A 67,700-nucleotide genomic window follows, 5' to 3' on the forward strand; every position below is an offset into this window, starting at 1 on the left:
TCTTTCCTGCTGCATAAGTATCAATCACTATTTACCATTCTTCATCGACCCTTCTTCTTTTGTTTCTGTTTCTTGATTGATTGTTGATGGGCCCATTGCTTTCTCGGTCTGATTTTTGAAGCATCTGGTTGCAGACACCCTTGTTATGTTAGATTCTTGAGGGTTTCGCTTGGCCTCTTTAGGATGATGCCCATTGTTATTGGAATTATCTTGTTTACACTCGGTGATTCATCGTCGGTTTTTGCATTATTGTTTTCCCAGCTTATTCTGGATTTTTGTTATTCTGTGAATTGGCAGTGGCTTCTTTCCTCTTGGATCATATATCTTTCGTCTGAGTATGTTGTTATGGGAGGTGCTTGGTTTAGCTCCTCCTCTGATCCTTTATTGATTCATCGACTGATCGATCTTTCTGTGTACTTGTTTTACAAGCTGCTTCTGGATTTTGTTATTTGGTGAGTTCACAGTGGCTTCTTTCCCCTTGGAGCAAAATGTTTGTCTGAGGATGTCAAAGATGAAATGAGTACGATGACGCTGGTCAGTTTGGGCTTCTTGGAAGACTGATGATCTGTTGTCTTTTTTTTTTTTTTGTTGGGGGGGGTGGGGTGTGTTGAGATGATAAACGAGTAGTCTTTGATCACATCTTAGACCGGGCGATAGACTAAAATTTACTGGTTTTGATTGAAATTTGTTCTTTGGTCTTTTATCTTTGGGAGTTGATTATCGTCTGTGATAGTCATCTCACAGGTTTGCCAGACTTGACAAGTGGTGATCTGCCACAAGCTGATGATTCTCTGAAATTGGATAAGCTATCATTCTCGAGGCAGTTATCGGTTTGAATGAAATTTGTTCAACAGTCCCATAATTTTCTGATTAATACGAAAACTGTTTCTCATTCCTTCGGAGGTCAGTGTTTGGTCGATGTATGATCTGTGATGTTTCTTTCTTTCCAAGGTGTACGCGCCCCAACAGAGCACTATCCAATCCAGATCTGCTTCATCTTAGCTGGTGTCTCCTTCCTAGAAATGGTCCCTTCCTTGTGTCCTTATCTTTCAGTCTTATCGTGCGTTTGTGATTGTGCATGCGTTCCTCTCTCAGTTGACAGCCTCTGCGAAGTAATCTTCAGATGAGACGTTGTTCCCGAAACGTGCTCTTGATCCTTCTTCTTTTCTTTTTTGTTTCTTGACTGATTGTGGAATCAGTCTGATTCTGTTTATGCTATGTTATTTTCTGAAGGTTATGCCTCGCCTTTCTGGGACTCTGATGTTATGGGGCATTGTTAGGGTTTGCGTTCCTCTGTTGGTTGATTGATTCATCATTGATTGATTTTTCCAAGTTCAATTGTATAATGAGCTGATTCTAGTATTCACTATTCCCTGAATTGGCAGTGGATTCTTTCTTCTTGGAGCCATCATTTTGTCTGAGGATGTTTTCTGAGGCCAATGAATACTATGCAACTGGTCAGTTGGTTACATAGAATACGACATTTGGGCTTTTTGGAGGACTAATGATCTATCTTGTGCCGTTTGGTTGGGTCGATGATCTAGAATTCTTTGTCTTCAGGACAAGCGATGGACCGAAATTTTGACAACCTTCTAGGCTTCTTTTACAGGTTGAAAGTTTTATTGGATTTGACAGCTGGTGATCTGTTGTGTTTTCTGTGGGGCTAAGTTGACAATTGTTTGAAATTGGATGAGCCCCTGCTTCTTGGATTTTAGGCTGTTATTGGTTTGAACGGAACTTGTCCCTCACTTCTCTTATTTTGTTGTTAATCAGAAAGATCAGATCTAGTTCTCTTCCCTTCGCAGGTCAGAGTTTGGTTGAGGCAATACTTGACCTGGCCAAGTTCGATATGTTAGTGTCTGCAACTTGCTGCATAAGCATCAATTCCTAATTCCTCTACAGGTTGAAGTTTTGTCGGGTTTGAGAAGTGGTGATCTATAGCATTCTTCTGTGAAGCTGAGTTGATGGTTGTTTGAAATTGGACAAGCAATCACTTCGTGGATTCTAGGCAGTTTTACCGTTTGAATGAAGTTTGTTCTCCACTTCTGCTTTTTTACGATTATGGTGAGTTGATTAGGGCCTAGTTCTCTTTCCTTCGATGCAAACCTCATTTGGTTCGATGTGGACCGTCTTCAATCTGTGATGGTTCTTTCTAGATCCATAATCTTTATTACATTTAACGATCTCTTCTTTCCTTGAGCTTCTATTGGTTTTGCTGTATTTGGAAGATGAATAATCATTGACTATCTTCCATTGTAGGTATTGTTTATGAGTCTGGAAAGCTTGAGGTCCACTAAGTTCTGGCTTGTTTCTCTTCGTTCTTTTAATGAATGCTGCAATTGATTGCTGGTAAATCATGCAGATATTGCATGTGCAATTTATTTGCTTTGCCTTTTCTTTTTCCGAATACTAGCTTCACACAATACCTAGTTAGGCTTAGGCTTTCACCAATTGATGTGATTTCTTTTGGTACAGAACCTTTGGTGGAACTTTTCCATTTATCAGGTGATTTCTATGCTTTAGGTGGTAGTTAAGGAGTGGTCATGGACATTCTTATTGTTTACACTCCTCCTTTGATCATTGTTGATGGATTGATCCATCCTTCTGTTGTTTTAGAGCTGTTTCTGGGTTTATAATCCATTGGATTGGTAGTAGCTTCTTTTCTCACGGAGCAATCTCTTTGATTGAGGATGTTGTCTAAGGAATGGTACATATGATGAGGTTGGTCAATTATTACTTGGAATAATGCGTTCGACGATCTATTCACATCTATCTTTGGTTGGGTTGGTGGATGGGCAGTGTCGTTGAGCATCTTCAGGACCGGGTGAAGAACTGAATTTTGGATGAACTCCTGCTGTGTAGGCACTTGGGTTTTTTATTGAATCTCATTCCTTAGTTGATTCCCTTGGAGTGGAATGTTGATAATTTTAGAAGTGTTGATCAATTGCTTTTTTTGTGTGGCTGAGTTGATGAATTGCGGAGTCCGAGCTTTGTTTGAAATTGGATAAGCTCTCACTTCTTGGATTTTTCTTCTTTTGATGTCCATGTGTATATGGATCAATCCCTAATCAATTGATTTGATAGGGTGTGCAAGAACTAGCTTGACTATGCTTTGAGGTTTCGAAGTTTGATGTAAGATCTCTGCTTGTCATGGGATGGCCTTTCTGTTGGACATACTTGCAAGAAGAGAGTGCTAAGTATCCTTAGTTGCAATAAGATATCTGTATGGGTTTGCCTAGCCTATACTTTCCGCTGCTGTAATACTTTCTTCTGGTACAGTAAATTTGTTGGGGACATGTTACAAATGAAGTGTTTTGTAGGTGAGATGGGTTGTCTTTAGTTTGTAGTGCCACCTTGAGGGCCTAATATTTCTGTATATTTTAGGTTCTCGTTGATCCATGGGACTATGGAGACTTTTCTGCTAGGACCTAAGATAGACTTCATGCAAACTGTTAGCATCTCATTCTGAAAGTATGTACTGGTACTGTGCTTTTGCCTTTTAGCTTCCTAATAACATACACAATGTTGGTTACTTTCATAACTAGAAGGTCTCTTTCTTCTTGTGTTTCATTATTGGATTATGTGTTTCTATAGGGATTGTCTGTAGCTGCATGAACTCTGCAAAAATCTGGTTTATGATATTTTCATTTTCAAGGATTAGAGGCGTTGCGATAAACATCTAGTTCTCTTCCTGTTGTAGGTTGGAGTCTTTTTGTTGCAAATTATGCTGAATTCGACCTGGTTTGTGTTGTAGTGTATCGACCCATTTTAATTAACTTTTAGGGGAATGATTTGACTTAGCAAGCTTTTACTTTTTTCTTCTCTTGGGGGTATATTTGGTATAGATGGTTTATTTTGGGTGCCACTTCAAGTTTCTCTTCGATGATGTGTTCTCATCTTGGTCTGCAAACTTCACTGGATAAATCTACCTTTACTACAATTGAGTCTTGTGTCCAAGGCTAAGTCCAGTTGTTGCTTAGCTTGGTCATTTGGGGCTTTTACTTTTTGCTTCTTTGGGGGGTAGTTTTAATGGTTAATTCTGGGCACCAGTTCAAGTCTCTGTCTTCGATGATGTCGCAGTCTCATCTTTTTCTGTGAACTTCATGTGGTGGCACACGTCAATGGCAGTTTGACTTGTCGGATGCCTCTACCTTATATTTGTGTGCTGGGAAACTGATTGCAGATATTCACTAACATCATGGAAGATTATCCGTTTCTACTTTCAATTGGTTTGGTGCAGTCTGTAGAAGCTCTCTCTTCCGGATTCTCTTTATATTGAATCTCCAGTTGATATAAATTTGCGTGACAAATTAGTTTTATATTGCTTGTGTTGAAATCGAGAGTTACTTGGCCACAGCTCGCTCGATCACTCCACATGGATTCACCCTCGATTCTCTCCGAAACTCATATTCTATTATCATCGTTTTCTGAGGATGCTGGCTCTCGTTTGTACCTTCAAAACTATATCTGCAAGGATGCTCGGGAATATATGCTCATGGGGACGCATGGAGTTGATGGTTTGGATGTTTTTGCCATCTTTTATAAGCTCGCTCTTTGAATGAGATGGTGCACTGGACATGTTGCTTTACGTAGGGTTCATATGTTGTAGGAGCTGTACTTGATGTTGAACTTGAGAAGAAAAACTGAGCCAATTGAAAGGATCTTCTGATCAATCCAGAGATCACCTCACTCTTGTGACATGCTATCTTTCCCCCAGGACATTGGCTTCCGCCAACAGTGGACTATTAAAGAAGCCTCGAGGTTATCGAGGAAAAGCTTGGAAAAAGGAACTTGGTTTATTGAAAAGAAAGAATTTCTTTTTCCTCTCTTTCACAGCCAACAATTCCTGAAGGAATAGAACAAGACTCTTTATTCCCCCATTGAATCGAGACTGGCAATGAGATCAAAAGAAAGAAAAATGAAATCGTTTGATCGAAAGTGTATGTTAATAGAGCTAAACTGTTTTGAAGACCTTGCAAAGAAATTGCGCCTTCCTGCAGGATGTATGGAGCTTGTACAATTCCACTTGGATTTTTGGACTCTTCAACATATTTCTTTCTATTGTCAGTTGCTCACTTTCTTGAGCAAATTGTGCAGCTTTGTATCTTAGCACAAGTAAGACAGTTTTGGTTGGCAAACAATCAAGCATAATTGTGCAGATAGCACTTGTTATCTTTTTGGTCAGGGTGTGATGTTCTAACTCTTGGATGTGATGTCCTTGGCCATCTGTATTTTACGGACTTCAAATTCTTGAGATTTGCCAAATGAGAGGCAGGGATTTCCTTGTAACTAGTCTTGGATTTTCATTTGTGGCATCTAATTGTGGATATTCTCGGTCAAGTGTCCTAATTGGAGATATTTTGAGTTTTTTGCTAACTAGTAATGTTGGGCATTATGGAATTGGCATCTCTTCCTCTCTCTTCTAGAATGTGGCTTTTACAAACTATCCAGGTGACATGGGCTATTTTGCAAGTAAATGTCTTTTTACTTTTTTCCATATGAATGTTTCGTGAAGGCAAATGGAGCCTTATCAAACTTGAGGATTCCTGTGGCAGCAGGGATGTTTCCCGGCAGATTTGTGGTCTCGTCCCTTTTACCCTGGATAGCATCTTCATAGCTCCTCCCAGTGCAGTATTACGTTCGTAATCCTGTCAAAGTGTCAGGGATAGTCTTATAATCAGAAAGAACAAACTGATTTTATTCTCTGTCGATGCCAATGCTCCTGTTACTTGAACATATATCATCTATGGTTGACACATTCTCCATTTCAGCCGGTAATCTTTGATGATACCACAGCAAAGCTCCACTACACTGCCTTTTACATTGACTTCCCTCTAGCACTAATCTATGATCTCTAATGTAAAGTTGGGAAAGTCTATAAAATTGAGCTTTGTGATAAGCCGCAGCAAAGCTCCATTCCACTGCCTTCTACAGATCATTAATTAATCTGTTGAGAAGAAATTCAGTTGTTAGTTTATAATAATGTCTAGAGTCATTGCATATGTATAATTCGATATAATTCTTTGTTACGAGCTGCTTCTGGATTTTGTTATTTGGTGAATTCACACTGGCTTCTTTCCCCCTGGACGATGAATACAATCCGGTCAGCTTGTTTCCTAAAACTAGGTGTTTGGGCTTTTTGGAGGACTGATGATCTTTTTGCTGTCTTTTTTTGGTTGAGATGATGAACTTGTAGTCTTTGATCACATCTTAGACCGGGCCATAAACTGAAATTTACTGGTTTTGATTGAAATTTTTCGTCAGTTTTTTTATCTTTGGGAGTTGATTATTGTCTAGTTCTAATCCTCTCGCAGGTTGGTGTCTTGCCAGACTTGACAAGACAGTTATTGGTTTGAATGAAATTTCTTTTCACTCCCATATTCCCGATTAATGCAAAATCCGATTCTCACTGCTTAGGAGGCCAGTGTTTGGTCGATGTTGATCTGTGATGGCTCTTTCTTTGCAAGGTGTACGCGCCCCAACAGATCACACTTGCCAATCTGAATCCAGTTCGTCTTATTTTTATTGAAGATCGAAAGCTGGTATCTCCTTCCTAGAGAGATAGTCCTTTCCTCATGTCCTCATCCTTCAGTATCATCTTGCGTCTATGATTGTGCATGCGTTCCTCTCTCAGTTGACAGACTCTGCAAAGTACTCTTTTGAGGAGACGTCAATCCCAAAATGCGCTGTCGATCCTTCTTCTTTTCTTTTGTTTCTTGATTGATTGTTAAATCAGTGTGATTCTGTTTATGCTATGTTATTTTCTGAAGGTTACGACTCACCTCTCAGGGAATATGCCATGTTATGGGGCATCTTTAGGGTTTTCGTTCCTCTGATCGGTGATTGATTCATCATTGATTGATTTTTCCATTTAATTGTATTATGAGCTGATTCTAGTATTCAATATTCCGTGAATTGGCGGTGGCTTCTTTCTTCTTGGAGTGATCTTTTTTTCTGAGGATGTTGGATGTTGTCTGAGGACAATGAATACAATGCAACTGGTTAGTTGGTTACATAGAATACGACATTTGGGCTTTTTGGTGGACCAATGGTCTATCTTGCGCTGTTTGGTTGGGTTGATGATCTAGAATTCTTTGTCTTCAGGACAAGCGATGGACTGAAATTTTGTTGACCTTGTAGGCTTCTCTTACAGGTTGAAAGTTTTACTGGATATGACAGTTGGTGATCTGTTGCATTTTATGTGGGGCTTAGTTGATAATTGTTTGAAATTGGATGAGCCCCTGCTTCTCGGATTTTATGCAGTTATTTGTTTGAACAAAACTTGTCCTTTACTTCTGTTATTTGTAGTTAATTGGAAAGATCAAATTTAGTTCTCTTCCCTTCATTCTCTTCTTCCCTATCGTGGAACTGGGTTCAGGCATTACCTAGTTTGCTTCTCCTTCTTTTTACACGACTTCTGCATTTTCTTTTGGTACAGAACAAGAGGCCTTTCACGTTCTTTATGTGCGAGAGGTTGTTTAAGTTGGTTGGACTCTGTCAATGGCCATATAAATGTCTACATTGTAGGTTTCCTTTGGTTATTGGGACTGTGAAGGCTTATTGCTGACAGAATTGGTTTTACTTCCGCATACTGGAAGCATCTTATTTTGAAATGATGTACTTCAGATATCTATTCCGATTTGCATTCTTAATGTTTCTTATTTTGTTTCTATTTCTTAACGAATGATGAGCCAATTACTTTCTTGGTCTAATTTCAGAAGCATCTGGCTTGTTGTAGAAGCTTAATTTGTTCAGTTTCCTGTTGCCTCTTTGGGACTTTGCCATGGTCATGGACATCATTAGGGTTTACTCTCCTCCTTTGTCCATTTATTAATTGATTGGTTGGTCGATTTATTTAGTTGTCTTACGAGCAGATTCTGGATCTCTTATTTAGTGGATTGGGAGTAACTTCTTCTCTGATGGACCGATCTCTACTCCCGAGGAAGTCGTCTAAAAGAACAGTAAATATGATGAGTTTAGTCAATTGTTGCATAGAATAAGCGTTAGAGCTTTTTTTTTGGGACTGACGATTTATTAGCAGTATAATGTTGGGTTGGTGGACTAGGAGTACCGGGTGATGAACTGCAACTTTAATAATTTCCTGCATGGACACTTATGTTTCTTTTTTAAAATTCATTCTTTCATTAGTTATCTTTGGGTAGTGGCAAGAATTGAAATGATAATTGTCTAGTTCTAATTGCTTTAGGTTGAAGGTTTACTGAATTTGAGAAGTGCTGATCCATTGCCTTTTCTGCAAGGCTGAGAGGATGAATTGTGGACCGGGTATTGTTTGAAATTGGATAAGCTTTGATTTATTGGATTCTGGGCAGTTAACGGTTCCAATATTATTGACTCTAGTTCCTTTATTTTTTATTTAAGCAAGAGGATCACCATTCAGTTCTGTTTCTTTTGTAGGTCAGAAATTGGCTAAAGCAAAGGCTTTACCTCTAACTTCAATATGGAGTGTTCTTTAATCTATATATGTCTTACCTTTATGATTGATGGAACTATCCTGCCTGTTATTTATCACAGACTTTTTCCTTTCAACGTCCTTTGTCGCACATTCATTTGGAAATACGTTTCTTGCATATGCATTTGTTTGACTTGGTGTTAATGTCTGCTTGAATTTTGTGTCAATATGTTAAATTTGGTTTATTTGAAGAATTTTTTGTCAGGTTTCTTTTGTGTTTATACTAGATGAGATTGATGTTGTCTGGATGGTAATTTCTGACGCCGGAGATGTTATTTTGGTGTGACCTATTGCCCCTTTTTTCTCTATGTTATTTGGAACTTGCAGGATAGGTTCTTTTCCAAAAAAAAGCACTTGTTTTTCAACACTTTTTTTTGCGGTAATATTTACCTTTTGTCAAATCTTTATCAAATGTATAGTATGTAGGGTTTTCACTTATAAAGCGATGTTGTTGGATGGTTCATCAATAGATTGATCTTTCCATTAAATTGTTTAACAGAAATAGTATGTAGTGTTGGATGATTCTGGATTTCGGTGGATTGGCAGTTGCATCTTTCCTCTTGGAGCGATCTCTTCATGAGCATGTCGTCTAAGGATGATAAATACATAGAAGCTGGTCAGTTTCCATAGAATAAGGTGCTTGAGCTTCTTGGAGGAGTGGTAATCTATTATGCAGTCATTTTTGTGCTTGAGTTCTGAAGTCGTCTTTGATCACATCTTCAGGACGGGCAATGGTCTGAAATTTTGAAGATTTCTAGGCATTTTGTAGTTTTGAATTAAGTTTGTCTTCAGTTGATTATCTTCGGGGAGCAGTGAGATAATTATTGTTGAGTTCTAATTCCTCTACAGGTTGAAGTTTTTCCCGGTTTGAGAAGGGGTGATCTATTGCGTTCTTCTGCGGGTTTGAGTTGATAACTGTTTGAAATTGGACAAGCAGCTGCTTAATGGATTCTAGGCAGTAATTGGTTTGAATGAAGTTGGTTTTCCCCTTCTGCTTTTTTCCAGTTTTGGTGAGATGACTAGGGCCTAGTTCTCTTTCCTTCGATGCAAATCTCTTCTGGTTCGATTTTGACCGTCTTCAATCTGTGATGGTTCTTTCTAGATTTCATTTAACAAGCTCTTCTTTCTTTGAGCTTCTATTGGCTTTTGTTGTATTTGGAAGATGAATAATCATTGACTATCTTCCATTGTGGGGATTGTTTATGAGTCTGGAAAGCTTGAGGTCCACCAAGTTCTGGCTTGTTTCTCTTTGTTCTTGTAATGCATGCTGCAATCACGAAATTGATTCCTGGTAAATCATGCACATATTACATGTGTAATTTATTCATCTTGACTTTTTGTCCCCATATACTAGCTTTACACAATTTAGATAGCTTAGGCTTTCATTCTATACGATGGATGTGTTTTCTTTTGATACAGAACCTTTGGTGGAACTTTTTTATTTGTCAGGTGATTTCTATGCTTTAGGTGGTTGTTAAGGAGTGTTCATGGACATTATTAGTGTTCACGCACCTCCTTTGATCATTTATTGATGGATTGATCCATCCTTCTGTTGTTTTAGAGCTGTTTCTGGATTTATAATCCTGTGGATTGGCAGTAGCTTCCTTTCTCACGGAGAAATCTCTTTGATTGTGGATGTTGTCTAAGGAATGGTGCATATGATGAGGTTGGTCAATTATTACTTATAATAATGCGTTCGACGATCTATTCACTTCTATCTTTGGTTGGGTTGGTGGATGGGCAGTGTCCTTGATCATCTTCAGGACCGGGTGAAGAACTGAAAATTTGATAAACTTCTGCAGCGTAGGCACTTGGGTTTGTGTTGAATCTCGTTCTTCAGTTGATTCCTTTGGAGTGGAAAGATGATAATTGTCTTTGGTCTAATTCCTTTATAGATTGGAGTTTTGCCAGATTTTAGAAGTGATGATCTATCGCCTTTTCTGTGCAGCCAAGTTGATGAATTGTGGAGGCCGGGCTTTGTTTGAAATTGGATAAGCTCCCATTTCTTGGATTTTGGTTCTTTTCATGTGCTCACTCTCGATATGTATATGGATCAATCCCTATAAAATTGATATTTTGGCCGTGCTTTTATGATAGGGTGTGTGAGATCTAGCTTGATTATGCTTTGAGGGCTTGAAGTTCGATGTAAGATCTCTGATTGTCATTGGATGGCTTCTCTGTTGGACTTACTTGCAAAAAGAGTATGCTAAGTCTCTTTAGGTGCAATAAGATATCTGTATGGGTTTGCTTAGCCTATATTCCGCTGCTGTGATACTTTCTTCTGGTACAGTAACATTGTTGGGGACATTTTACAAATGAGGTGTTTTGTAGGTGAGCTGGGTTGTTTTTAGTTTGTAGTGCCACCTTGAGGGCCTAATTTCTGAATATTTTAGGTTATTGTTTATCGATGGGACTATGAAGACTTTTCTACCGGGACTTAAGATATACTTCTGTTGGATAGCAAGTTGATGTTATTATTGTAATTGTACTAGGCTTAGGGTTAAGCCTATAAGTACTTCTCTATCTCAGAAATAAAAAAGATTAACGCGTCTTTTGCTGTTAACATGGTATCAGAGCATAATTAACACCTCAACCCTAAAAAAAAAAATCACCGCTTCTCATCAATGACCAGCTGCCAGCCACCGTAGGACTCGCCGGCGACTTCTGTGCGTCGTCGCCCAGGCCCGGCGACATCAGTATGGCGTCCGTCGCCCAGGGCCGACGAACCCAAATTCGGCGTGTTCCTGGCCCAGGTACCTCAGTCCGGCGTCGTGTGACTTCCGTGCGACGTCGCCCAGGTCCGGCGACTTTATCCATCGTCGCCCAGGTCTTGGCGACATCAGCCCAGCGTCGCCCAGACTAGGCGATCTTGATTCGTGGTCGATTGATGGAGTGAGGGAGGGGTTTGTTTATCCTTTCCTGTTGATTCGTGGTCTTGGTTTGCTTTGTCTGTGGGGCTGAGTTGATGATTATTTGAAATTGGACAAGCAGCGGCTTCGTGGATTCTAGGCTGTTGAAACACTTTAGGGCTACGAATTATAAATCTACAATTGCGGCGTGATCCTTTGCCAATGATGATCTGTCATCCAGATACTCTAATTCATGGTTCTAGTGTATCTCTTTCTCATCTGCTCCACAAGGGTTGTTCGGAGTCATCTTCCTTCTAATTGGGGATGTTAAATGATGATCGGTTTCATTTGCTTTGGTATTTACTTGAAGGAATTAATTTTGAAGAATCTGGCTAGGTCTATTTCCAAAACAAAGTTGGTGTGGCTGCTGGGATCGTTGAATATGGTACTGGATTTGACTGAATTTGGAGTTTTTGTGGAGTCAGAAGTGTGAATGTGAATATTGTGTCTGCATTTGAAGTAATATTTGTGAATACTCGAAGAAGTGATATAGTAAGTGGTGTATTTTTTTTTTACTTGGTTGCATACGAGTCAAGTTCCTAGTGACTAGTGATTAGAGGTTTGTGGAGATGTCTACTGATTCATCAAGTTCTCCATCTATTGTTTCGGGATTGGTTCCCGTTAGTGCTTCTTCGAGTTCTGGATCCTTTGGTCCATATTATAGTATGACAGGTTTACACAATACCTTGGTCAAGTTGGACAGTACCAATTATCCTTCCTGGTCAATGGCTCTTTCAACCTTTATTTACTCCAATCGCCAATCTAGATGGCTTGAGGAAGAACCACCTGAAGATCCGGCTCGTCTAGAAGAATGGAAATTCGTTGATGCTACGTTGTGTATTCTTTTGTGGGGAAGTATGGCTGAATCGGTTAGCCATCTTTTCATGGATTGTGCAACAGCTCGTCAGGTTTGGACGAAGTGTGCTTTATTATATTCTGGACGGAATAACATGAGTCGAGTTTGTGATATGTGGGAAGCTTTATTTGAAGCCAAAATTGGTGATGTTAGTTTGGCAGATCATTATGCTTGTTTTGCATCTTTGTATCAGCGCCTCAAGTCTTATTTTCCACCTACTACCACAGTTACTCAGATGCAGCAACGAGAAGCTGACATGATAACCGTGCTCTTTCTTCGTAGCCTTGGTCTAGATCATAGTGCTCTTCGTCAACAGATCACCTCTCAGAGCACTCTTCCTTCCATTGAAGAAGTGTATTCTCGAGCTGCTCGTTACACTTCCAGTCCCAAGACTTCAACAATTTCAGACAGTAGTGCTATGGTAGCTCGTGGAGGTCAAGGGACTCGTGGTCGTGCTAGTGGTCGTGGACATTGGAATTCTGAGAGCTTGTGCCGTGGTGGTGGTCGTGGTTTTCAAGGCAGAGGTGTCACTCGTGGTGCTGGTAATAATATTTCTAGAGGAGGCCGTGGAAACCGTTTTTGTACTCATTGTCAGCTTTCCGAACATACTATCGATTATTGTTATGATCTTTATCCTGAGCGTCGAGGCCTACATGCCTCTATTGATACTGAACCTTGGACTTCACCTAGACCATATTTTGGACAAGGTACAGTAAACTTGACTCGTGCTGAATATGATGAGTTGACTAGAGCACAACAGAGTGTGAGTGGTGTTGTATCTAGTCCTACTGCTACTTTGGCACAGCACAATGATCATACTTGTCTACTATCTAGTACAGCTACTCCTCGTCATTGGGTTATTGATTTAGGTGCCACTCATCATATGACCGGTGATTCTCATCTTCTCACATCCACCTCGTCTGTCCCTTCTACCTCAGTCACTTTAGCAGATGGTTCTCAGTCCAAAGTCACTGGTACAGGTTGTGTATCATTGAGTTCCTCTATCTCCTTACCTTCCGTTTATCATATTCCACGCTTCCCCTATAATTTATTATCTGTCAGTTCTCTTACTCGTGATCTTGATTGCGATATTATCTTTTCTTCATCTTCGTGTGTTCTTCAAGATCGGAAGACTGGACGCCGAATAGGTGGTGGGCGTGAGGCTGGTGGACTGTATATCCTGGACCTTGATATTATTGCTGCTACTACAACAGTTCAGAATAAAGCCGTGGATGATTTCTATCGATTACATTGTCGCCTTGGTCACCCATCAGCAGACATGCTCTAGCGTTTTCCTTTTGTGTCTAGTTCAGGTCTTCAATTTAATTGCGAAACTTGTCAGTTGGGTAAACACCATCGTGTATCTTTTTCCCCTCGTTTTTCGAGTCGTGCTTCCCAACCATTTGAGTTAGTTCACTCCGATGTGTGGGGTCCTAGTCGAGAGTCTTCATTTGGTCTTCGTTATTTTGTCACCTTTATTGATGATTGTACTCGTATAACCTGGTTATATTTAATAAAACATCGTACTAAAGTCTTTCATTCTTTTTGCCAGTTTTATAATGAGGTTCGTACTCAGAATAATTATTCTGTTAAGTGTTTGCGAACAGATAATGCTCGTGAATACTTCTTTTCTTCTACCTTCATTTCATTTCTTGAATCTCATGGTATTTTACATCAGAGTTCTTGTGCTCACACTCCGCAACAAATGGAGTTGCTGAATGTAAGAACCGTCATTTGTTGGATGTTGCACGTTGTTTACTACTTCACACTCATATGCCTAAGTCCTTCTGGAGCTATGCACTTCTTACGGCCTGTCATCTTATTAATCGTCTTCCATCATCCGTGTTGAAAGGTCTTCCATCATTCGTGTTGAAAGGAGCTATTGCTTATGCTCTTCTTCATCCTAATCGTCCTTTGTGGTTTGTTCGTCCTCGTATTTTTGGATGTGTCTGTTTTGTCCAATTTTTGTCTCCTGGGTTGGACAAATTATCACCTCGTGCTGAAAAATGTATATTTGTGGCTTATTCTCGTACCCAAAAAGGGTATGTCTGCTATAGTCCTACTCGTCGTCGGGAGTATATTTCTGCTGATGTGACTCTTTGAGGATCAAGCATATTTTGGGGATGTTCGTCCTCAAGCACCATTAACCATGGATCTTCTACCACCTTCAGCACCTATATCTCAATCGGAGCCATCGCCTATTCATTCTAATGATGTTCCACCGGATTCAGGGTCACCAGCATCGACTCATCTCCAGGTCTATACACGCGGTCCTCGCCCTGTTTGGGGCCATGAATCTCCACCAGCGAGCGTTTCACCACCACCACCTCTTGTCCAAGCTTCCGATTCTCTTCCATCGTCTCCTGAAAGTTCTCCTATTGCTCATCGTACTCGATCTCGGTATCCTCTTTTTAATTTTGTGTCTTATCATAACTTGAGTCCTCAGATGTCTGTCTTTGTGTCATCCCTTGCATCTGTGTCTGTGCCGAGTAGTATGCAGGAGGCTTTGGCCCATCCAGGTTGGGCTCGTGCTATGGAGGAAGAGATGGCTGCGTTGCATCATAATAAGACTTGGGAGCTAGTTCCATTGCCGGTTGATAAACAATTGGTAGGTTGTCGTTGGGTCTTTGTTGTTAAACATCATTCATATGGTTTAGTTGAGCGCTTAAAAGTGCGTCTTGTGGCGAAGGGCTACACTCAAACTTATGGCATTGACTATGATGAAACTTTTTCTCCAGTAGCCAAAATTCCTTCTGTTCATATCGTTATTTCCTTGGCTGCTCAATCTCAGTGGACTCTTCATCAGCTTGATGTCAAAAATGCATTCCTTCATGGTGATCTTCATGAGGAAGTATATATGGAGCAACCACCTGGGTTTGTTGCTCAGAGGGAGAGTGTGCCGGTTGCGCAAAGCTCTTTATGGACTTAAGCAATCTCCTCGTGCTTGGTTTGACCACTTTAGTGATGAGGTTATCAATTTTGGCATGCATCGGTGCAGTGTGGATCACTCGGTATTTCGTATGCCGTCTTCAAAAGGGTGTGTTATCCTTGTTGTTTATGTTGATGATATCATTGTCACAGGAAGCGATGTTGAAGGCATAAAACAACTCAAGCAGTTTCTTCAAAAGGAGTTTAACACTAAGGACCTAGGTCGTCTTCGATATTTTCTTGGCATCGAAGTTGCCAATGCTAATGGCAGCATTACTCTCTCCCAGCGGAAGTATACTCTTGACATTCTTAAAGAGGTTGGCTTACATGATGCTAAGCCTGGTGACACACCTATGGATCCAGGAGTGAGGCTTGATAATGAAAATGGAGAACTTCTTCATGATCCAGAGAAGTATCGTCGGTTAGTAGAGAAGTTAAATTATCTTACAATTACTCGTCCAGATATTTCATTTGCTGTTAGTGTGGTGAGTCAATTTATGAGCTCTCCTCGTACTACTCATTGGCAAGCTGCACTACAAATTGTTCGATATTTGAAGGGACCTCTAGGTCAAGGACTTGTGTTCCATTATCAGGGTCATCTTCGTATAGCTGGTTATTCTAACCCTGAATCTTTGGAGGCAACAGGATATTCTGATGCAGATTGGGCTGGTTGTCCTATGGATCGCCGGTCTACTTCGGGATATTGTGTATTTCTTGGTGGTAATCTTGTATCGTGGAAAAGTAAGAAGGAGTCTGTCATTTCCCGATCTAGTGCCGAAGTCGAGTATCGTGCTATGGCTAATGTTACAAGTGAACTTCAATGGGTTCGTATGTTGTTAGCTGAAATTGGACTGCCTATGACCGGATCGTCTACTCTTTGTTGTGATAATCAGTTTGCTATTCATATTGCTAGCAATCTAGTGTTTCACGAGCGAACAAAGCATATAGAGGTGGATTGTCACTTTGTTCGAGAAAAGGTGAACTGTGGAGACATACGGTTGGTGCATACGCGTTCTGAAGAACAACTAGCAGACATTTTCATAAAGTCTCTTCGAAGTGGACGAGTTACATATATTTGTCATAAGTTAGGACTTTTTTATATGTACGCTCCAACTTAAGGGGGAGTGTTGGATAGCAAGTTGAGGTTATTATTGTAATTGTACTAGGCTTAGGGTTAAGCCTATAAGTACTTCTCTATCTCAGAAATTAAAAAGATTAACGTGTCCTTTTGCCGTTAACAACTTCGTTGCAAACTGTTGGCATCTCATAATGAAAAGATGAACCGGTACTGTGCTTTTGCCTTTTAGCTTCTTAATAACATACACCACGTAAGTTCCTTTCATGACTAGAAGGTCTATTTCTTATGTGTTTCATGATTGGCATATGTGATCAGGCCTCACATGGGATGTTGACAGGACAGCCATCTAGACATAACTTCGCCTGGCATTGCTTGCGCTCTGACCGTTTCTCTCCTTTCTACTGATTCTCTTGTTTCTTATCCAACAAAAAGCTGTGTTGTTACGTGTCTGCTGTCAGCAGACATGGCTGGTCAGGCTGGGAGGAGCAAACATTAGTGCTTGGTTGGCGTGTCTGTGAAATTTTGTAGTTATTTTAAGATGGGTGAAACTGAAGGGGCAGACGACAATCCTGCAGTGAATAAGCTTTGGTTTGAGCTTCTAACATATCTGGTGAGCATGGAGTTCAGTCTACTTCCCTTTCTGATCTCTTATGATACCCTAATGTACGACGGGTGAACTTCTACGTATATATAATCTAATTCAAACAAGCATAGCTGTTGAAGCTTTTAGGGCTATGAATTTATAGATGTCCAATTGCAGTGTGATCCTTTGCCAATGAGGATCTGTCGACTAGATATTCTAATTCATGGTTCTATTGTATCTCTTTCTCATCGGCTCTACAAGGGTTCTTCGAAGTCATCTTCCTTCTAATTGGAGATATTAAACGGTTGCCTTATGATCGGTTTCATTTGCTTTTGTATTTACTTTGAAGGCATGAATTTTGAAACATCTGGCTGGGTCTATTTCCAGAACAATGTTGGCGAAGGCTCTGATTTTATACAGAAAGGTGTATCGAAGTTATTAAGGTTCAAGTCTCCCTCTGATCATATCAATTAATTTAGTGGTTTCCATGGAATACGGATTTATTCAGTCATCGACGGGTGCTTGTTGTAGTTTAGAGCGATCTCACTAAGGACTGTCTGAGGATGCTACTTGATCAAAACTGTTAGAGAACCCAAGTTCTTAAGTTGGGGAAGGCTGGAGGTTATTATCTAATGCAATGATGTTTAGTTGAGCTACTGAATTGGTGTTTTTCTTTAGCAATGTTTGGATCTTTTTATAGGGATTACCATTACCTGTAGCTGCATGAACTTTGCAAAGATCCGGTTTATGATTTCTTTTCATTTTTAAGGATTAGAGGAGATGCAATGAACATCTAGTTCTCTTCCTATTGTAGGTTGGAGTCTTTTTGTTGCAAATTGTGCTGCCACCTGGTTTGTGTTGTAGTGTATTGACCATTTTAACTAACTTTAGGGGAATGATTTGACTTAGCAAGCTTTTACTTTTTGCTTCTCCTGGGGGTATTTTTGGTATAGTTGGTTTATTTTGGGCGCCAGTTTAAGTCTCTCTCTTCGATGATGTCGTGCTCTCATCTTCGTCTGTCAACTTCACTGGTTAAAACTACAATGGAGTCCCGTTTCAAGGCTAAGTCTAGTTGTTGCTTTGCATGGTCATTTGGTGGTGCACATTGATGGCAGATTGACTTATTGGATGCTTCTACCTTATACTTGTGAGATGGGAAACTAATTGCAAATATTCACTAAAACCATGGCAGATTATCTGTTTCTACTTTCCAATGGTTTGGTGCAGTCCGTAGAAGCTCTCTCTTCGGGATTCTCTTTATATTGAATCTTCAGTCGATATAAATTTGCCTGACAAATTAGTTTTATATTTCTTGTGTGTTGAAATCGAGAGTTACTTGGCCACGAGCCTGCTCGATCCCTCTACATGGAGTCACCCCTCATTCTCTCCGAAACTCGTATGCTAGTATCATCGTTTTATGAGAAGCTGGCTCTTGTTGGTACCTTTAACACTATATCTGTCAAGATGTTTGGGAATATGCTTGTGGGATTGCGTGGAGTGGATGGTTTGGATGTTTTTGCCATCTTTTATAAGCTCGCTCTTTAAATGAGATGGTGCACTGGCAAATTGTGCAACTTTGTATCTTAGCACAAGTAAGACAGTTATGGTTGGCAACAAATCAAGCATAAAATTGTGCAAATAGCACTTGTTATCATTTTGGTTACAAGTGTACCAGTTTGGGATTTTTGGCGATCAAAATATTAGTTAGGGGTAAATTTGTCACAGGTGTACCAGTTTAGAATTTTTTGTGATTAAAAAATTAGTTAGAGGTAAATTTGTCACATGTATACCAGTTTAGTGTTTTTCGTGATATTAACCCAAAATAGAAATAGTATTTCTTTTAGATACCCAATGAAGCAAAACTTGTTCAAATCTAGCCTCTAATTTGTCCATTTTCAGCTTTTTTACATAAGCTGGACAACCTTAAATCTTAATATGATTGAGACTCGATTCCTTACCATGCCATATCTCATAGGGCATAATTGGAGCGGCCTTGGTCGGGACTTTATTTAGCATATATGTAGCTGTCTCAAGGGCATATCCCTAAAGGTATATTGGCAAATCGGTGTAACCTATTATAGATCATACCATATCTAATAAAGTGCGATTTCTTCTCTCAAACACATCATTATGTTCTAGAGTTCCGGGAGGTATCCATTGTGATAAAATGCCAATGTCTTTAAGATGGTTTAGGAACTCAGCACTAAGATATTCACCTCCTTTATCATATCGAAGAGCCTTAATACTCTTTCCCATCTATTTCTCAACTTCATCCTTGAATTCCTTGAACTTTTCAAAGAATTCAGATTTACACTTCATTAAATATAAATAACCATACCGTGATAGAACATCAGTAAAGGTAATGAAGTAAAAATAACCAACACTTGCTGATTCATTAAGTGGTCCACATGCATCCTTATGTATCTAACTCATTATGTCAGCAGCTTGCACACTATGTCTTACAAAGGGCGTTTTTGTCATTTTTCATAAAAGACATGCCTCACAAGTTGAGTACGACTCAAAGCCGGATAGATCAATGTATCCTTTTTCACTTAACTTGGTGATCCTATCTTCTCCAATATGACCTAATCGGCGATGCCAAACATACTTCGGGTTTGGACTATCTCTAGGCCGTTTATTGGCTATGACATTTATATTATTTTGCTTATTGACATTGGTAATCACATTACCAGACATTGTAATGGTATAAAGATTATTGGTTAACAAACCAGAACTAACACATCGTTTACTGTGATAAATGGAACATACATCATCATCAACTTTACTCAAACGAGGTATAGGGATGAGGTTATGAACCGCATTCTTGTAATGCAGATAATTATTCAAAATCAATACATGTCCAGAGGGCAAATACAAACAAAAAGTCCCTATGGCTAATGCAGCAACTCTTGCTCCATTTGCAAATGTCAAGACAATTTCATTTTGCCCACCATCCCGCTTAATTTCAGATTCTACAAGGACATACAAACATGTGAAGTTGCAACTAGATCTAGAACCCATAAGCTAGATTCAGAACCAACCGTAAGGTTAGTCTTAATAAGCATAGACACAATACCGTCACAAGGCTAGTCCTTTGGCTTAACCTTCAAGCTTGTGAGGTACTTGTTACAATTCCTCTTCTAGTGCCCCTTGACACCAAAGTAATGACATTTCCCTTTTTCAGCTTGGGCATTAGATGTAAAACTGATTTTATAGGCTTTTTCCATTTTTCTTCAAAAAATGAGGAACCTATTATTATGGGTGGAACCTATACGGAACATGGAACTGCTCACCCCTAGTATCAATTCACGAAATGATTTCTCATTTTAGTTATATTTATTTGAACTATAATGCTAGAAAAACTAGTATTTTGTATTCTCTTTGATGAATAACAAGCTTGTTCAATATTGTTGCGTTCATTTTTGTTTTGTTTAACTAAAAATGCAATAAAAAAAAAACCTGCTAGACCCTGAAACCTGTGACAAGGTAGGTTCCAGGTTCCAGGTTCCGACCGGCAGGTTCTAGGTTCCAAAAAATGAGAAACCTGTACCCGATGGTAGGTTTCAGGTTCCATGTGGAACCTGTAAGAAACCTGGAACCGCTCATCCCTAGTGTCCACATTAGCAATTTTTGGCTAAAATTGGCCGAATGGATTCAATTAACAAAAAGTGAAAATATTTAAGACTCAATTAACAAAATGAAAAAGTTTAAGATTAAATTAGTATAATAGGTTTATGACTTTTTGGACAATTTTCTAGTAAAATTATGAACGAATCTTCATGTATCTCATGATTTTTTTTGTTAGATAAGGTGTGCAAATAGCACCGCCCTAATAATTTTTTTTGTGTGTAAAATGTCAGTATTATAGAGTGAATGAAGTACAGCAGCTTAGGGGTATCCCCCAGCATTACAAATGGTTCTAATGGCTCAAGAAGATGGAGATGGGAAGTCTCCATATAGTAGCCAATACAACATTTGTCTAAGAAGGTCTAATGTTTTGGTAGAGTGAAGCTCTACCTCTTACATTTTTACTCACGTTGGCCAAAATAATATGAATATCAGTTGACTTGTTTTAAAACCGTCTTCGGTTGCGCTCCATCCATATGCCATAAATGGTTGCTAGAAATGATACCTTAAGGAGTCTAGCCGCCAAATCTTTGCCCTTTGTTGCCGTAATCATTCATTGAAGTTCCTCATTCCATCCTTCCAATGGACACCTAATCCCCTGTTGCGCAAGGATACTGCGCCATAAACTGCCTGTCCACTCACACTGGAAGAATAGATGTGTTATGTCTTCTATATCGGCCTTATAGAAGTTACACTGGATATCAATTGAGGTCATCCATTGGACAACAATTTCTGCTATCAGTAGTCTGTTTCTACAAACGAGCCAGCCAATAAAATTGTGTTTGCTAATACCGTTGGTCCAGATTAGGTCATACCACTCCACAATCGGTCCCGCATGTCTGAGTTCATCATAAATTTCTCGACAACAGTACCTTAAGCTATGGATAACCGAAGCGCTGCCCTAATATTATTACCATAATAAGTTTTGAAGAAGTCATATGTAGGTAGTATTTTCTTAATACATGGGAAGGAAAACACGAGCATGTAGTGCAACAGGAATATTTTAGAAACTGTTGAATTGCATAAATAACGTGCAATTAGAAGAAACAATTGTTATGAATTATTTAATAGAGTAGATAACATACATAATGAAGAACTCATTCAAGGGATATATGCTAATCATGCAAGTAAAAGAGAGACATGTACATTCACCTCAGGCAGCATTTCTGGATAACCCGTCTCCACTCTCTGAAGATGGCATAGATTGATCCTCATGGACTGAAAAATAGATTTTTTGGGATGCAAGTAAACGCTTGATAAGTGGTAAAAGAAATCTTGTAATGACTACGATGTTGTGTGCGACAATTCCACAAGATACGACTGTCGCGGATCCAAGGACATCAATTGTCTCCGACGCCGATCACGCACTCGCCAATTTGACCGTTGGCTTTCTCTAAGGAGAACATGTGTTGAGCATTGCCTTTTTAGAAGGAGATCGTCAAAGCTTGATCTTCAAGTTTCAACGGGATAGCATCACTGGCGTTAACCTTGAAAGAGCAAATCCTATGAAGAACAAATAAATAGAGAGGATGAATGTGCTCTGTGATATTTCTAAAAAGCAAGAGAGCAAATGTTGCCAATTTGAACGTAGTGCATCAGCAAGGGTAGCCAGGAAGATGAAAATGATTGTCGTATTATTGACATCTTGTTAATTATTAGAATGATTTCGGTCCATGTGAGAGGTCATTTTGAGTTACTAACTCCATCAAGAAATTACTAGCCACCAAGATGCTCAACCTTACTTCTCTAAATAGAAAGTGAACATTAGCGTGGAGAAGTTACTGAATTTAAATAGTTTGAAAGTGAAGTTACTTTTCATCGTGACAAAATTAGTAGTCATTGATATGCACACACCTACTTTTCATGGTAAAAAGTTACCATGTTGAAAGACCGACTTATTATAAATGTTTATTGCCAGAGCAAGACTTTGAGTTCGCCCCTTAGTATAATCACTTATCTAATTTTCATACAAAAGTTATTAATCACGCGGAGTAATTATCAACTATAGGTCAGAAGTCAATTTTGAGATGTGAGCATACACAGCTGTACAGTGTCTATTGTTCACAAATTGAGGACCTGTTGTCAATGTGCTTACATGGAAAAGGGCCACCTCCATATGAGTGCCCCATCCTGTGGAGTAAACAAGTCCGTGATTGATGGTTGACAGGTCTCCTTCACTAGCTGTCGACGCAAAAAGGGCCACCTCCATATGATTTATAAATCTCTTCACGTCTAATTGAGTTAGGACGTACCAATTTCTCTTCTTTCTTCTCAGTTTTCAAATTATGGAACCTCGAAGCATTAGCATTGCAGAGTTTCAATCATGCCATTTCCTTGTTGGTATTGTGCTCGCGTTGTGCATTACCCAAGTCTCCTCTACCACAAACGAAACCGACAAGCTATCTCTGCTTGCATTTAAGGCCGGAATAGCTAAGGATCCTCTCAATGTGCTCAGCTTGTGGAATGATAGCATGGGGTTCTGTCAGTGGTATGGTGTCACCTGCGGTCGCAGGCACCAAAGGGTCACCGTACTGGACTTACATTCGCACAAACTCTCTGGGTCGATCTCTCCTTATATTGGGAACCTCAGCTTCTTGAGAGAATTGTCGCTCGGAAACAACAACTTCGATCATGAAATCCCTCCGCAAATCAGCCGGTTGAGCCGCCTACGGATCTTGCAACTAGAGTACAATTCATTGGTTGGTGAGCCTGAAAACATTTCAGCTTGCTCTAAGCTTGTCACCCTCATTCTTAATTATAATCAACTAACCGGAACAATTCCTACACAAGTCGCTTCGTTATCGAATCTACGGATTTTTTCTTTGTATAGAAATAATCTAACAGGGAGCATGCCTTCCTCCATTGGGAACTTATCTTCACTAGAGTGGCTTTCTCTTACGGAAAATTACTTGGTTGGGAGCATTCCTCCGGTCTTAGGCCACCTGCCAAAATTTCAAAACTTTGATGTGGGAGTAAACAAACTTTCAGGTCCAATTCCAACTGGAATTTTGAATCTCTCTTCTTTAATCAGCATCGATGTAGGAAACAACCAATTACGAGGGAGTCTTCCTGCAGACATAGGCTTTACGCTTCCAAATCTTGAGTTTTTCAGCATTTCTATGAACCTATTTGAGGGACAGGTTCCTCCGTCAATATCAAATTGGACAAAGCTAGAGGTACTTCAACTTGCAACGAACAAACTTTCAGGTAAAATGCCTTCTTTGGAAAATATGCACGAGCTTCAAAAGTTCACCAATTTCCAAAATCAGCTCGGGTATGGAAAACACCAAGACTTGAACTTCATTTGCTCACTGACAAATGCCACGAAGTTAGAAGCATTGTCTATTTTTAGCAACAGTTTCGACGGAGTGCTACCGAAATGCATAGGTAATTTATCCACCACCCTCACAATATTTGATGTGAGTCAGAATCGAATATTTGGAGAAATTTTTAGACAGATTGAAAATCTTGTGAACCTCGAAGTATTGATTATGAATGGAAACAAGTTTTCAGGTGTTCTCCCGTCGAATTTGGGGAATCTACGAAATTTGTCGGTAGTGCAGTTAAATGATGACTACCTAGGAGGGACAATCCCATCTTCTCTAGGAAATCAAACCAAGTTGACTCTACTATTAAGATCAAATCCCTTTAGAACTGTCTAACTGCCAATTTTTAAACGTGCTCGATCTTTCTAGTAACAATCTCAATGGTACCATACCCCCACAAATTATGGGTATTTCATCATTAACCAACCTTTTGGACTTGTCTCATAGCCATCTCACTGGAGTTTTACCCATGGAAGTAGGCAACTTGAGATTTTTAACTGCATTGGACATCTCCGAAAATATGTTAGGAGGTGAAATTCCAAATAGTTTAGGTGATTGTGTTGCATTGGTATCATTGAGGATAGGGGACAATTCCTTCCACGGGTCCATTCCTCAATCGATCAAATCATTAAGAGGCATTGAAGAACTAGATCTTTCACACAACAATTTTTCCGGGGAAATTCCACAATTCTTGGAGGTATTTCGGTTTTTGAAGGTTCTGAATTTGTCTTACAATAATTTCGAAGGCATGCTACCACGTGAAGGAGTCTTTGAGAATGCTACCACTACTTCTATTATTGGGAATGCTAAGCTTTGCGGTGGATTGCCAGAATTTCAGCTTCCTAAATGCATCTCCGGTAGCTCCAAGAGTAGAAAAGTCCATCATGTATTGAGATTGTCCGCTTTTGTTATTTGTGGCCTTCTCGTAATTTCTCTAGTTCTTGCTATTCTATATCTCTCTTGGTGTAAGAAGCAAGTACCGGAATTGGTTTCAAGTTCTATTGATGTTTTATGTCCGAACATATCTTATGGAACAATCCTAAAAGCAACCAATGGTTTTTCTTCAACCAATTTGGTCGGTGTTGGAAGCTTTGGTTCTGTTTACAAGGGAGTACTTGAGGACAATGGGACTAATGTTGCAGTGAAGGTGCTTCATTTAGTGGGTCGCGGTGCTTTGAAAAGTTTCATAGTTGAGTGCGAGGTATTAAGAAACATCAGACATCGAAATCTTTTGAAGATAATGACAGTATGCTCGGGTGTTGATTATCAAGGAAATGATTTTAAGGCCATAGTATATGACTTCATGGACAATGGAAGCCTAGAACAGTGGTTACACCCAAACGCAACACCATCTCATGAAAACGAGCCTCCGAAAAAAGTGAATTTCATTGAGAGGATAAATATTGCTACTAGTGTTGCTTTTGCACTGGATTATCTTCATCACCAGTGCCACAACCCTATTATTCATTGTGATCTAAAGCCGAGCAATGTTCCTTTAGATGCTCATATGGTTGCGCATGTGGGTGACTTTGGATTGGCGAAGTTCCCTCTTGGATCATCCCTTGATACTATAGCTAATCATATGAGCTCTATGGGCCTAAGAGGGACAATTGGTTATGCTCTACCAGGTAATCCCTCTACTTCTATTCTAATGATCTGAGCTCCACATTCTTTTTTATGATAGGCACAGCTAATTTCATCTGCACTATATTCTAAATGCATGGCAGAATATGCAATGGGATGCGAGGTCTTGAGAGAAGGCGATGTCTACAGTTTCGGCGTCCTCTTACTAGAGATGTTCACAGGATTGAGTCCCACCAACGACAGATTCAAAGACAATATGACTCTCCATAATTTTGTCGCAGTAGCTTTGCCTAAACAAGTGTTAGCAATTACAGATCACATTTTGCCTCTAGAAAGAGAGAGTCGTTTTGAGCCTAACAATCCTTAGCATTGGCTTTCCAAAAGCGATGGCATATTTCAAGAGTGTTTGGTTATGGTATATAATATTGGAGTTGCTTGATCTAATGAAGTGCCTCGAAGAAGGATGAGCATTGGTGGCGTTGCAAATCAGCTGCAAAAGATTAGAGAAAAACTCTTTGCGTTGGGTTTCCGTGAATAAGATGAACGACTGCAAGTGATATGATAATTTCCTAAGCTCTCTCTTCTTAAAATTTTATTTTTGTTTATGCTAGTGCAAACATACATATAAAATGTGTAGTAGAATAGAGAATCAATCACGCATTTCCATTAGAAAGTAATAGTTGAATGTTATCCTCAATTGTATATGTATTAAGCCAGCATATGCCCTGCAGTGCGGAGACCTTTTAACATCTGTTAAAATATATCTCAAGTTTGAGAACATGGACAAAAACCCAACCCAAATCGAAATGCAGAAAGTCTAGCTGTACAAAGAAAGTTCGAATTTGACTTTGTGACCGCCTTCTTCAAGTCCGAATCCTTTTCCATGTTAGAGTCCAAAGCAATGTTGGACTTTGGGAGTGAGAAGAGGACTTAAATTAGGAAATCTTGGTCTGACTTTGACCAAGGGTTTTGCATGATTCATATACGAATTATTCCTCTTTCGTCAGATGGTGAATGTTGTAGAGTGGGTCTTTATGCCTTATGTGCAGAAGTTAGAGGGGGCTTTCTCGTGAATTGCGTCTCGAAGCAATCCGAGAGCATTGAAGCAGGTTAAATCTTTTGGGTAAGATCTTGTATATTTCTCTATAAGATTGAGTGATTGTTTCACGAAGAATCGTGTGAGGCTAAACACTAAGATTATTGAGTGTAACCGGAGGCTGTTAAACACTGACGGTATTTGAATAACTTGAGTATGGTAATATTCTTCGTTGTATCGCTTAATATCACACCAACCAAACAACGTGAATCCGATCTCCAATTAATTTCCTTATTTTGTTTGTTGTCGTGTTCAATCATTTGTTTTTCGCAACAATCGATATCAAAGCCAAGCTTGATTGACTTGAAGTGAATGGTTCGTAATAGAAGAAGGAAAAGTGAAAATCGATAAATTTGAAGAGAAAAATTTTGATTTCTGAGAAACGCAGATTGAGGATAATTTGTACCAAAGAAAAATACACTTACCAGTGTATGGGGTGAAGGCAGAGTCGATGAAGCATGATAATTGGCTTTGGTGAATGAATAGACAAATTGCTAAGTGTTATCCAATAGATGTTGTCTCATAATGTCATGTTTGACATCAGAGAAGTATTGCAGGAATGATGAATGCCTTGTCATACTTGTACGAAAAGCCCTATGCAATCAACAATATTTACTTGATGCGATGGATGTTTTACTTAAAGATGGGCGAAGGTTCGTCGATTGTTAAGCATATCAAAGAATCCAATGTAGTTGTTAGTTAATTAAATTCAATGGTGATTGATTTTGATGATGACATACATAAGTGGGTAAAGCTCACATAAATTGAGCCATGTGGCATGCTCACATGAGAATTTTACCTAGTAATTTATCATAGGATAGTCACTTTAACAAATCCCTAATCCTAACAAATCTCTAATTTAGTTAATGAAAAATACCGATGTGACTTTTATTATTACTTTTTTAAGATACATGGCGCCAATGTAGCGCTCACCAACCGTCACATAAAAAAAAACTTGAAAATTTAAAAAGAAACAAAAAAACACATAAAAGTCTATCCTTCTTCCCTTTCTCTTAGTTGATCAAATACATGCACTCGGTTACCCACATGTGAAAATAACATAGTATAGTCGAAGAAAAAAGAAATGACTTAATCCCCCACGACCCTCCTCTCTTCCTTCCATCACACCACCGCCCCAGCATAGCGATTGACGCCATCGTCATGTCGCCCAATCACCGACAACAGCCCTCTACCAGTGCGCACCCACCAACGGCCTCCCACCATCAATACTCAGACTCACGCCCCTTCGACTCCCTCTTTGTATCTTGTTCGGGTCTGGTTGTGGGGGGCTTCTGTTGTTCGGCTAAGTTCGTATATCAGAAATTAAAATCAAGCGTTAGGAAAACTAACCTGAAAGCAGTACAACCAAATAAGCAGAATGTTGATCCGAGCCCAACGAATTAACGTCGTGTCCTTAAGACGAATTTGGCCCCTCAATCAATACCCGAGGATATTGGACAATCGTCTCCCAGGATAGAACGGATCTCGAACCTCCGAAGTGATACGTATTCGGAGGACTCCAACGAACGCAATTTTGCAGAACAATCGCACGAAATGACAATGATGAAGAATGAGAGTGCAGCAGAATGCCGCGAAAATATGAAATGCCAAGAGTACTTCGTTCGGTCATGTATGAATGAATAGTCATCAAGGAATTTCGGTTATAGAAGGATGAAACCGAAGAGTCACCAACCGAACAATTTTGTTCGGTCATGTGAACAGTCACGAGCCGAGCCTTAAACCGGTTTGGTTCGTGAACAGGCGCGAAGGGCTTCGGTTTTCGTTCGGGCGAACCGAACCTCACGAACAGACATGTTTGTTTGTCCAAAAATAAATAAATAAATAAATAATTTATAAACAACGTGTCTATTCAAAAAATAAAAAATAAAAAACCGATAGAGAGTGGACCCGGAACCGAACCGAGCCGAGCCGGACGGACGGCGGCGGCGCGCGGGGGGTGGACCGACCTAGCTTGACGTAGGTCCTCTCTCTTCCACAAAAGTGGGGTACCCCTTGGGGCCCAAACCCATTTGTGAGGCTCAACTATTTGAACCCATCTCCCATCTCTCTTCTACCCTATGTGGGACACTTTCACCCACACACTTCTCATTCAATTCTATGGGATTTTGGTTCCAAAATCCCAACAATCCCCCACATGAATGAGAAGTTCAGATATCATGACTCTTTGTGTATGCATGAGATGCAATGTCCGATTATTCCATGAGAAAACGTTGCATCAGGATAAGTAGTCTGAGACCTTGAACTTTCCTTAGTGAAACCTATCGGACTTACTCGTCAATCGAAGACTTGATGTCTTTGAACCTGTCGACCTTTGGTGTAAGCCTAGACAAGAGAAATCACACAACTGTTTCTCGAACAAAATTGGTTCTCACTGTTGTGTTCGTTTTGGCCATGAACACCGCCTGGTCTCATGAGTGTTTTAGAGAATTCGGCCTTTTCAATTCTCACAGAAGCGGCCCTCACTTCACACTCACATAGGTGATTTCTGAACATATAGTATATCACATACTCAATTCAGAATCATTAAAAGCTTTTGCTTAACCTTCACATATTAGTCTTGTCTTCATCCGGAATGAGTAAAAATTTAACAAGATTCTACACTCGTCTTCATAACTTAGTTGTCCCTTTGAACCTAGATCTTGGGATCTCCAGTCAACTAGGTAGGGTTTCCGCTATGATGACTTGTTTATAGGCCTTAAACCCATTCCCCTTGATGTTTTTGCAACCATCTCTCCAGTTAGGCCTTTTGTCAATGGATCCGCAATATTATCTTTTGACTTCACATAGTCAATGGTGATAATTCCACTAGAGAGAAGTTGTCTTACTGTGTCATGTCTTCGACGTATGTGTCGAGACTTACCGTTATACATGACATTCCTTGCTCTTCCTATTGCCGCTTGACTGTCACAATGTATACATACAGCGGGCACTGGTTTAGGCCAATTAGGAATATCTTCCAAGAAATTTCGAAGCCATTCTGCTTCTTCACCGGCTTTATCCAAAGCAATAAATTCTGATTCCATAGTGGATCTTGCAATACAAGTTTGTTTGGATGATTTCCAAGACACTGCCGCTCCCCCAAGTGTGAATACATATCCACTTGTCGATTTTGTGTCTTTAGTGCCGGTTATCCAATTTGCATCACAGTATCCTTCAAGTACCGCTGGATATACGTGTAATGCAAAGCATAATCTTGAGTATGCTTTAAGTAGCCCAATAAACGTTTCATTGCTTTCCAATGATTTTCATTTGGACTAATCAGAATCGACTTAGCTTGCTAACCGCACAAGCTATGTCCGGCCTAGTACGATTCATGACATACATTAAACCGCCTAGTATACTAGCATACTCATTTTGAGCCTTACTTTCACCAGTATTCTTCGAAAGATGTAAATTAACATCTATCGGAGTCTTTACCGGTACAATATCTAGATTCTTGCACTTTCCAAGAATCGTCTCAATATAATGGGATTGTGATAGAGCTAATCCTCCATATGTTTTATGGATTTTAACTCCTAAAATAACATCTGCAACCCCCATATCTTTCATATCAAATTTACTCGTGAGCATGCGTTTGGTCGCCTTAACAACCTCACTATCGCTGCCCATTATAAGCATGTCGTCTACATATAAGCACAAAATGGCGAAACCATTATGAGTGTTCTTAACATATACACATTTATCACACTCATTGATCTTGAAACCATTCGACAACATGACTTGGTCGAATTTAGCATGCCATTGTTTCGGTGCTTGTTTCAATCCATAGAGTGACTTGATAAGCCGACATACTTTCTTCTCTTGACTTGGAACAATGAACCCTTCGGGTTGTTCCAAATATATTTCTTCTTCCAAATCCCCGTTTAAGAAGGCCGTCTTAACATCCATTTGATGGATTTCAAGCTTATACACCGCTGCTATGGCAATTAGCATCCTTATGGATGTAATTCTAGTAACAGGTGAATAAGTATCAAAATAATCAAGACCTTCTCGTTGCTTGTATCCTTTTACTACAAGCCTAGCCTTATATTTATCAATAGCACCATCCGCTTTCATTTTCCTCTTGAAAATCCACTTACATTGTAGTGGTTTATTACCAGGAGGAAGGTCAACCAATTCCCATGTATGGTTTGACAAGATGGATTCAACTTCACTATTGATAGCTTCTTTCCAGAACGGGGCTTCTGGCGAAGTCACAGCTTCTTTGAATGTCCGAGGCTCATTCTCTAACAGATACGTTAAGAAATCAGGTCCAAAAGACGTGGAAGTCCTTTGTCTTTTACTACGTCTAGGTTCATCCTCAATTGGATCATTTCTAGATATAGTATCTCGAGACCTCTTATTATTATCAATTGGCTCATATACTATGTTATACGGAAATATATTTTCAAAGAACGAAGCGTCCCTTGATTCAATTATCGTATTAACATGTATATCTGGGATCTCTGACTTGTGAACAAGAAAACGATATGCATTGCTATTCTGAGCATATCCGATAAAAACACAATCAACAGTCTTTGGTCCTATCTTAACCTTTTTAGGCTTAGGAACCGCAACCTTAGCCAAACACCCCCACACTTTGAGATAATTCAAGTTAGGCATTCTGCCTTTCCATTTCTCATAGGGAGTTTGTTGTGTTTTTCTGTGGGGCACTCTATTTAAAATAAAATTCGCCGTCAAAACAGCTTCCCCCCACAAATTCTGTGGTAAACCGGAACCATTCAACAATGCATTCATTGTTTCCTTTAAAGACCGATTTTTCCTTTCTGCCACTCCATTAGATTGCGGCGTATAAGGAGGAGTCATTTGGTGAACGATACCAAACTCAGTACAAATTTCCTCAAAAGGAAATTCATATTCACCTCCTCTGTCACTTCTAATCATTTTAACTTTCTTATTCAACTGAGTTTCAACTTCGGACTTATAAATTCTAAAAGCATTCACAGCCTCATCTTTGCTACTAAGCAAATAAACATAACAATACCTCGAGCAGTCATCTATAAATGTGATAAAATACTTATTACCACCTCTTGACGGTATTGATTTCATATCGCATATATCTGTGTGTATCAAATCTAAAGGTTCTGAGATTCTATTGTCTATAGAATGAAAAGGAGACTTAGAAAATTTAGATTCAACACACACTTGGCATTTCTCACTAGAACATTCGAATTTTGACAATAATCCCATGTTCATTAATTTCTTTATCGACTTATAGTTAACGTGTCCTAATCTAGCATGCCATAAATTAGGAGACTCAAGCACATAAGCAGAAACAACTTTATTCATAACATCATTGGGTACAACAGTCATTACATTTAACTTGAAAAGACCATCACTGAGGTAACCCTTTCCTACATACATCTCATTCTTGGAGAGTACAAACTTATCGGATACAAAAACCAACTTGAAGCCATTCTTGCTAAGAAGAGATCCGGACACTAAATTCTTGCGTATGTCTGGCACATGTAGCACATTATTTAGTGTCACAACTTTCCCAGATGTCATCTTTAGAGCAACCTTTCCAACACCTTCAACCTTAGAGGTCGATGAATTACCCATGTAGAGTTTTTCATCACCTTCCATAGGCATGTAAGATGAGAACATTGATTTATTATTGGCGCAAATATGACGAGTTGCTCCAAGATCAATCCACCACTCCTTGGGATTTCCCACCATATTACACTCGGATATCATGGCAGTTAGATTGATATCATCAACACCATTGGAAATTTCTTCCACCACATTAGCCCGAGTTTTCTGTCTTTTCTTGGCTCTGCAGATCTTTGGCTCGATGTCCGGACTTGCCACGGTTGAAGCACTTGCCAACGAACTTCTTCAGGCCTTGGGTGAATCCCTCTCCAGACTTGCTAGTCATTTTTCTCTTCTTGTTGGGTTTTGATCCTTCTTCAACAACATTGACCCTTGAGACCGCCAAATTGCTGCCAACTTTCTTTTCGGAATTTCTATTGTCTTCCTCTATCCTCAACCGAACAATCAAGTCTTCAAGTGACAACTCCTTTCTCTTGTGTTTGAGATAATTCTTGAAATCTCTCCAGGATGGTGGCAATTTTTCAATGAATGCAGCCACTTGAAATGTCTCACTTAGAGTCATTCCTTCAGCATGAATATCATGCATAATCACTTGAAGCTCTTGAACCTGACTTAAGACGGTCTTTGAATCAACCATCTTGAAGTCCAGAAATTTACCGACAATGAATTTCTTCAATCCGGCATCTTCGGTTTTGTATTTCTTGTCCAGACTATCCCATAACTCTTTAGCCGTTTTTAGCGGACTATATACGTTATAGAGAGTATTGTCCAGACCGTTGAGGACATAGTTGCGACACAGAAGTCGAATGATTCCATGCATCCACAAAGCAGCAAGCTTTTCTTTATTTGTCTCTCCAACGTCCAATTTAGGACCATCCTCATTGAGGAATCTAGCCAAGTTCAAGGTCGTGAGATAGAACAACATCTTTTGTTGCCATCTCTTGAAATCCGTACCATTGAACTTTTCTGGCTTTTCTCCGTGATTCGGAATAGGATTAACCGAAGTCGAAGCCGAAGCCATTTCTGAAATATAAACACATACCATATTCACGAACAGAATTGAAAATTTCTAATATGAACAGTATTCGGAAAATTTGTTAACGAACAGAATGTGCAAACAGAATCGTATTCTATACGACTATGACAAGGAACATACGAACTATATAAAAGTTCGAATTAAAGAAACGGCAATATGATATTTGATAGAAAAACTCAATGAACAACGCATAAGAATATACGAACAGAACCGAAGTAGAAATTCGTCTTAAGAGTGTAGTTCGGCTAAGTTCGTATATCAGAAATTAAAATCAAGCGTTAGGAAAACTAACCTGAAAGCAGTACAACCAAATAAGCATAATGTTGATCCGAGCCCAACGAATTAGCGTCGTGTCCTTAAGACGAATTTGGCCCCTCAATCAGTACCCGAGGATATTGGACAATCGTCTCCCAGGATAGAACGGATCTCGAACCTCCGAAGCGGTACGTATTCGGAGGACTCCAACGAACGCAATTTTGCAGAACAATCGCACGAAATGATAATGATGAAGAATGAGAGTGCAGCAGAATGCCGCGAAAATATGAAATGCCAAGAGTACTTCGTTCGGTCATGTATGAATGAATAGTCATCAAGGAATTTCGGATATAGAAGGATGAAATCGAAGAGTCACCAACCGAACAATTTTGTTCGGTCATGTGAACAGTCACGAGCCAAGCCTTAAACCGGTTTGGTTCGTGAACAGGCGCGAAGGGCTTCGGTTTTCGTTCAGGCGAACCGAACCTCACGAACAGACATGTTTGTTTGTCCAAAAATAAATAAATAAATAAATAATTTCTAAACAACGTGTCTGTTCGAAAAATAAAAAATAAAAAACCAATAGAGAGTGGACCCGGAACCGAACCGAACCGAGCCGGCCGGACGGACGGCGGCGGCGGCGCGCGCGGGGGGTGGACCGACCTAGCTTGACGTAGGTCCTCTCTCTTCCACAAAAGTGGGGTACCCCTTGGGGCCCAAACCCATTTGTGAGGCTCAACTATTTGAACACATCTCCCATCTCTCTTCTACCCTATGTGGGACACTTTCACCCACACACTTCTCATTCAATTCTATGGGATTTTGGTTCCAAAATCCCAACAGCTTCAAGCCGCCACCGCGACCTTAGCCACTACTGATCTGAGCCACGACCTGAAATCAGTGGCCATCGATCTTGGGTCACCTCAGAACTGAGCTGAGGTCGTCCGAGGTCGTGACCTCCATTACAGAGGTCGAGAGACTTGTGCGAATTGCAGTGGGAGGCAGAGATAAGTCGGTGCATGCGTGCGTGGCGATGCAGGTGGGCTCGGGAAAGGCGGTGACTTATTAGCAGCACGACACATGGTCAGCAACAACAACCGTCGCCGACCTCCATGCAAAAAAATAAATAATTCAATTTCAACCCTTTCTTGAGCCTTGAAATATCCGAAGAAAGATCCCCACTTTTTGCTTCTCTATTCCCTCTTGTGAGACACAGTTTCCAATAACAAGATCAAGAATAATCAGTCAGGAGAAGGAGATCTATCAATTCATACTCTTCGTCTGCAGAATCCATTAATCTAAAAACCTTAAAATTCCGGAAATTCAAAATCTCTCTTTCCTTGAAAGTTTTTGGCCAATTCAATGACATAAGAAATCAAAATCAAAACTTATCCACCCAATTCAAAAATGGAGAGAGTAGAGAGAATCGATAGGAGATCAACCCAACTTCCCTCAAGAACATCGACTCCGTCAACACCCTAATTCACATCCTCTTTCCCTTCTCTGCTTCTCTTCTTCTCTATCACTGCCCTTGCCACTTGCCAACAATCCAAACCACTTCGTTTTCACTTCTATCTATAGCTTGTAAGAGTTTTTCTAATGTGGGTAAATTAATTGAGATTGTAATTTACCGTTTTGCAAGATTGATCTAATAAAGTAATATATAAATATTCTTAATTAGTCTAATATGAGGCTGGCTAGTGTGGGCCAAGTAAGGTCCAATATGTGATGAGAGGATCTGGCTTAAAACTCTATAAATAGTGCTCAAGTCCCTCCTCTAATCCTGACACACAAATTATCTTACATAAGGAGTAAACGCTAATTGTGAGAGGCAGTCTCATTGAGCCAGTGATATAAAGGATAATAGAGGAGAAGAACTTGCGCTGGAGATCGTTGATATTCCGCATCAAGAACGATAGATTCCAAATCAGGTGTGCAAGTTCCTTTTACTCAATTGTATGTGTTTTAGATTCTAGCCGTGATGTATCTATTTTACATGTTTGATGCTTTTAAGGATATAAAAATATGTACAAAACCCTATATACGTGTATTTTTAGGGCATTTCTGCGTATTTTCTTGTATTTCTCGAAAATACAAATATTAGATCACATGTATATCACCACATAAAGAATATGCAGAGTGTGATTCATTGTCTATCAATAAATGGAGCAATGTAATTGGCATGACATATAATTTTATTGACAAATTGCCCCTGTCTTCAAGTCTAAAATCACATGTATATGGTAAATGTGAGATATAAAGTTTATATCCCTAGTATGAGAGTTTCAAGGATTCAATTGGGTTGTGACTGCCAAAGTAGCACACTTGATTGGGTTTAAGAAATATTAGTCTCATATTGTGGTGGGATGTCTCATATTCTAATGTGTGGCCATACTCCTAAAGGAGGTGATTGTGTATTAGTTCATGGAGAGACACATATACAGCATATGGTAGAGGAGTAACTGATCCTAGTGGTTCATACACCCAAAGGTGAGGTTGGAGTATATTCTCATGGCCGCTATCATATGGAGAGTATACAACTATATGTCATATATTCTGCCCAAAGGTGTTTAGATGATGATATATGTAACTCTCAGGATGTATACTTATACGGTTTCAAGTTACACGGTACTCACATAATGCTAATTGTATACATTACTTGTCAAATCAGTCACCTTCTCTATAAACGACAACTCTATTAGGTTATTTCTGGTTCAGACTTTAAGAAATGAAAAGAGGATTTTCTATTTAGGATAGAGCTGGCGGATATTTATATTGCTCTTTACAAAGGAAAAATAGGCACATCTCACTGCCACCAGTATAGATCCCGAGAAAGCACACTTTGGAAAAAGAGTAATAGGATTTACTTGTTATCAATGAAACAATCCAGAACACTAGAAGAGTGGTTTGCCCCTGACTACACTGCTAAACAAATGATGGAAGCCTTGGTGGCTTAAAACCGTGTCTTGTTTAACACTAAGATGGGAACACATAAGCAAGGACTCTTCAACACAAAGTGTGATGGTTCTGCTGAGGTTAGGGACAAGAAGAGTAAGAGGTCCAAAATCATACTCATAAAGAAATTCATTATTCCACCGGTCATTCTGACTATTTGGGTTCTAAGAAAGCATCCTTCAAGAAGGATAGTGATCGCCCTTCTTTTGTAAGAATAGAGGTCATAAAGATTGCAATAAATATAAAACTTGGTTGTCCAAGCGTGAGCCTATGGTGAATGATTCTTTGGCATTTATTTATGAATCTAACTTATCATAAGCCCCATCTGTAACAGTCTGAATTTTCGATCCTTTTCCCAGGATCTATGAAATGAATATTTTGGCCAATGCACTTGTAGTGAAATCTCACTCGGAAATGCGCATTCACGGGATGCTAACCTTATGGGTAAGGCTATTATGGGATTGAGTTCGCACGACCAAAGAACTCGACCTTGGTTCGATTTTCGACTATATGGATTGACGAGGGAATGTTTTGAGCCAACCGAGACCGATCTATTTGATTGATCGTGTCCAAAGGGCACTAATGACAGACCCTCGCAATTATATGACGATCGAGGTCGCCTTGGCTCGAGCAAACTTAAACGTGATTTGACTTAGTGTCGGTCACGGGTCGAAAGCGCGTAATCCCAATGAGCCACCCGTTAGCCTGAGATAAACTAAAGTCACGATTGTTCAATCTTAGTCATTTCTTGGAATTCGGGTCCGGGAATCGAGAATTTTGAAAGTGACAATTTTGGACGGCCGATGACGTTTTTGGCTTGGTCAACCTTGGGGCCAACCATTTCTGCAAAAAAATGGATTTCGGTTCGGGACCGGGAAAATTACGATTTTGCCCCTCTAGACCCCGATGTTGGATTTTGAGGCCGTTTGAGGTTATTTTTCGAGGCCGATACCGTTTTTGGGTGGCCACGCATATCTGGAGTGGTTTCAGTCAAAAATTGGAATTTTGGCTCGGAAGTGAAAAATAATAATATTTTATTCCCAGGACTTTGCAGTCGATTTTCGAGGGCTTAAGAAGCTATTTTCACGATTCCGACACCATATTATGTTGGCCACACCCATATGGAACCCGTACGTGCGAAAATTGGAATTTCACCCCGGGACCGGAAAATTACCATTTTGCCCCTGGACCCGGTATTGGGAATTCCGAATTTTGGACAATTTTGGGCAATAATTGAGGACTAAAATAAGTGAAAAAGAAATTGGAATTATTGAATTACCACCTTGCCCTTGAATTATTAGATAAAGACAAACAAGAACCGTTGGATCAAGGGTAATTTGGGGAAAATTGCGGATCGCCAACACGTGTCCACCCTAGGCCCACTATTTCTAACCTCTCTCTCTCTCCTCCCCCTCATTCTGGCCAGAACCCTCACGATCAGCCTCCCCCCCTCTCTCTCTCTCCCTCTTTCTCATTCTCTTCATCCTTGTTCCTCCCATCACAAGCAGGCGCCGCCGCCGTTTCGCCCATTTCACCACCCATTCAGCCCGTTCGTCTCGTCTTTCTTAGGTAAGTGACCTCCCCAAATGTCGCCTAGGACCTCGGGTATTGTTAGGCTTGTTTAGGGCTCGGTTTAGGGTGAGTTTAGTGGCTGGTTTGCTCGGTGGTGTGTGTTGGCTGATTTCCAGTTAGGTTGCTGCTACGTCGCTAGTTTTTGTTATTTTTACTGTGACTTGTGTGGCCCAAATTTGAGGAAGTTTTCTTCATGAAAGTTGTTCCCAAAATCTTGTAGTATAACATATTTTAATTTTGGAATTTTTGGAAATCATTTGATGCCATTCGGAAGTCCATCTTTAGACCGAAATAAAACTGCCCGATTTAATGTTCACCCGACCTTCGGGTCTGTTCGAATTTTTATAAATTTTTCCAGGAATATTTTCAAAATACTTCCTTCACAAAATGATTTGGGTACCGAATAAGTTGTATTTTGATGGCCTGAGGAGCTGTCCAAGCGAATCGGATTTTGTCCGATTTTGAGTGTTAAAACGAGGTGTTTACGGTTAGAACTGGGTTTCAAGTTCTGCACGGAAATGTTCATTGAGATGTTTTGTACAACATATTAAAATTTCATAATTTTTGGAGTTGGTTTACTATTTATTTCAAATGGATTTTGTCATCGCGCAATCGCCTGCTTTGGACCCGATTTTATATATTCTCGGTTTTTCTCTCTCTCGAGAATTATTCGGTGTTATTGTGACATTTTGACGGGTAGTTTGATGCTTGAATGGGCTTGTATGTGTGATTGTGTGGCTGTGAGGTGTGGTGGACCGACTAGGGGCTGAATTGTTTGATGATTGGTAGAATTACGTTTTGAATGGACTTGTACATATAGTTGTGTGATTAGTGATTGTTGGCTGGTTGTGAGTGTCCATTGGACTGAAAATGTGTGACCATGTGTGCCAGGTGTGTGGCCGTGAGGTGTGGTGATGTGATCGCGCATTGAGGTCGCGTGCTAAGTGTGTGTGGTTGTGTGGTGCACTCGTGTGACGAGGATGCGCATTTGCGAAGTGGATGTAGAGTGTGAGATTGTGTGTGTGTGGCTGTTTGTATGTGTGGCATGAAATTGGGTGTGGCCGTGTGTAAGTGTGGTATGTGTGGAATGAGTGGAATGAAGGTACGGGAATGTGGGATTGGTTGGAAAGGATCCGTCCTGAGGCGTGTACGTTTACGCGGGACGATGCCGTCCCTGACAAGGTGACGATGCCCGGCCTGACGAGGTGTCGATGCCTGACGTGGTCAGAAGACCGTTGGCCTGATGCGTTTTACGCGGGCACGGTAGAAGGAAAGTGCATGTAGGATTCCGTCCCGAGGCGTATTCGTTTACGCGGGACGATGCCGTCCCTGACGAGGTGACGATGCCCGGCCCGATGGGGTGACGATGCCTGACGAGGTCAGAAGACCGTTGGCCTGATGCGTTTTACGCGGGCACGGTAGTGGTGGAAAAGCTGAGAATGAGCAAGAATTGGGGGGACGAGTGAAATTAAGAAAGTGGCGTGTGGTGTGAGTTGGTGTGCGAGTGTGTTTGTATCGCGTGGTGTGATGCTCGATTATGGGGTAAAAACTGCTAGGCATGGTATGGGACGTGCCCAAGTGGGTTTTGCTCTATAATCGGGGCACGCGCGCGGCGGTGATGTATTTCTGTGGCATACTGGCTGTATGGTTGACTAACGTGCAGGGACGTGCGTGAGGAATTCCAGGTAGGGTCGCATGTGATTGTTAGTTTGGCTAATCATTGTGTGTTATGTGTGTTTTCGTCTGGCGGTACGTGAGTGCCTATGTGGGGTTTGGGGTTGTACACTTATTGAGATACGTCTCACGGTTGTATAACCGCCACTTTCAGACCCCCAGCCTTAGACCCGAGAAGTTTGCCTCCTCTTTTTGGAAGTTCGAGGAACCGCCTTTGGTGCCTGATGGAATTGCAGGTGAGTGTCCGGAGGCTCAAACTCGAAGAATCAGAAGCAGAGCGGAAGGGCGACCAGTAGGCTTTCCCTAGGATATTTTAGGGGTTGTGTAAATCGGGTTGACCCATAGGGAAGTTAAGTTAATCAGACCTTGATATTTTGTTAAAACGGTGGCGGAGTATGTTCGTCTGTATTTTTGTCTGTAATATGATGTTTGTATGTTTGGTGCTGTATGAAGATGTTGTTGTTTGATTGTTGTGGTGTTCTACCCCGTTGTCGTCATCTTTTTGTCCGGGGTTTTTATATCCGCTTCCGCATGTGGCTCTGATGTTTGGATTGGGTCGGCGACGTTCCTGGGACGTCGCATCATTTCGATCGGAGCAGGGGATGTCGCGAGCTCATAGGGGTTCGGGGCGTGACACCATCTAGTTCATGGTGGCAAGATAGCCGTGCAACAAATCATGTTACATTTACCATACAGGGATTCAAAAATCATAGGAAGCCAAATCAGGATGAATCAAAACTCATCATGGGAAATAATAACAAAGTCGATGTCGAGTTCGTGGGAGATGTCATTTAATTCTAGATTATAGTTTTAATTTGATGTTAAGAAACACTTTTTATGTACCTTCTTTTAGACGAAACTTAGTTTCCATATCATGTTTGGATATGTGTGGCTACTCATTTGAAATAAAGAACAATATTATTTCTATGTTCTTTAATTCAAATAAGGTTGGGTACTGCAATATATCCAATGAATTGTATAGATTGTGTTTAACTCCCAATGATATATACGTCGCTTATACAGCTGAAAAGTTGTTTCCAAAAGGCCTATACCTAAATAACAGTCTTATGCGTTGTGATATAAATGGCTTGGTTACATCTCTAGGGAAAGAGTGGAAAGGCTGATAAAGGCCGATAAAGGCCGACATCCTCCCTGCTTTTAAAAGTGACCTAGAGACTCGCGTAGATTGTTATAGAGATAAGATGACTAAGACAAAAAAGAAAATTCAAGTCTATAGTCATGACATGTTTGAGGTCATTCACACTAATATTAATAGATCCTATACGACAACATTGTATAGAAATTTTTTATTTCATCACATTTATTGATGACTATTCCCAATATGATTATCTGTACTTGTTAAGGAAAAATCTGAGTCTCTCAACAAGTTCAAGATTTTTCAGACCAGAGTCGAGAAATAGTTGGGAAAAGTCATAATGGTTGTTAGATTTGACCGGAGTGATAAGTATTATGGCAAGCATGGCGATGCTGGAAAGCTTAAAGGGCCATTTAGCAAATACTTGGAGGATTCTGGGATAGTAGCTCAATTTCCTATGCCTAGAAGTCCTAAACAAAATGGTAAAAGGCGTAATCGCACCTTTATGGATATGATAAGGAGTATGATTAGTAGAACCAACTTAATTAATTTTTTGTGGGTTGAAGCTTTGAAAATAGCTCTCTACATTCTAAATCGTGTTCCTACCAAAACTATTATATTGACTCATTTTGAGTTATGGACTGGACGTAAACCTAGCTTGAATCATCATAAGGTCTAAGGATGTCCTGCAGAATTAAGGTTATATATAATCCAACATAAAGTAAGTTAGACTCTAGAATCACTCGGTGTTACTTCGTATTTTATCCAGATCATTCGAAAAGATATCTATTTTTAATCCCAATAAAGGTAAAAGAATTGTGGAATAATAGACAGCGAAGTTTATGGAATATGACGTGGCCAAAAAAGGTAGATGTTCATGGACTATTAAAGATAATAGTATGGTAGGAACTACTGTGTCTATTTCTCTACTTATACAAACGATTATGAAATCTCCTAGACCACAGACTGAGCCTATTAAGGTCCAAGATCATGTTATTGAGACAGTTCCTAATGAAGTTCTTCAAATCCCTCAGATGCAGCATGAGGTTAAAGTAGCTTCACTCAAGAATTGATCCAGTGACGATCAGCTATACTACTGTACTATATAGTCCATATGGGAGAGCCTGACTACAATACAGGCAAAGTAATTGATCTAGTGACTTATATAGATACTGTTTCTTGTCCTTAGTTAGATCTGTGGTTAGATACGATGAAAGACAAGATGTAATCTATGAAACATAATGGTGTTTGGGAGCTTATTGAATTGCCTGGAGGTCACAAGCCCATCGACTGCAATGGGTGTGTATAAGACCAGAAGGGACTCTAAAGGAAAGATTGAGAAGTTTAAAGCCAGACTGGTAGCCAAGGGTTTCACTCAGAGAGATGAAATAGACTATGAGGCAACTTTTTCTCCAATCTCTTTTAAAGATTCTTTTAGAGTGATCACGGCATTAGTAGCTCATTTTGATATGGGTTACACCAGATAGATATTAAAACTGCTTTTTGAATAAAGACCTTAATGCTAAGGTCTATATGGTGCAACTCGAAGGCTTTGCAGCAGATGATTTAGGTAAACTTGTGTGTATACTAAAAAAAATTATTTATGGCCTCAAGCAAGCCTCTGGATAATAATACTTAAAGTTTCATAGTGTTGTCACTTCATTTGGTTTTGTTAAGAATAAAGTGGATCAGTGTATATATTGCAAAGTCAGTGGGAGGAAATTTATTTTCCTCGTACTCTATATAAACGATATCTTACTTGCAAGCAGTGCTTTTGGATTACTACATGAGACAAAGCGGATGTTGTCAAAGAATTTTGACATGAAAGACCTTAGTGAGGCATCTTTTGTCCTTGGTATTGAGATTCATAGGATCGTTCTCACCGAGTATTGGGTTTGTTTCATAGGACATATGTTAATCGTATTTTAGATAGATTCAGTATGCAACATTGCAAGCCAGGAATTGCTTCTATCATTAAGAGTGATAAACTATGTCTGTCACATTGTCCTCATTCAGATATTGAGAAAAGCCCAAATGAAGGATGTACTTACCTTATGCTAATGCACTTAGAGGTATCATGAAAGCTCAAGTTTGCACTAGACCATACATTTCTTTTGCAAAAGAACTTCTAGGCAGATATCAGTCAAATCCAGGACATGATCACTGGATTGCTGCCAAAAAGATTTTGAGGTACTTGAAGAGGACAAGAGACCACATGCTACTTTACAAACATGTTCAAAACCTACAGCTACTAGGGTATTCGAATACAGACTTTGCTATCACATTGTCCTCATTCAGATATTGAGAAAAGCCCAAATGAAGGATGTACCTTATGGTAATGCACTTAGAGGTATCATGAAAGCTCAAGTTTGCACTAGACCATACATTGCTTTTGCAAAAGAACTTCTAGGCAGATATTAGTCAAATCCAAGACATGATCACTGGATTGCTACCAAAAGGGTTTTGAGATACTTAAAGAGGATAAGAGACTACATGCTACTTTACAAACATGTTCAAAACCTGCAACTACTAGGGTATTCGAATATAGACTTTGCTGGCTATCAAGATGACATAAAGTCAACAACAGGATACATCTTTATTTTAACAGGATGTGCAGTATCATGGAAAAGCGAGAAACATAAATTTATATTATCCTCTACCAAACAAGCGGAGTTTATAGCATGATTTTCGGCAGCTATTCAGGCTATTTGGCTCTAAAACCTCATTAGGGAGACTGTATTTGCTTTTGTGGATAGCCCCATACAGTTGTATTGTGACAATATTTCTACAGTATTGTTTATCAACAACAACAGAGGTCTCAAGGGGTCTAAGCATATGGCAGTCAAGTTTTTTACCATAAAGAAAACAATTCAGAATGGTGACATTGCAGTAAAGTATATTTCTACATATGATATGGTTGCAGATCTACTAACTAAAGGCCTTCGCTCTTGTATGTTTGAGCGACATGTCATTTGCATGGGCTTAGAAGCATCATGGGATACTATTGTTAAGTGGGAGCTATTTTATTTTTACTCTAATAAAGTTTACGTCTGTGATTTGTTACATTTAGTAACATTTTAATTTGTATCAAATCTTTTGCATTCAATAAAGTGTTCTTAAATGTATTATTATCGTGTTGAATATATACATCCGGTGAAAATCTCAAGGTATTGTGTAAACCTTGAATAAAGGCAAGGGGCATCCAGTTATTAGCCTTAAGGATATGTCTTGTTACACATAAAGTAAAGTTAACTATAAGGATAAGACATATGTAGGTTCGTTGAAACCATGAGAATATTCTCAAATGACACATAAGGTTTTGTGATACTTAAGGAAAGAAAATGTGGAATGACAATAGAGATGATACATAAGGTATTACTCTTTTTGAGGTGTTATCCAATTGCCACACTACCATATTGAATTCATTTTAGTAGAGTTAAAAGAACTCGTGACTATAAAAGGCTCTGTGTTTACACATGCAATTACTGCCATGATTCGGTGTTTGAGACTTTATGGAATCAGATTAACTATTAAGAATTATCTCTAGACCAACATAAATGTGCGCACATACAGTACAGTTTCAATTAATATAGTAAGATATATTAACTTTACTGTATGAGAGTTTTTCTTATGTGCGCACATTTATGTACTTGGGCGCACATATATTTTTTCTTATGTGCGCACATAAATGTGGGACTGTACAGTTTCATATAAGAGTTTTTCTTATGTGAGCTAAATTAATTGAGATTGTAATTTACCGTTTTACAAGATTGATCTAATAAAGTAAGATATAAAGATTCTTAATTAATCTAATATGGGACTGGCTAGTGTGGGCCAAGTAAGACCTGGCCTGTGATGAGAAGGCCTAGCTTAAAACTCTATAAATAGGGCTCAAGTGAGAGGTAGTCTCGTTAAGCCAGTGATACAAATGGTAATAGAGGAGAAGAACTTGCGCTGGGATCATCGCTATTCCGCATAAAAATAATTGATTCCAAATCAGGTGCACAAATTCCTTTTACTTGATTATTATATGTGTTCTAGATTCTAGTTATGGAGATATTGGGTGTTGTTTATAGTGGCCAACATAGCTATGCACTCATTCTTATCTTCCTTGCCATAGCCAAATCCAGCATCTGAAAGCCTTGACGACTCGCCGTAATTTGTCCTTGTCGTCTGCATACTCTCTCTACAAACGCCTCGTAGCCGACACGATCATACATAATGCAACCTATGACGAAACTCCAACTCTTATAGACACGGATGACCCTCGTAGTCGTCGCGATCCATTTTGTTCAATTTGGGTATTTCTTATGTAGTCATGAGACCCTCTTCAACTTAACCTCTGGAAAAGTCTTTTCGACTTTCGCTATCAACATGTCCACCTGTTGGCCCAAATTTGGCAAAGCGCTCACAAGCTCGTCCATGTAGGTCGGCGAGGATTGTTGCCTTTGTCTAAGCCTCGGTGACCTTCGTTGGCAGTTGCCCAAGTTGCCGACAACCTTAGCCCTTGCCCAACGACCCTCACCAAACTTGCCCGCTTGAGGATTATGGGTTTCTCATTTCCGTTCCCCTTTGTTTTTAATTTTTCACATTTTTGTTTAGGAAAATTTCAAATAAGGACATGAAGTGAGGTCATTTTCTCAAAAAAGGACCCATAGTAGATGTAGTGTCAAATAAGGACCTGAAGTGCCCAAATCAATCTTAAATAAGGGCCTGAGCTCGCTGGTCGATCAAATACTCGACAGCCAGCGATGATGTGACTTTTCCAACGACCGGAACAAGGACATTTTTGCCCAAAAATATTCTGAATAAAAAGAAAAGCCAATTTTATAAAAACCAAAACTTACGTTTTTCTCTTCCCAAAAAGCCCAGTTCTGATAAAAAAAATCTCAATCCATTTAAAAGAACGAAGGGGTTACCGAAAGCCTAAGGCGGTGTGCGACTGGCTGCGTGCAACTAGTCAACAGTATGCGGCCAAGCAATGGTGGCATGCGACTGGGCGGCAGCAATGAGTGAAGGGTGAGGGATTTTGAACGACGCTAAAAGGAAAACCTCTCCTACGATTCACACAAAGCAATCGTGTCTATCTTTTTGCCAACGTGAATTCGCCGAGGTTAGTTTTCCAAATTGGAGCTCTTATTTGAATCCCCCATGTCGATTGTTTTGCCCCCATGAACCCTAATTTTCCTAATCTTCTAATTTCTTTCACTTCCATATATGTTAGTTTCTAAATTGGTTCAACTTGTATTTTCTTCGCCCAAGAGAAGGCAATTGCAATATTTGAAGTAACATGTTGACAAAGCGCGGGCCTGTCGTGGAATACAACATCGATGGTAACGATGGCAGTGAGTTGATTATTTATAGTGCATTTTCTAATTGTAATGGAGTAAGCCGTGGTCCCTTCATGTCCTTTGCGGTCCATGCTTTTCAATTATTTTACTATTTTCATGAACCCACTATCTCATATTTTGTCGTTTATTGCATGAACCCCATTCTTAAATTTTAGAAGTAGACTACAGTTTCGTTATACTAGATTTCACACAAACCGCGTTCTTAAATTTTGCAAGACTTTGTCTTGTCCCTTCTTAAATTCGTTTCAATGGATGTCAGTTTCCTAAATTAGTTCGTTTTTGTATTAAACCACAATTATAATTTGTCTTGATAGTATGCGTGGCCTCTCATAAATTATGTGGAAAGATGTATTGGGTTTGCTTCATGCCGAGTAGACATGTTGTTTTTGGAATGCTAGCTGCGATTTAAATTTTTCCATCAAAGCTGTTTCCAAATGTTGTAAATGATAACAAGTTTCTTCTTACGCTGCTTTGTATAAGGCTTTTGTTTTGTCCCTACTTGTGCACTATGTTTTTTTTTATTATTATGTTGTGATTGCAACTTATGTTTCTCTATATATAGATTTAAGTTTGTGTGATTCTGTTGAATTTATATACGAATAAAGAAACGTATTGATTTTTTATTTTGCTTCCATTTGCACCAAGTGAGGGATGGGAAGAAGTGAACTATACCATGTTTGATAGTAGATGTGCTGAAAGTGTTGAAGAAGATGGGTTTGCCATTATTGATCTTGATGAGTTATACAAAAGAAATGTACGATGTACCAAGGGTGAACGTTCAATGGAGAGGGGTATGGTGGTCGGAGGCATCAATTTGCATGTAGATACGTTATTTGATAATGTAGATTTCTTGAATATGAGTAGTCAACTCGAGTATACACATCCTGAGTTCAATGCTGAGATTGATATAGAGAATCATGCCTTCAAGTTGGGGATGTGATTTATTAATGCTAAAGAGTTTAGAGAAGCAATTAGGAATTATGCCATAAAAAATGGGAGACGGGTGAGGTTTGCTAAGATACACCAAATAAGTTAAGAGTAGTATATTCTGACGATTGTGATTGGCTCATATATGCTTCCAAAGTGCAAAGGGAGCATACATTAAAATTTAAAACCTTTAACCTCGTACATACATGTAATAGAGCTCTACATGTTTCTCAAGTAAGCTCTAAATGACTAGCAAACAAGTATTGTGATAGGTTAAGGAATAATCCAACATGGCCAGGTGCTTCATTGAAGAAAACAATGGAGTCTGAGAGTGTTTTGAAGCTGTCCAAGACAATGGTCTACAGAGCTAGGGCTACAGTAATGAGTATGATTACAAGGAATGAAGATGGGCAATTTCGGATGCTTAGAAGTTATTGCCAAGCACTTCTTGATTTCAACCTAGGATCCACTTGTGTAATCAAGAGTGAGCAATGTCAGGAACAATTCAAGTTTAGAGGAATGTACATATGCCTGGATGCATTGAGGAGGGGTTTTCTAGAAGGATGTAAGCGTTTTGTGGGGTTTGATGGCTGCCACTTGTCATTTGGCTATAAGGGCATACTTTTAGCAGCTGTTGGCATAGATGGAAATGATCAGATGTATCCATTTGCATTGGTAGTCATGGGACATGAAACATACAAAACATGGCACTGGTTTATTAGTATGATTGCCAAAGATCTGGGGATTACAGACCTTGCAAATTCAAAGTACTAGATTTTTTTGTGTGACAAGCAGAAAGGATTGGTGCAAGCACTAGCAAATCTAATACCTGAAGCAGAACATAGATTTTGCTTGGGGCATCTTTACAAGAACTTCAGCCTGCATCACAAAGGACTAGAACTTAAAATTTTGGTTTGGGAAGCTCCCATGGCGACTAGGGTATGTGATTTTGACTTGGCAATAGAAGAGATTAAGGTAGTTGATAGAAAAGCTTATGATTGGTTGTCCTAAAGGGCACCAGTGCAATGGAGCAAGTCCCACTTCAGGACAAGCTCAAAATGCAACACTTCCTTAAATAACTGGTGTGAAAGTTTCAATAAGAGCATCATTGACGCCAGGGCCAAGCCTATAATCACATTGCTTGAAGCTATAAGAGTGCAACTCATGGAGAGGATTCATAAGCAAAAGAATGGGTTGGCTAAGTACTTTGGTGTGATTTGTCCTAAGATCCAAGAGATATTGGACCTTCAAAAAGAGTATTCGGCATCATGGATTCCTACATGGAATAGGGTGAATGAGTTTGAATTGAGAGGGCCATATGAAGACATGAAGGTTGTTAACATCAGACACGAAACTTGTAGCTCTAGATGATGGGACATTAGTGGAATCCCTTGCTGTCATGCTGTGGCATCTCTTGTATACCTGAGGGAAGAACCTGAAAAATGCTTTCACATGTGATTCCGTATGGAAAAATTCAAGCAAACTTATAGTCATGTTATGCATGTTGTAGATTCTAAGGACACATGGTCTGCTAGAGAGCATTTACTCCCACCAAATGTGCCCAAGCAAATTGGCAGAAAGAAGAAACAAAGAACAAAGTCAGTGAATGAAATTGCTTATAACAATTTAAAGACAAGGACGAAGAAAGTTGTGCAAGAGCCTGTGGGAACAAAGTTGAAGAGACAAAATAGCACAATCACTTGTGGAAAATGTGGTGGGTTAAGCCATAACAGATATCATTGCAAGAATCCATCAATAGCATCAACAACAACAACAGTATCAACATCATCAACCCTAGCAACTTCTACATTTGCCACATGCTCACAAGATGTGGTAGAAGGCACTCCCTTAACCCCAACATCACAAACTGAGACAGTTGAATTGCTTGCGTCATTTTTTAACAACATTTCAAGGTCAATATCACCTATGGGAAGAGAGAAGATGCAAGTATCCATATATGCTTGCCTTTGTCATAAAACTATTCTTACCTATGCTTGACTTTATTTTGACTAATTAGTTATTTTTTTATTCAACTGTAGGTAAAGAGGAGGATGTAAAGACCTAAACATGAAAGTGGTCGAAGACAAGTAATTTTTTTTTAGATATGCAAGACCAACAAGACCAACAACACAAACTATTTATTCTTTTATTGTTAGTTGATATGGATGACTCTGTACGAGTCCATTTTGGAAGCATCTTAAAATTAAAGTATGTATAGGTCTGCTGTGTTGAGAAATTTATTATGTTGGGATGCTTCTCTTTCCAATCAAACAATATAAATCAGTTCAAGTTTATCTAATACTCTTTTGAGTTGTGACTGTTGTTGAGAAGAGTTTCTTTTTCCTTTAATTTACTCATGCTCTCTCGGCAAAATGCTCACTATTTTGTAGAATGCTCGCTTTTGTGTGCAACATGATGGTTGCACCATCATCATCAAGCTCAGTACAACATTTGAATTTATTGAACTTTAATATTTGCATTACAAAAAAAGATAACAACACGAGTTTAGAACTTCAATATGTGTGCAACCAATTACAGCTCATCCTACTATGGACACCCAATAGAAAGCTCCACTTATCACATGCCATCCTACTATGGACACCTACAGATAACAACCAATCACAGTTCTCCCACATCTTTTTAAAGTTAGTACATTATCACCCATGAAATTATCATAACACCTAATAGAATCTTCTCTCTTTCTGTATTGTTGAAGGTGGGCTTCAATCAATCTTGTTCTTCACAAGAGCCTAGAGATGATTCGGCGCCTTGGATACGGGCTCCAATTCGTCTGCAGACCTTTGATGGATCTCCATCTCTGCGCACAAACAAACCAACCTGAACAAAGAAATAAGACATAAGAAATACACAAAAGTTAATGTATGTGATAATCAGTTCACGTGATTCTCGAAAAGATGCGTGTTTACTTTTCTAAACACAATATGCCCAATAAATCATAAGTAGTATCATGGCAACAGATTCTCATTTTGAACTTTATTTCAATCTGTTTTGCAAGACATGTGCATGTACAGTGGCTATGCCTCTACCTACAAGAAAAGGGGATGTACACATAACTCACTTCTTTTCCGTGGGCTTTGGTCGCATAAAGATTTATAAAGCAGAGGGAGCAACTTCATGTTTAATCTACAAGACTACAATAGGTAATTTGCAGTTCTTTATACCACTCTCCTGTCGAACATGCCAAACTTAAAAGTGATAGAATTTAAAACATAATCAGTTATAAACAAATAACAGGAGATGACACCCAGAGTTTGATACAAACTGGAACCGAACCATCAACAGCTGACACCCAAACTTGTGGGAAATGTGGTGGGTTAGGCTTCGATAAGCTACGTAGCACGGACACGTTTAGGAGGCCAATGTGTCGGTGTCCGACACTCGACAAGTGTCCAACACGCTCCGACACACAGTCAACGGTGTCGGAAATCCGACACGTGGTCAACGCGCCGGACACGCCGCCAACACGCAAGTCCGGAATCCCGACACGCATGGGGTCAATTTTATAAATTTGTTAAAAAATTAGGGGTCAAAAAGTAAATTTATAAAAAAAAATAAAAATAGAAAAGAAAGAAAAGGGTGAAAGAAAACCCTAGTCTTCTGTTCTCATCTTCACAGTGCCTTCACTCACGCTATGTACTCCCTCCTCCTCTCAATTCACGATTTCTCTTCTTTGCTCAAACCAACAACATCTGCCTATTGACATCTGATTTTTGGTCAAATTTTTAATTTTACATAAAAATCATAAAATTAGGATTAGGAATCTTGGCCATGCTTAGGAACCTAATTCTAAACAAAAAATAATTTTTCAATATTTTTCTTTAATTTTCTTTAATTTATTTTGGTTTAAAATGGGAGGAAAATCAATAAAAATAACAAATGAAGTATAAAAATTTCAAAAAAATAGTCATCAATCTTATTTTAATTCCAATTTCATCCCTGTAGCATCAATTTTACAAAATTTCAATTAAGGATATGTTTTCCCCAAATTTGGGTAATTTCATATTCGAATTGAACCAAAAATCCAATTAAGTCATTTCTAGGCCTTTTTATGATGTAGTGTCTTCACAATAATTTATTCTGGGACCTTAAATTTCATATTGGTCAGTCCAATTTCACAATTCGACAAAATAATTGAAAAGCCCCCAAATTAATTGAGAATTAGGGATTTTAGGACCCAAATTGGGGATTTCTTTCAATTTAACATTTTTTATCAAAATTTATACCTTCCCTAAGGATAATCGACCATGAGGAATCCAATTTTGGCCTCAGATCAGCAAAATTAGGTCATTTAGACCTCCAATTGAATAAAAACCCACTTGAACCGAATTCAAATTTGGGGTTTTTGGGCTTTATTAAGATAAAAATTCAAAGTGATCCCATGTTTCAAAATAAAATGTGTCATGAAATTGAAATTTGGGGTCAAAATTAGGCTCAAATTGCAATTTCAAACCAACCTGGGTCTATCGGGTATGTCGGATGCGACTCGACCTAACCCGGGTCGACTTCTTCCTCGCCCAACTCAGGCCTGCGCGGGAAAAGCTGGGATTGAACAAGTCAGCCCCTATTCACCAACTTAGCCCTCTCAATTTAGCACGTGAAAAATGAAGATAGACAGATGGAGCTCACCAGCTGTCGACGGAGATAGTTATAACGGCTTACCGAAGTGGTTAGAGACCGGGAACCGCCCCAGGGGAGAGAACAAAAAGAGCAGGAGAGAAGGTTCTAGGCGGAGAAGGTGTTCGAAAAAATTCCAAAGAAAGAGAGAGAGAGAACCAGAGAGAAAGAGAAAGAGAGTGGGACAGAGTTAAGGTCCCTCAGGTTGAGTGACGAGCATCGTCCCGATGGGAAAGGCGCCGGCGAATCGCCTATTCTGGTGACCCCCTCCTCCAATCATCTAGTGAAGAAGCCGATCGGGAAGATTTGAAACTCAGTCTCAATTGGCGAATCCAAGACTTTCCCGGCGAAGCCAAACCTGTAGGCTAATAGAGAAGGTGCATGAGGGCCAAGCCGAAGCTTTCCAGCAATTCCGAATTTCCGTTTTGGTCACCGGCAAAGAAGGTAAACTTCCTTCCCAATCGCACACCAACTGTTTATTAAAATGCTCGAATGATTGACTGAGCCACTACGTGCTTGATTAGTGATTTCCTTTCTGTGTTTGTGTTTAATGATTCCCTATTCATGTTTCTGATCGATTGATTGCTTGTTTTATGCATTTTGGATTGTGTTTTTGCATAATCCTTGAGTCAGCCTCCGTAAACATCCTTGTCGGAGCATCCGAACCTCTTCGAAATACGTTATCACGGCCAAAGGCCGTCTAAGATCAGAATTGAATGGTTAGATCAGAATTTGTTGTATTAGTAAGGTTGTTCTTAGTTAGGACAGTTTCACAATAGGTTTTCTAGCCTAGAAAACGCCAGCCAGCTATGGTTCGGCGTGGTCCGGTGGTGGCTGATAGGTAGAGGGCAATAAGATGATGCTTTAGGATCATTGGTAGTGGCCGGAGTACCGATGGAGTGTCACCGGAGATGGAGGTGAAGTCTCCGTGAGGGAAATGTATTTTAGTTTAGATTCACACCACTTGTTCGACAAAATGCCCAAAAGAACAATCAAAGAAATGGCACCGTTCTCGCCAAAGGGTCGGCTAGAGACTGCTCAGGCCAATCCAACACAGTTAAACCGGTCCAGTTTATACCCGAGAGGAATAAAAAAAAAGAATTAAAAAAATCAGGAAAATTAAAAATAATAATAAGAAAATTAGAAAATTCATAAAATCATAAAAAAATTAGAAATTTCTGAAAATTTACAGAAATTAGGAAAATTCATAAAAAAAATTCATAAAAATTCATAAAAAACTTCAGAAAATCTTAGAAAATTCATAAAAATGAAAATTTCATTAAAAATAATAAAATAATAAAAATTCGTAAAAAAATATAAAAATTCATAAAATTCATAAAAAAATGAAAAAATTCATAAATTTCTTAAAAAATGAAAAAAAAATTTCAGAAAATATAAAAAAATAGAAAATTTAAACTTCTGGAAGTAGGAAAATCAAATGAAAAATTTTTCAAAAAAAATCAAAAATTCCAAAAAATTGCAAAATTGTTCAAAATACTTGTGGCCACCCATTTTGAGTGATATTAGAATTTTGGGGGGTGAACAAGTTGTTCCTTTGAAAATTCCCTAGTGTAGAGGTTTAAAAGGGGCTTAACCCCTAAAAAACCCTAAAAGGGGATTTAACCCCCAAAAGGAGCCTAACCCATAAAAAACCCTAAAAAAAGCACAACTCCTAAAAATGAAGAAGCCTTTAGGGCTTCATTGTTTTGATTGATTTTCCTTTTTAGGAACAATATTAGGATTGTTGTTTTGTGATTTAAATTGATTGTGCTTTTCATAATTGATTGATTCCTCCTTGTTTAGAACGGCTAGGATTAGTAGATAAGCCTTGAGAAATTGCATGCTACGCTAGACACTTCAAATCGAGTTAGGTACCGAAAGGGCATTAGAGATTTCGACATCGAAGTCATTAGCGTAACCAAGTCCCCTCGAGATAGTTCTCCCCTGTCTCAATAGGGTTTCTAGTAAACCATTAAAGACTAGTACCGACTCCAAAATGAAGTGTAGACTAAAATACCCGTTGTCTTATGAGGTATGGTCGGGTAGAGACCCTCGTTCATTTAGTGATGAGATATCTTAACATTCGTGATAAACGAAAGTACCTCCAAGCACGCTCAGGTGCAGCATGACACCGCCGAGGAGGAGCCCTTGAAGAGGAACATCGATTGCGTCTATTTCCTCACCATTTCTCATCTTCTTCATTCACATCCTCCAAGCTCCAAAGCCCCGACTCCCCACCCTCAGACCCTAAACCCACCACCACCCTCCTCCGTTTCGTGGACGAAGAACCCCTCTAGCAGACGGCTCCTCCTCCTCTCTCTCCCGACGCACCGTTATTTTTAATTATTTATTTTTGCAAGACACGAAGTAAATTCTAGGCTTTTTATTATTATTTATTTATTTGTGGATTTAAATCAAATTTAAAAATAATAATTTATCATATATATACATTTAATATACAGCGTGTCTCAACATATCGAAATTCTCTATTTTTTGAAAACTAACATGTCGCATGTTGTGCTGTGTCGTGTCACGTGTCGGTGTCGATGCTATATAATCCATAAGTACTCGGGTTTAACTCAAAGGAAGCGTCATCCTCAAGAACAACAGGAACTGAACCATCAAGAAGGAACTGCACATATTCTAACAAAATCCCGTGTCTACATCAATTGCTTGGATTTACCCTTATACAAAGTAATACTTGTTGCACTGCTTAGAGATTCATTCGTCGTTAGTTGTAGTCTGTAAACCCAAAGTTTGATACAAACTGGAACAGTACTCATCTTCTCAGCTTCATGATTGAACTGCCATCGACAAAGAACTAAGGGTTGGTGAATAATGTGCTAAGGACCACCAGTTAAAATCCAATCACAAGTACTAGCATTAGGGAATTTAAAGATAAACAAGCCATATTCCATCTATGCCCATCAATGGAACCATTTGTTCCCCATAACATATTTACGGTAGCTCGAATATGGATCGGGTTTTCCAACAATTTGATCAACCAAACAGTTGCACTGAAGAGCCTTACCGTCAACTACAATTTGCTGAGGAACTTTAACAGTAACAAACAACGCTTACTGACAAGTACAGGTTCACGGTTACACAATTGAGGAGAGGATGAACTAGAAACATTAGACAGCACTCCCTTCAAATCAGAGCTCCAATTTGGAAAACTAACCTCAGCAGATTCACAGGGGCAAAACAAAAGACACGATCGCTTTGTGTGAATCATAGGAGAGGTTTCCCGTTTAGTTTCGTTCAAAATCCCTCACCCTTCACATACCATTGCCGCCCATGCCTTCACCACCCGGTCGCATACCGCTGCCGCCGATCGCATGGCGCTGACCAATCACACACCGCCGGTCGCACACTGCCGGTTGCACACCGCCTCAGGTTTTCGGTCACCCCCTTCATTCTTTTAAGTGGATTGGGGTTTTTTTATCGGAACAGGGTTTTGGGAATAGAAAAACGAAAGTTTTAATTTTTATTAAATTGCTTTTTCTTTTTATTCAAAATTCTTTTGGACAAAAATGCCCCTGTTCGGATCACCATAAAAAGTCACATCCTCGCCGGCCGGCAAGTATTTGACCGGCCGGAGAGCTCAAGACCTTAGTTTAGACTAATTGAGCACTTCAGATCCCTATTTGATATTATATCCACTCTGGGTCTTTTTTTGAGAAAATGACCTCACATCATCAGGTCCTTATTTGGAATTTTCCCCTCTAAACTGTTATAAAATATTTAATCAGGTCTATCAACTTTTTCTTTTCAGGCAATTGGATTTCTAAATTATAAATATTTTTTTATTAGAGTTGGTCTTTCCCTTGAAATATAAAAAGAGATGCTCACGCGGTTATTAGGAAATGTTGACTTGTCACCTTATGTAACATCTTTTGTGGCAATTAGAATATAAAAATTGTTTTGAAATTTTAAAAAATAAAAAACTGATAAAAATGAAAATATGAATAAAAATAAAAGAAAGATCCAATGGAGGGGAAGAGAGGGATAATCGTTACTATCATCCAATGTCATATTTATTTTAATTTGAAGAATAAATGTTATTAGGTTAGAGGCCACACATGGGCATTTTTTACAATTGGGTATTTTTTTGTGAATTATGTAATAACAATATTACCATAACAAGTTTTGAAGAAGCCACATGTAGGTAGTATTTTCTTAATACAAGGAAAGGAAAATACATGTATATCTAGTGCTTCAGGAGTTTTTTAAAAACTATCGAATTGCATAAATAACGTGCATTTAGAAGAAAGAATTGTAATTAATTATTTAATAGAGTAGATAACATACATATTGAAGAACTCATTCAAGGGATATATACTAAGGATGCAAGTAAATGAGAGACATTTACATTTACCTCAGGCAGCATTTGTGGAGAACCGGTCTCCACTCTCTGAAGATGGCATAGATTGACCCTCATGGACTGTGAAAGACAGATTTTTTGTGATGCAAGTAAACGCTTGATAAGTGACAAAAGAATCTTGTAATTACGTAAGATGATGTGTGCGACAGTTGGACGAGATACGACTGTCCCGGATCCAAGGACATCAATTGTCTATGACGCCGATCAGGCGCTTGCCAATTTGACCGTTGGCTTTCTCTAAGAAGAATATGTGTTGTGCATTGCCTTTTTAGAAGGAGATCCTCAAAGCTTGATCTTCAAGTTTCAACGGGATCGCATCAGTGGCGTTAACCTTGAAAGAGCAAATCCTATAAAGAACAAATATATAGAGAGGATGAATGTATTCTGTAGTATTTCTAAAAAGTAATTTGAACGTAGTGCATCAGCGAAGGTTGCCGGGAAGATGAAAATGATTGTAGTATTATTGACATCTTCTTAATTATCAGAATGATTTCAGTCCATGTGAGAGGTGATTTTGAGTTACTAATTGCATCAAGATATTACTAGCTACCAAGATGCTCAACCTTACTTCTCTAAATAGAAAGTGAACATTAGCGCGGAGAAGTTGCTGAATTTAAATAGTTTGAAAGTAAAGTTACTTTTCATCGTGACAAAATCAGTAGTCATCGATATGCACACACCTACTTTTCATGCCCAGATCCAGGCGAGGGCGTCGCCACCCTTGCCAACCAACAGATGAGGGTTTCGGCCCTCGCCTGTGGCTGGCGAGGGCTTAGTGGCCCTCGCCCGTGGCCGGCGAGGGCGCGGGGGCCCTCGCCCAGACTAGGCGCCGGCCCTCGCCTATGGCCGGCGACCTCGCCGGCCAACAGATTCTGGGAAAAGAAAAAACAAAGAAAAGAAAAGAGAAAAAAAAAAAAAGAAAAACATTAAAAAAAATCTGAAAAATTTATTTAAAAATTATAAATTTTGTCCACGTCAACGCCGACGGTGCCACGTAGGACCACTGGGGTCCACGTCAGCGATTTCTGGCCTAAATTAGCCGGATGGACTAAAATGGTACAAATGCAAAAAGGTTTAGGACTAAATTAGTCTAATTGAAAGATTTAGAACTGAATTGGCACAAATGCAATAGGTTTATGACTTTTTTGGTACTTTTCGCACGCACGGGTCTCTTGCTAGTTGTATATAAATTTGACATCATGACACAAAAAGTCCTACGAATTGTAACAATGTTTTTGTGTCTCTCCCGTGGTGAACAACAAATGGGTTTAACCAGATTGGTAGGCAAGCGTGAATAATCCTCTTGCAAGGCGGCGCTTATGCTTGGCTCATACTTTCCCAAGCCCTACCGACCACAACTTGAGATCTCATTTATTTATTAATTAAATAGAAACTAGAGTCGTCATTAATCTATTCTAATCCGGCTAGTTAGCGCCAGAGGCCACCTTACTTTTGCGAAACATAATTTTTCGGTTCGAGGACTTGATCGTGTTACCTAATTCTCGTTATCGTACATTTTCTCTTTTAGGACAATGTTTTCTCATGCAATCTTCTTTTTAAATTTTTGTTCCTAAACATACATAAGTGTCACACCCCGAAACCTACCAAGATGGGGGATGACACGGCCATCCTTTCACCCAAAGGACGCAGCCTCAAACCACTCAAAAGTCCCCATGACATCGCTCTCGCTCTATTGCTGCTAAACAAAGAACCTGAAAGATTGGGGAAAGAGAGGGGTGAGCAACCACAGCTCAGTAAGCAGTGTGTATCTCTTCTAAGCAGATCGAGCAATCACTATGCATATGTACAAAGCAATACCAAAACTTCAGGAGCCAAACTCAAGGTTAAAAAATACATATAGAATCACATAAGAGTTATTTCGTTTCATCAAAGTTTTGTACAAGCCACAAATACACATTTAAATCCACCATCACAATTCAAACTACATCAATGGTCAATTCCATTGACTAATCTCAAATCACACATCAATGGTCTATTCTATTAATGAATCTCATCAAAAGCACATGCCAATGGTCTATTCCATTGGCTAATCTCATATCACATCACACATCGATGGTCCATTCCATTGACCAATCTATTGTTCAATATCAAACCATGGTCACGACACAAAGCCTTGTGACAAGGCTATCAAGATTCCCCCTTTGGCAAGGTCTCCACCTACAAAGCCGGTGGCTCGGCCCAGAAGGATATCCTAAACCCGGTATGCATACCCCAAAACCCCTCAATGGGTTCACAGTCATATTGAGCATCAAACAATTATCATCCAATATCAGAAATCCAATCCATAATACATTTCACAAACCAAACAAATAACTTTCTCACAATACGGCTCATCCGCCAGAAATACATTTCGTAGAGCATTTCTTGAATAATTTCCGAACTCATTTCATAAACTAGTTCATAACGCAATATACAAATGTGTCCTTTCATAATACATTTCCAAAACGATTCTCAAATCATTCTCAAATACTAAAAAGTAGTAAATGCTCGATCCCGATTTATGTAACAAAATGCTCTTTTAAGTTCAACATATATATTTATGTCGAATCATAATTCCTTCGAGATATGATTTTTATAAAACCAAAGAAGAGATAGCACCACTCACCTGAGAATGCCCCATAACCAAACAACGTGGCTAAACTCACCGACCATCTCGTAATCCGGGCGTTGCGATATGAAATCGGATCGGCTAGGCGAGGTTCACGCGGCGCAAAACCCTCCCTTTCTTCTTCTTCTTCTTCTCTTCCTCTCTTTCTTTCTTTTCTCTCTTCTTTTCCTTCCTCCCCGAAAGCTCTCGGTCCTCTTTTATAGTTGAAGTCCACTGTAGCAAATGTTAACTTTTTGACTTTTTTTTTTCTTTTTTCAAATATTACAATAAGTGTGCAAACAATAAGAAAAACTCAATTGAAAAAGAAGACATATAATCGAAACCTAAAAAGTTCGAGCAAATACAAAGTTAACCTAAGCTGTGTCGAACCAAAGTTAATACAGTGGCTGATTATAACACCGCCCAAGATAGAATCACGTGAGCGATACATAAAAATAATTTGCCTAAATCTAAGGGTGAGGTTGCGAATTTTCCGAAAATGCCTAATTTGAATATGACCCTAAATCACATAGACACAAAAGATATGCTAATTCGCATATGTGCAATGATGTCGTGTGACTGATCCTAAATCATGTAAACATGAAATCAATGTGGCGTGCACATTCTCCTTTTTCGCGTTTCTCATTAATGCTATTCATTTTCTTTTACTTTTCTCATACGTGAATATGAATAAACTGCTCTAAATGCATGCTAAAAAGTCAACAAAATAAAGGAATCAAAGTAGATCGATGGTAGCAACTATTCATTTTCTTTTACTTTTCTCATACGTGAAACGAACGATACCCGTGGCTTCCTAGGAAAAGAGAAGTTAAGTCCCTCACCGATCGAGCAGTCCTTCGAGTCATTCGAGCAAGAACTCAAACTGCGAGATGGACTTCAAACCGAAACCCCGCCTTAAAACTTTCTACTTCAAACAACGACAAAACGGATCATAGAAACACGTGAGAATAACATGTTTTAATATCCTAAATGCTTATACATGAAGTAAAACACAAAGAGAAGTGAGCACGAGATGTGCCAAACAGAGGCTGACCACCATTGCCCAGGCCGGCGACCCGGTCTGTGCAGAAGAACCCCCTTGAAGTCCTTAAAACAAGTACGGGTTACCACAATCAATATTAAAGTGCGAAAAAGCGATTGATTAAGTACTTTAGTTGCTAGATAGTTAAGAACACAAATCGAACTGGGACTATGTCGAAGCGATTACTTCTTCTCTGTCGCTAACCTGAGATTGGATTACATACTAATCGCACTTGGTAGACTCATGACAAGGGGCCGATCCCTTGTCATGGGCCCGACCTTGGTAGGCCTTGGCGGGTCTGTACTTGGGCCTCGTTTTGTTTCACAACGTTTTGGCACTCTAATTGGGAGAGAGAGAGAGAGAGAGAGCTCAAGCTAAGCTATTAATGGAGAAATTCGCGAATGTCATCGACCTTGTGAAAGCTCATTTTTCGATGCAAGGGTGGTGATAACCCTAAAATCATGATGGCACCACCTTCTAATTACGGAGTACAGTGGTAAGAATTGCGAATATATAAATATGAGGCAATAATTCTTTTGGTTACGGATAGGATTTCGTCGATCAAATCCCAAAATTTAATGGCATGCAATGAAATCAGGTGCCAACAAACGTTATGTAGTAAACAAAAAAAATTTCTTTGTAAATTTGCTAAAAGAATATAGTGTAGCCTTGTGTATCGATTGGCACGTGGGTGGGTGTTTGAAACATTGATATAAGTATTGACACATTGAGATTCATTCATGTAAAATATTTCTAATAGAGAGAGAGAGAGAGCTAAGCTATTAATCGAGAAATTTGTGAATGTCAACGACCTTGTGAAAGCTCTTTCTTCGATGCGAGGGTGGTGATAACACCAAAATCATGATGGCACTACCTTCTAACTACGGAGTACCGCCGTAAGAATTGCGAATGCATAAATATGAGGCAATAATTCTTTTGGTTATAGATAGGATTTCGCCGATATCATTGAATCAAATCCCTAAATTTAATGGCATGCAATGAAATCAGGTGCCGACAGACGCTATGCAGTAAACAAAAAAAATTTCTTCATAAATTGGTAAAAGAATATAGTGTAGCCCTGTGTTTCAATTGGCACGTGTATGGGTGTTTAAAACGTTGATATACGTATTGACACATTGGAATTCATTCTTGTAAAAGATTTGTAATTGAATAGGGTAATTTTTTTTCAATTATATAACTCATTTAATAAATGTTTTTTGTTTGAATGAGACCTAAATTTGAAACAGCACAGTCATGAGACCAAATATTCTACAAACTTTTACTTGTCATTTACAAAAATTGTTCCGTCATGAAACATCGTGATCTGATCAGATTTACGATATTTTCCATTAGTATCGCAAGTGCAATTGCCGACTGCATTGACTGGGGGTAGAGTACATTCCCAACCCCCCAGAGGAAGGAAATGGAACGAATTTGCATGTCTGCAGATGGTTGACTTGCATTTTCCAGCTGCATGGACTGGGGGTATGGTGCATTCCCAACTTCCCAGAGGAAAAAAAGGAACGGCTTTGCATGTCTGCAGATGGTTGACTTGTAGTTACTGTGTCTATTAAGAAGGATTTGAAGTATGCAATCCTTTAATGTTTCACGCATACGAAATATTTTCTAAGGAAAGAAGTACAGTCCTATATCAGCTTTCCAGACGTTATTACAATATGGTACCTAATCTTTGTGTACGAAATTTCATCTGATGCAGGGAGATTATAAGTTAATTGCACCTTTCCAGTGGGGAGGAAGTCATACTCATGTCTTCAGCATGAAGGAGTCCCGACAACAATCAATGAAGAGCAACGGCCAAAAATGGTACAAAGATGTTTTGCTAGGAACACTGCGAGAGTGAGGCCTACATCGACCAGCTAACGGCTACTTAACTAATGGCCAAAAGAATCTAAAGAGAAGAATCACAGTTACACTTATAAACAGACTATGAGAGACCCGCAAGGCAAACAAGTCTATGAAGGTCAGTTTATTAATTTCACCAGAATTTATCGTGTATGCCATATGTGATGGACCAGGAACCATGCTTTTAAGCCCTCTGCCCATAAGCATCTTCCTGAATGGGGATCCCCGGTCCATATATCAAACGGCAGCGTTCACTGAATGAACCAACAAGTCTAGAGACTACTTCCCTGAAAAACATGGAGGCGACCTGCCAAGAAGGGAAGCCACAGATGCTTTTCAGTTCAAGTGAGACTTCAAGTAACCAGCCAAATTAAGATCTTATTAACAGTCAATTGCACCCATCATTTATAGATGCATTCCTCACTCATGAGGATAACATCAGAGTAAATACAAGGCCTAGAATAGATTTAACGCCTACATCCAGAACAACGTTACATGCAGAGATGTGGTTGGAGACATGCTAGAACTTACAACAATAAAAACAAAACTCCAGATAAGTTCTGTAAATGCGGAACGAGAATGATACATAGAGCAATTGGATCTGATGAACGCATTAAACAATGGACAAAACAAATCAGTGGCAACACTGTCGCCAGTGCAAGCTCAAGAGATCATACTACAGGACCCTCGCGGTGAAAGACTTGAGAGGCCCGCCCAAGGGCACAGAAGTTCCCCAGTAACAAAACGAACGTGAATAGAATGCTATTTAATAAGTAGCCTTCCATTTAATCCCAACTATTAACAACCCATGAGTGAATCAATCCCCCTAATGGACCAAGAGAAAGAAACAAAAATTGTAAGTGAAAAAACAAAAGTAGGATGTATAACACAAAAAAGCCCTAATCAAAAGAAAGGAGTTGCACAATATGTATGATTCACGTAATCAGGTTGATCAACATTTGCTATGTCTTTGACCAAAATAATAAATATTCTATCAACTCAATATATCTTCTCTCATGCTATTTCACTAGGTTTCAGTTTGCAAATGACAAACAAAAGAAACAGAACAGAAGGTCTCGCAGAAAAAAAAAGGATTATTTCAAAGTTCACATACACAGAAACGAGTAAATTAATCATCAATACTAACAGAGGAGAGCACCAAACTTGTCGGTAAAGTGGTGACTGAAACTTGAAATCCACCAAAAAGTAAATGTTGCAAGATCCTGGAACTGGTCCTGAATTGAATTGCCAAATATTTATCAGATGGTCAAAGAGGGTGCTCTGCGACACCGTAGTCTGGAAGCGGCAGAAAAATAACATCAGAGGGATTGAAATTAGAGAGAGAGAGAGAGAGAGAGAGAGAGAGAGAGAGAGAGTATCTAATCATGATCGCCTACACCAGTGGCTTATATAATAATAACTGCGTACCACTACTCAATAACCAGCAAATATCAAATTACTTCAAATTAAAAAGGCTCCTTAGACATTACAAAGTCATGATCTTTGTCAAAATGAACATAATATAATCTGATACAATGGGAAGAGATACAAACAAATGGAAGTTGGACATTATATGAAGTGTCCAAATGCATGTATTTGTACAAAGGCAGCTGCTCAAGCACAATGCTTTCAACACCTACTCGATACTGATGATGAACTAGTTTGATTAGACAACAGGACTCGGAATACAAGAAGAGCAGATTCCATCAATTTTATTGTAGTGATCAGGCAGAGGAATGACTGCATGAGAAACAAAAAGAAGCGGAAAGTAGGTTGACCAAGCATGTTCATCCAAGCAGTGACACGAGGAAACATGATTCTACACCAGGAAGTCTGGGAGTTAGTTTACCTTTATGTACTGAGGTCTTTTCAACTCTACATGAGAAACATAGCTTTCTACTAGAAATTTGAAACCAATCTCAAGCTCGGCACCAAATGATCCATCAGGATAACTCTTTAGTATCTCCGAGCGCTGACACCGGGGGACAAAATCTTGATACAGATCAACAGCTGCAACAACATCAAATAAATGCACTGGAGAATACCTGCTAAGCACAGGAATGACCAAAATTTGTTCATTTAAAAATAAAAATAAAAAACAAACATATCGCATTACAGCAACGACAACAAGGAGAGAGAACTTATGAGTGCGAAAATGAATAACGCCCGCAGATTCACAAATTGACCATTCACAATATCAGAGATAAACACTATATGAAATTTCAAATAGTAAAGGATGCAAACAACACTGACAGAAAAAGATAAATCCAATACCACATAGTTCGGTCATAGACAAATAATGAGGTTTGGCTTAACATCATCCTATATCGCTGCATTCTCCAAACAAACCATTGGGAGTATCAATCTTCACTAAGATAGAGACAGAGCAGTGAAAGCATGTATGCATGCACAAACAAGCTTATGCATCAGAACAACCAACCAAGTTGTATTGCCACCCAGACCAAAGTCCAATTGATCGAAATGTGGCAATTTTAAGCACAAAAATCAAACAAAAAAGGACAAGTTCAAAGGTATAATCAGCATTACCCCAGAACACGCCTCTCTTCATAGACTTTAGACAAAGCGCCTCCTTCTTCGCCATCTCCACAACCCAAACCTCCTCGTCTGCACAGCGTCACCGCTACGCAAGCTCCCCCTAAAAATCCGGAGGTCCTTGTTTGCATCAGACGGTCTGTGAATAGAAGGGACTTTCCCACTGGCAATGCATCCCAAACATCTCATCTGATCGCAATTCTGATGCTGCCGATAGCTTGAAGCAGGCTTAATCACATGCCACTTCCAATTTTGGCACGTCACGATCGATCCCACCGACTTGCAGGTCGACAAAAATGGAGGCATGACGGTTCCTATCGGAATCTCAAAATTTGCAAGAAACGCGAAGTGGGTGGTGGAATCGGGTTGGATTGGAGACCGCCGTCACCCGGATACTTCGAGGGTGGGAACTGCAGTGGCCAATTGAACACAACGCATGAAGAGAAAAATTGAGACGTGTCGTCGAAGACGGTACTCCGAAATGAAGCAGTTTCTTGAGGGGTTTCTCGAACTGATAGGAAGGAAACAAGTCCCTCACGGAACGCCTTCCCAAGCATGCATGCCCCTGCATGGTCATTTCTGGAAAGCTGAAAATGAGACAGAGACAGACAGACACACGTGTTGAAATCTGGCGTTCCTTATTGGAGTTTTCATTACGTGAAACGAAAGAGAGAGAGAGAGATAAAACGAGATCATAGACGACTCTGACCAAAATCTGGCCTCTCCTTGAACCTGGGAAAAGACGAAAGAAGTCGCCCAAAGCTCCTCGAGAAATGGTATATGGTTGGAGCTTTCCGCGAACCCGCAGAAAAAGTCAGACGCGATCAAACAAAGCAAGAATTCGTGGATTGGATTGGGCCAATTACATGGTCATTTCGGGTGGGTTTCTATCTTTCCATTTCGAGCCCGGTCCAAAATGTTTACATCTGATATATTTCATTTCAAGGTGGAAAAATATCTGGTCTCTCAATTGAACTTGCTAATCAACTCAACGATTGAAATAATATGAAAGATAGTGTGTGAATTTGACGATATAGCCCTAAACATGTCAAAGAAAAGTGGATTTGAGACCGAAAATGGCCTCAAGATCTCTGGACGAGCTTCTCTAATGGTGATTTTCGGCCGTTACTCTCCGTAGAAGTAAACTACTCGTAGATCGAAGTACATGAAAGTTTGAGCTATTGGTTGAAACATGTGACCATAACTATCAAGGACTAAATCAAACATAACTTCGAATGGCATTTGGCGCAGCCTCGGCAAAGGGATTTTGGGCCTCTAAAGGCCTTCGTACCAAAATTGAAGGGGAAAAGTGCCAAAAAAGTCCTAAATCTTTTGCATTAGTGCCAATTTAGTCCTAAACCTTTTTTTGGTGCCAATTCAGTCCTAAAGCTTTTGCATTGGTGCCAATTTAGTCCTAAACCTTTTTTCGGTGCCAATTAAGTCCTAAACATTTTTAATTTGTGTCAATTCAGTCCTAAACCTTTTGTTTTTGTGTCAATTTAGTCCTTCCGATCAATTTTGACCGGAATTTGCCGACGTGGACGCCTGCCGGCCGGCGGCCGGTCACCGGCGCCGACGTGGCGCTGACGTGGACAACTTTAATAATATTTTAATATTTTTTTGAATTTTTATTTTTTTTCCTTTTTTTTCTTTTTTTTTCCACTTTTTTTTTGGGTCCCCCCCTCCTTCCTCTGGCCGGTCGCCGGTCCAGCGACCGGCCAGAGGCCAGAGGCCGGCGAGCTCGACCTCGCCGGCCACTGGCGAGGGCGGCGGCCTCGCCCGGCGAGGGCGAGCCTCGCCCTCCGGCGAGGGCTCGAGCCTCGCCATGGTCGGGCGAGGCCCGACCTCGCCGGATCTCGGCGAGGTCGGGCCTCGCCCGACCAAGGCGAGGCTCGCCCTCACCGCGGAGCCGCGGCGCGAGGTCGGCGGGCGAGGCTCGACCTCGCCGGATCCGGCGAGGTCGGGCCTCGCCCGACCATGGCGAGGCTCGCCCTCGCCGCGGCCTCCGGCGAGGCTCGCCCTCGCCGCGGCCTCCGGCGAGGGCTCGAGCCTCGCCTTGGTCGGGCGAGGCCGCCGCCCTCGCTAGTGGCCGGCGAGGTCGAGCTCGCCGCCCTCGCCAGTGGCCGGCGAGGTCGAGCTCGCCGGCCTCTGGCCTCTGGCCGGTCGCCGGACCGGCGACCGGCCAGAGGAAGGAGGGGGGGCCAAAAAAAAAAAGTGGAAAAAAAAAAGAAAAAAGGAAAAAAAATAAAAATTCAAAAAAATATTAAAATATTATTAAAGTTGTCCACGTCAGCGCCACGTCGGCGCCGGTGACTGGCCGGCAGGCGTCCACGTCAGCAAATTCCGGTCAAAATTGACCGGAAGGACTAAATTGGCACAAAAACAAAAGGTTTAGGACTGAATTGGCACCAATTTAAAAGGTTTAGGACTTAATTGACACCAAAAAAAGGTTTAGGACTAAATTGGCATCAATGCAAAAGGTTTAGGACTAAATTGGTACTAATGCAAAAGATTTAGGACTTTTTTGACACTTTTCCCAAATTGAAGTGTTTGGCAAGATAATTATAAAAGCTTTTGCATCGAAACTAGCATTTTTGAAATTTTCTAACCCAATGCAAGTCCCACCCAACATTGGCTTTTGAGCATCTTCGCAATGCTAACTTAGGGTTAATGAATCTTTTTCTCCCAACTTTGTCTTTACTAAATTATCTAAATTCTAGTTTTACCCACACCAGCTTTATTGTGCATATCTATTGGCATCACCTGACGTCGCTGGAAAAATCATATTTGACCATCGGCAAGCTAGATCCTACTCCGACAAACCAAATCTGACACCGGCGACACTCACCTGAGGTCGCACAACCTCAGCGTTACGTCGCCCTGGGTCACAAGATCTCAGGTGAGGCCCGAGTTGTCACCAGCTGTGGGGTCCAAGAGGCCGTGCGACCTCGGATTCGACGTCCCGCGACCTCTACCAGCCCTCATCTAGGGTCGCAGAGGCCCGACGCTTGAGCTGGGTGGCTTGATCCGAGGCCCTCGGTGAGTCATTCAATCCTTTTTTTATTAGATTTTTCATTCGGTCTTTCTTTTTGGGAAAATTTCAATTTAGGGTCCAAAGTGGAGCCATTTTCTCAATTTGAGGTCTCAAGTGGACTTAGTACCAAATTGGTACCCAAAGTCCCCAAAAAGTGTCAAATAAGGGTTTGGGTCGCCGGCCGGCCAAAATACTCGCCGGCCGGGCATCCCGCGACTGTTCCGGCGAACGCAAACAGTGTTTTTATATATTTTTTTCTTTTTTCTGTTTTTTTTTCTCCTTTCCCTCCGCCGGCCATTTACGGCGGAGGTCGCCGGCCTCAGGCGGAGGCGGCCCTCGCCCGCGAGGGGGACCCAGGGTCGGGCGAGGGTCGCCCGACGCCGGCGAGGGCGAGGGCCGCCCTCGCCCGCCCAGCCCAGGCGAGGGCGGCCCTCGCCCTCGCCGGCGTCGGGCGACCCTCGCCGCCCCGGGTCGCCGGCGAGGGTGAGGCCGCCCTCGCCGGATTCCGGCGAGGATGCTCTCGCCGGATCTGGCGAGGGTCGCCCTCGCCCGCCCAGCCCGAGCGAGGGCGGCCCGGCCCTCGCCGGCGTCGGGCGACCCTCGCTCGGCCCTGGGTCGCCCTCGCCAGATCCGGCGAGGGATGCTCTCGCCGGATTTGGCAAGGGTCGCCCTCGCCCGCCCAGA

General features: G+C 40.1%; 2 protein-coding genes, 2 long non-coding RNA genes and 1 pseudogene across 5 annotated transcripts; 4 read left to right on the top strand and 1 right to left on the bottom strand.

Moving 5' to 3' along the window:
• The first annotated feature begins 1,871 nt into the window (after window positions 1-1,871).
• Window positions 1,872-5,289, top strand: LOC130138194 (uncharacterized). 2 transcript variants are annotated; one of them, XR_008816613.1, is made up of 2 exons: window positions 1,872-3,481; window positions 4,358-5,289. It is a non-coding gene; the product is annotated as an uncharacterized LOC130138194 (long non-coding RNA). The 2 variants fall into 2 exon arrangements; XR_008816614.1 differs by having other exon boundaries at window positions 1,872-3,471.
• Window positions 5,290-6,090: 801 nt separating this feature from the next.
• LOC115680870 (uncharacterized) lies at window positions 6,091-10,902 on the top strand. The gene is made up of 2 exons (XR_008816615.1): window positions 6,091-10,285; window positions 10,419-10,902. It is a non-coding gene; the product is annotated as an uncharacterized LOC115680870 (long non-coding RNA).
• An 11,834-nt stretch (window positions 10,903-22,736) lies between these two features.
• On the top strand, window positions 22,737-24,113 carry LOC130138170 (LRR receptor-like serine/threonine-protein kinase EFR). Its single transcript, XM_056311381.1, has one exon. It carries the CDS (start codon window positions 22,737-22,739, stop codon window positions 24,111-24,113), a length of 1,377 nt encoding a protein of 458 aa, XP_056167356.1.
• Window positions 24,114-24,246: 133 nt separating this feature from the next.
• On the top strand, window positions 24,247-26,434 carry LOC115680865 (probable LRR receptor-like serine/threonine-protein kinase At3g47570). The gene is made up of 3 exons (XM_056311382.1): window positions 24,247-25,405; window positions 25,505-25,641; window positions 26,369-26,434. Exons 1-3 carry the CDS (start codon window positions 24,247-24,249, stop codon window positions 26,432-26,434), a joined length of 1,362 nt encoding a protein of 453 aa, XP_056167357.1.
• A 34,879-nt stretch (window positions 26,435-61,313) lies between these two features.
• LOC115680868 (uncharacterized) lies at window positions 61,314-64,660 on the bottom strand (annotated as a pseudogene).
• Between the last annotated feature and the right edge of the window lie 3,040 nt (window positions 64,661-67,700).

Source organism: Syzygium oleosum, unplaced genomic scaffold (assembly GCF_021117445.2).
Source record: "Syzygium oleosum isolate NSW1041296 unplaced genomic scaffold, Sole_v2.1 Sole_v2.05, whole genome shotgun sequence".
Taxonomy (NCBI): domain Eukaryota; kingdom Viridiplantae; phylum Streptophyta; class Magnoliopsida; order Myrtales; family Myrtaceae; genus Syzygium; species Syzygium oleosum.

Coding starts and splice junctions, on each gene's coding strand:
- LOC115680865 (XM_056311382.1), top strand. CDS start 24,247: ATGGAAGTAGGCAACTTGAGATTTTTAACTGCATTGGACATCTCCGAA. Junction 25,406..25,504: donor AATTGGTTATGCTCTACCAG/GTAATCCCTCTA, acceptor AATGCATGGCAG/AATATGCAATGGGATGCGAG. Junction 25,642..26,368: donor CTCTCCATAATTTTGTCGCA/GTAGCTTTGCCT, acceptor CTCTTTCGTCAG/ATGGTGAATGTTGTAGAGTG.
- LOC130138170 (XM_056311381.1), top strand. CDS start 22,737: ATGGAACCTCGAAGCATTAGCATTGCAGAGTTTCAATCATGCCATTTC.